The following is a 60948-nucleotide window of genomic DNA, read 5'->3' as shown; positions in this document are numbered from 1 at the left end:
CCCTTTCTGTTGTGAGCCTCCCTTAGGGGTTGAGCCGATGAATGGGGGCGCAGCAAAAGGCTCCCAAAGCAGCCGAGAGCCAGAACTTCGGGGGAAATATCACCTGATCCCTGAGCATGTGAGAGAGAGAAGAAAGAGAACAGTCCCGGGACAAACAGACAGACGCAAAGCTGGTTAGTCAGGGCACGGAAGCAGAGTTAAGTCGAGACCTCCTGACTTGTCACTTGAGGACTCTAAACCCTTAACTGGGTCTGTTTGTAAACTCTGGTGCCATCAGGAAATCAGGGATTCGAAATGTTTAAGCCATTGTGACTGCCTTATCCCACAGTTTCCCTTTCTTCTTTTGGGGGGCTAATAGGGGAAGGCTGATAAAATCCAACCGTCATACGCTGTACTATGAGCTGGGAGATTTAGATGGCAAACCAGAAACGCTGCAAAAATGTGGGATAAACAACACCACACAGAATCTGCGAAAAAGGGGCGTTTGATCAGATAAATAAATAAAGCACATTTGACGACGTTTCACCAGGCCGGGAGGCTGCCAAAGATCATCTGTCTGGGCCTTGGAGGCAGTTCAGCAGGGCAAGCTGAGCTGCTGACAAGGCAAAAATGGGGCAAATATGCTGAAGGGAGGGGGAGGGGTGGTTGTCAGTGCCCAGGGGCGCAGCAGAGAGAGAGAAGGTCCGTCTCTTTGCCAACACTCCTGCAGTTTTGGAGCTGAGAGGACGACACAGTCGATGTTCTAAAACTTACAAAGCCATCCTGAGCGGAGTTAAGCATCCTACTAAGCCTATCGATTTAACTGCTTGGCAGAGTTGACAATTGGTTCCATGATGAATCCAGGCTCAGATCCATTCGCAGTGGAAACCCCAAATCCCAGGGATCCAAATTAAGAGTGTCCGGCTGTTTAAATATGAAAGATTCTACCTCCCCGCATGGAGTTACCAGAGGAAGGAGGGGAATTACGCGAATCTGAGAAGATAGCTTGTTTTGTAAGAAAAGGGGGAAGCTTTTATGAAAAAAGTGGATGATATGTGATTATTGCTTGTAAAAAAAATCTGCACTTCATTCCCCATACCAAGAAAAAACAATACATAGATATCATATCTAGTTTTCCACCAAACTTGGGATTTGGGGGGGGGGGAGAGAAGAAAAGGGGGGGCAAGGGATCCCGAAAACCAATTGTGCCATCTGACTGTACTTGTGCCCCCCCTCCGAGACTAGGCTGCCCTCTTGTCAGTGTATGATGCTTCCCGTTATTTCTACAAAAGACCTCCCCAACCATCAACCTCAGGCAGCACCAGGGATGTGGGAATGACTACCTCTGAGCGCACAGAGAATGAGATGGGAGAGGTTTACTCGGGCCAGGGGGAGGTAGAGAGGGCCCCGCTCAGCACGCTGAAGGGAGCATGTTGGGTTCCATGTTCAGCCCCTTGCTGGCCAAGAAGGCATCCTGCTTCGGATCCCTGCCCAGGAACTTCCGTAACATGTCCCAGGCATCCACCGAGCCCCCCGGGCGGAGGATGTAGTTCCGGTAGTCCATACCCACCTGCAGGGAATGAGAAGAAGAGGAGTTGGTTTTTATATGCCGACTTTCTCTACCACTTAAGGGAGACTCAAACCGGCTTACAATCACCTTCCCTTCCCCACAACAGACTCCCTGTGAGGTAGGTGGGGCTGAGAGAGCTGTGACAAGCCCAAGGTCACCCAGCTGGCTTTGTGTGTAGGAGTGGGGGAACAAACCAAGTTCACCAGATTAGCCTCCGCTGCTCATGTGGAGGAGTGGGAAATTAAGCCCGGTTCTCCAGGTCACAGTCCACCGCTCCAAACCACCGCTCTTAACCACTACACCACGCTAGCTCTCTATAGAAATCAGAGGAGGTGGAGGGGGTACACGATTGCTCTCTTTCAGGATTTGAAAGTCTTTTGCTTAGAGGAGGGCAGGGAGCTGTTCCTGTTGGCAGCAGAGGATAGGACTCGTGATAATGGGTTTAAATGATGAGAGGAAAGGTACCAGCCAGATATTAAGAAATTATTTTTTACAGTAATTCAGCAGTTGAACCAGCTGCCTGGGGAGTTGGTAAGCTCCCCTTCACTGGCAGTCTTCAAGCAAGTGTTCATCCAGCCAGGGATGCTCTGGGCCAGGGGTGCATGGGCTGGATCCGGCCCCTTGAGAGCTCTTATCTGGCCTGTGAGGCAGCCACCCCCCCACCCCCACTCTCAATTTGGGCTGGCGAGGCATGGCCCAGCCCAACCAAGTGAAATTTATGTCATATCCAACCCTCGTAACAATGGCGTTCGACACCCCTGCTCTAGGCTGATCCTGAACTGACCAGGGGGCTACACTAGATAGCCTGTATGGTTCCTTCCAACTCTATGATTCTATGATATGCCCAAACTCTGGTTTGCCAGAGAGGCTCAGCGCCGCTTGTCTGCTTTTTGTGTGTTGTCCGCACCGGCTGCTGAAGCCTGTGGAGGTGGCCAGAGAGTATTGGGTCTTGATTCGAGATGCCATGGCAAACCAGTTAGCCTAAACCAAGGCGAGCAAACCTGCTTCAGGCCAGGGTTTCTGGTTTTGGTTTGCTGGCCAATCGATTATCCATCGGGACACTGATTATGATGTTTCTCCACCTGGCACCACCCTGTCACCTGGTCCTCGGGTGCCTTTGGGTTCCCATACCTGACAGTTCATGATCCCCTCCTGCTTGAAGCGTGTGTAGAACATGTCCATGGAGTACACCTCACTCCAGAGGTAGCCGTAGTACTGGGCGTCGTAGCCTCCGGCCAAGTGGCCAAAGGTGGCCGGCATGTTTGTACCTTGCAGAGGGCAATACGAGCAGAGGTTAAATTGAGCAGAGAGGGCAATATAAGCAGGGGTTAATTTGAGAAGAGGGGGCAATATGAGGGCAACAGATATCGTGCAGAGGGCAATACGGGCAGAGAGGGCACTATAAGCAGGGGGTAACTCGAGAAGAGGGGGCAATATGAGGGCAATAGGTACCGTGCAGAGGGCAATACGAGCAGAGAGGGCAATATGAGCAGGGGTTAATATGAACAGAGACTTAAAAACCCCTGTGAGCCCCATGCTAGCTGGGTCCAATGATCTTTCCCTTGGAGCCTGGGAGAAGATGCTCTTCCATGCCAAGTCCTTCCATCTCCTAACCTGCAGGGGGGTCAGCCTGCCACTAGTCAGGGATGGGGAAGACTGAAGACCAGAAAAGAGATCTCAGGCTGCCTTCTCCGTCATCTGCTCTGATGGGGTGTAGATTCTCTAAGATCTCAGGCCAGAATGGTCTTTGGCAGCCTTTCCTCTGGAGATCGCGGACTGAGCCTAGGCGTCAATGTTTCTGCTCTGCCAGTGAATTGTGTCTGAAAGAAGGGCGCAACTGCAGATTTTGGCTGGAGAACATGTAAAATTGCATAACCCTTCTGTTTTGCCATACGAGCTTCTCTCCCTGCTCGGCCATCAACTAGGATGTTTTGGGCACTACAATTTAAGAAGGGTGTAGACAAGCTGGAACGTGTCCAGAGGAGGGCAACGAAGATGGTGAGGGGTCTGGAGATCAAGTCCTATGAGGAAAGGTTGAAGGAGCTTGGTATGTTTAGCTTGAAAAGGAGAAGACTGAGAGGGGACATGATAACCATCTTCAAGTACTTGAAGGGCTGTCACATAGAGAAGGGTGCCTAGTTGTTTTCTGTTGCCCCAGAAGGTCGGACCAGAAACAACAGGTTGAAATTAAATCAAAAGAGTTTCCGTCTCATTAGGAAGAATTTTTTAGCAGTTAGAGCGGTTCCTCAGTGGAACAGGCTTCCTCGGGAGGTGGTAAGCTCTCCTTCCCTGGAGGTTTTTAAGAAGAGGTTAGATGGCCATCTGTCAGCAATGCTGATTCTATAACCTTAAGCAGATGATGAGAGGGAACGCATCTTGGTCATCTTCTGGGCATGTAGTGGGGGTCACTGGGGGTGTGGGGGAGGGTAGTTGTAAATTTCCTGGATTGTGCAGGGGGTTGGACTAGATGACCCTGGTGGTCCCTTCCAACTCTATGATTCTATGAAGCTTAGATGGCCATATGGACAAGGAGCAGGGCCTTTTCAGCAGTGATTCGCTAAGGTGTGGAACTCCCTGGCCCTCGAGAGCCATCAGGCCCACACCCCTTCCTCCCTTTCAAAGGTGAAATCCTATCTATTTGATTGTGCCTTTTTTTTGTTAGCAGATTTAAAAACAACCTGCTTTCTTACTTTGGTTTTGCCCGTGTTTTCCAAGCGCTGTTTCAGCCAGAATCCAGAAAATGCATGCAAAACGCGCGGGGAGACCGAGGTGACCTCTGACAGTCGGGAAAGGCATGCACAATCAAAAGGAAGCCCCGGCGCAGTCGGTGGGGGTGGCCGCGGGGAAACAGCCCTGCATAAATGGCCTGATATACCAAAGCCACGGCTGAAATTTAATATTGCAAGTTAACATGCATGTGCACATGGAAGAAATTGGACCATGAGGACTAGGCCACTGGACTAGGCCCCAGACCACCTGTCCTTCCCCATCTCCAGCATGCCCCCTGCCAATCACCTGGTGTTGCAGGAACACCCAGTATTTCATCACACAGCTGGGCGTACTCCTTCACAGGGTCGGCTTTCGTTTGCGTGTGCAAGGCCTGGTCCACCCGAGCCAGAACAATCTGCCGCAAGTTGAAGAGCCCTGAGGGAGGGAGGAGAGAAGAGGGACGGGGATTCATTTATTTCTCCTTCACTTTATACCACTTTTCTCCCCAATGGAAGAGCCAGCATGGTGTGGTGGTTAAGAGCGGTGGACTCTATTTGGGAGACCTGGGTTTGATTCTCCACTCCTCCACATGAAGCCAGCTGGGTGACCTTGGGCTAGTCACCATTCTCTCTGAACTCTCTCAGCCCCACCTACCTCACAAGATGTCTGTTGTAGGGAGGGGAAGGGAAGGCAATTGTAAGCTGCTTTGAGACTTCAGAGGAGACTCCAGAGGAGGATGGTGAGGGGTCTGGAGACCAAGTCCTATGAGGAAAGGCTGAAGGAGCTGGGTATGTTTAGCCTGAAGAGGAGAAGACTAAGAGGTGATATGGTAACCATCTTCAAGTACTCGAAGGGCTGTCATATAGAGGAGGGTGGTGAGTTGTTTTCTGTTGCCCCAGAAGGTCGGACCAGAACCAACGGGTTGAAATTAAATCAGAAGAGTTTCCATCTAGACATTAGGAAGAACTTTCTAACAGTTAGAGCGGTTCCTCAGTGGAACGGGCTTCCTCGGGAGGTGGGAAGCTCTCCTTCCCTGGAGGTTTTTAAGCAGAGGCTAGATGGCCATCAAGCCCTGACCTGGATGGCCCAGGCTAGACTGATCGCATCAGATCTCAGAAGCTAAGCAGGGTCAGCCCTGGTTAGTATTTGGATGGGAGACCACCAAGGAATACCAGCGTTGCTGTGCAGAGGAAGGTACTGGCAACCCACCTCTGTTAGTCTCTTGCCATGAAACCCCGAAAGGGGTCGCCATAAGTCGGCTGCGACTTGACGGCACTTTACACACACACAGATGGCCATCTGTCAGCAATGCTCATTTTATGACCGTAGGCAGTTCATGAGAGGGAGGGCATCTTGGCCAGTTTATGGGCATAAAGTAGGGGTCACTGGGTGTGTATGTGTGGGGGAGGTACTTGTGAATTTCCTGCATTGAGCATGGGGTTGGACTAGATGACCCTGGTGGTCCCTTCCAAAGCTATGATTCTGTGACTCCTTAAAGGTAGAGAAAAGTGGGGTATAAAAACCAACTCTTCTTCTTCAAAGCAGCTTACATCATTCTCCTCTCCTCTATTTTATCCTCACAACAACCCTGGGAGGTAGGTTAGGCTGAGAGTGTGGGACACTGGCCCATGGTCACCCACCACACTTGATTCTATATGACATATGAGCTTCTACAAAAGACCACGGACTTCATTTTGCAAGAACTGAGCAAGGCTGTCGATCGTAGCACGTTTCGGAGGTCATAATGCATATGATCGTTATAAATCAGAAGTGACCTGACTGCACGTTAACACACTCTTCTGAAAATGCATATGAATGAATGAAACCGCCCCGTTCGGGGTCAGTTTTGGGCGGACCTGAATTCTGTAGGGTTAGATGGTTGGTCGGTTTGGCCCAGTGCCATCTAACCTGGGGGTCCCCAACCTTTTTGAACCTTTGGAATTCAGACATGGGGTGGTGGGAACAGCCACAAAACGGCTGTCATAGGAGGCAGAGCCAACCATGAAATGGCTGCCACAAGAGGCAGCACCACACAGACACAGAGAGAAAGCTCAAGTGCAGGGGAGAAAAGGGCAATTAAAAAATACATTGGGAAAGAGAGGTGAGAGAGAAGAAAGCAAACACCATGGTGGCAGTTACCACCAAAACAATGTTATTTTAATCTGCATAGCCAACAGATCTTCAGGGGTAAATCAGAAGCCCTGCTTGGCAAAAGCCCCAAACACTTTCTAAAAACACTTTGTGGGCGCCGAGGAAGGAGAAGGAGGAGAAAGAGAAGAGTTGTTTATATGCTGATTTTCTATACCTTTTAAGGAGAATCAAACAGGCTTACAATCTCCTTCCCTTCCTCTCCCCACAATAGACACCTTGTGAGGTAGGTGGGGCTGAGACAGTTCAGAGAGAACTGTGACTAGCCCAAGGTCACCCAGCTGTCTTCATGTGTAGGGGGAAACCAACCCAGTTCACCAGATTAAAGTCCACCGCTATTAACCACTACACCACGCTGGCCCTGCCAGGCGCCAGGGTACCCATGGGAATCATGTGGGGGACTCCTAATCCAACATGACCAGCAGCAGTTCTTCAGGGTCTTAGGAGGAGAAAGGTCCTTTTCCGATACTCTCTAAGCAGAACCTGAAGCTGGGACCTTATGCCTGCAAAGGATCTGCTCCACCCTGGAGCTGCGGCTTCTTCTCCGCAGCCCCTCCTCAAAGGCCCCCACCTGAGAACCCCCATGCACCTGTGTTGGCCTGGCGAGACTTCATGAGCTTCTGCAGGAGCTCGTTGGGGATGGGTCTGCCAGTCTTGTAGTGCTTGGACATGCGCATCAGAGGCTCCTTCTCCCATACCCAGTTCTCTAGCATCTGAGATGGCGCCTCCACGAAGTCCCGCTCGACGTGGGTCCCACTGAACATCGCGAAGTCAGCCTGGGGGGGAAAGGCGAGGCAGGAGGATTTGCAAGAGCCTCTGATGCAGGGGCGAGAGGGCAAACACATGAACACATGAAGAACACATGAAGCTGCCTTATACTGAATCAGACCCTTGGGTCCATCAAAGTCAGTATGTCTACTCAGACCGGCAGCGGCTCTCCAGGGTCTCAGGCAGAGGTCTTTCACATCACCTACCTGCCTAGTCCCTTTAACTGGAGATGCCGGGGATTGAACCTGGGACCTTCTGCATGCCAAGCAGGTGCTCTACTCACTAAGCCACAGCCCCTCCAAGAACAAAGAATGCTGGCTGCTCCTTGCAAAGAGCTCAGGACCGAGAAGACGTATTTTGTGCTGATGAGCACCAAACTTCCAGTGCAGTCCCCAGAGGCACACCCCTTTGGGTCCATTGAATTCAACAGGCTTAAGGGTTAACTCCACTTACGACCGTGATGTCCATGAGCCCTCCCCAAACCCCACCCTCCTCAGGCTCCGCCCCAAAAATCTCCAGGTGTTTCCCAATACGGAGCTGGCAACCCTATGATAAACTGCAATCCTCTTAGTGGCGCTAAAACGTCCCCAGACAGCAGATACAAGAAAAAAGGCATGTCTGCATGTCATAAGATCAGCAGGTAGCAAAGGGAGCCTCGGAATAAAAAACTAATGAAAAAACAAAAATGACCTGTGCTGAGTGATAAGTAATAAACAAGTAAAGAACAGCACGATGGCTCAATGTCAAGAATAATAATATAATTTAATAATAATGCCAACGTAAACAATTACTAACAGGTAATCTGCAACCGGAGCAACCGGAAGCAGTCCTCAGAGGATTCCAAAATCACTCAGCGGCGTCCAATTCCAAGTCCTTTATAGCCATCGTGCTGTTCTTTCTTCAGGAATAAAAAAACAGCTTCTGAAATAAAGCTGAGTGTTTCAGAAGGCCAATGCAGGGCATCTGAAGCATCTCCTGGAACAGGAAATGCTGTCCTGTGGGGGAGGCGGCATGGCTGGAAAAACCCCATCCCTGCGTCCTGCCCAATCTAATCTCAGTTAACATGGATGGCACAGAATAGGGCAACAGGAGCTAACCGTACATCCTTAAGGGTCCACATGGTAGATCAACGTGGATAAGGAAAATTAAAGAATTAAGTACCCTAAGGTCAAGAGATGTAAAGAGCCCCGTGGCGCAGAGTGGTAAGCTGCAGTACTGCAGTCCAAGCTCTGCTTACGACCTGAGTTCGATCCCGACGGAAGTCGGTTTCAGGTAGCCGGTTGACTCAGCCTTCCATCCTTCCGAGGTCGGTCAAATGAGTCCCCAGCTTGCTGGGGGTAATGGGAAGATGACTGGGGAAGGCACTGGCAAACCACCCCATAAACAAAGACTGCCTAGTAAACGTTGGGATGGGACGTCACCCCATGGGTCAGGAATGACCCGGTGCTTGCACGGGGGACGTTTACCTTTACCTTTAAGGTCAAGAGACAGCATACAAAATGGCCATGTGGCCTCCTTCCGTGGTCTACATACATAAAATACAGAATGCAATCACAGAAATTTATACTGTTGAATTTATTCAGATTTGAGGACATCTTTATGACTGGGATACTTTGATTATTGTAAAATTGCAGGCAAGGAATTTAATATCTACCCATTAAAGAGGGTCTTATAAAAGAAATTAAATTTTCTGACTTATTGAAGCCCGAACTGAAAAGCGAAACCGGCACAGTTTTACTTTATATTTGATAAACACCGTTTTAAACTCAGTCATAAAGACTGGTATACTGACATATATTTTTATGTAATTGCATTCTGTGTTTTATGTATGTAGACCACTGAGGAAGGCCACAAGGCCGAAACGTGTATGGTCGCACTTTTGGTCTAAATGTTTGATTATTATTTTGAGTCCATTTGTGTTATATGCTCATATGTACAATAGAAATATGGAGGCTATATTAGGGTCTTAGACAAGTTGTTGATTTTTATTGCAATAAATACATTTTCATAAGATCATTCATACTCAGTAGTTGTTTTGGCCCTTTGGTATGCTGTCTCTTGACCTTACGGTACTTAATTCTTCAGTTTTTAGGGTTAAGTTGTCCCCCCCCTTTTTATTGTGGGTATTGATAAGAAGAAGAAGAGTTGGTTTTTATATGCCAACTTTCTCTACCACTTAAGGGAGACTCAAACAGGCTTACAATTGCCTTCCGTTTCCCTCCCCACAACAGACATCCTGCGAGGTAGGTGGGGCTGAGAGAATGTGACTTGCCCAAGGTCACCCAGCTGGCTTCGTGTGCGAGTGAGGAAACAAATCCAGTTCACTAGATTAGTGTCCGCCGCTCATGTGGAGGAGTGGGGAAACAAACCCGGTTCCCCAGATCAGAGTCCACCGTTCCAAACCACCGCTATTAACCACTATACCACACTGGAAAACCAGCAAATAAAAACACCACAGAGGTAACATCACAGAACTAGCAGCAATTCAGAAGTCAACGAAAGCAAAAATTCCAGCCACTCGGGACGTTGCCCTTCCAACCCCCTGCGCAACGGAGGGGATTCCTTCTCCCTTGGCTCCTACCTGCGAACACAGCTGGTGCATAACATGTCCGAACTCATGGAAATACGTCTCCACCTCGTCATGCTGCAGCAGGGAAGGGGCATCCGGCGTCGGCTTGGTGAAGTTGGCCACCATGGCTGCCACGGATATCTGGCGGCTCGAGTCGGCCAGAAGGCAGCCGGGTTGGAGACCGAAGCAGGCGGCGTGACCGTACTTCCCCTCGCTGGTCCGGGAGGTGGAGGAAGAGGGAGAGAGTCAGGAAAACGTTAGCCACTGAGTGCTGCCAGCTTCCCTACTCCAGCTGTGCCCGTGCCCACTTTGAAGACACACCCAGCCCAGGAGGGCAGAAGATCTTATTTGATAAAGTGTGTTCTTATTCCGCCTCCTGTGCCGAACTCTGGAGACCACTCCCATCAAGTTATAAAATCCCTCGGCAAAAACCCACACAGGAATTAAAATAGAAGCAAACCACACAAGAAAAATCAATGATAAAGACTGACTCTATTAAAAAGGACCCTGGAACAGCAAAGAAGACACGACGAGAACAGCCAAACCAATACAAATGAAGAAGAAGAGGAAGAGTTGGCTTTTACATGCCAACTTTCTCTACCTTTTTAAGGAGAATCAAACCAGCTTACAATCTCCTTCCCTTCCTCTCACCCCAACAGACACCTTGTCTGTTGTGTGGAGTCAGTTTGGCGTAGTGGTGTAGAGCGGAGGTTTGGAGCGGTGGACTCTGATCTGGAGAACCAGGTTTGATTCCCCACTCCTCCACATGAGCGACGGAGGCTTATCTGGTGGACTGGTTTCCCCACTCCTACATACGAAACCAGCTGGGTGACCTTGGGCTAGCTACAGGTCTCTTAGAGCTCTCTCAACCTCACCTACCTCACAGGGTGTCTGTTATAGGGAGGGAAAGGAAAAGGTGATTGTAAGTCGCTTTGATTCTCCCTTAAGTGGTAGAGAAAGTCGGCATATAAAAACCAACTCTTCTTCTTCTTGTGAGTTAGGTGGGGCTGAGAGACCTCTAAGAGAACTGTGATTAGCCCAAGGTCGCCCAGCTGGCTTCATTTGTAGGAGCGGAGAAACCAACCCGTTTCACCAGATTAGAGTCCGCCTCTCATGTGGAAGAGTGGGGAGTTAAACCCAGTTCTTCAGATTAGAGTCCACTGCTCTTAACCACTATACTATGCTGGCTCTGATAATTATCAGTCACTGAAAACCTGGGGGCACAAACATTTTTCTCATTCTTGTCCCACTCTTACCTTGAGCTGGACATGGTTCTCCTGCCTTGCCACAATAACAATAACTGTGAGGAGTGGGAGGCTCAAAAAGCGATTGGCCCAACGTAACCCAGGATTTGAACCAGTTTCTTCCAGCAGGACTCAGGACTCTAACCACTACACCATGCTGCTTATGCAGTAAGGGAGTTCCACAAGTGAGAAATCACTATCAGAAAGGTGCTGGCCTCTAATGGAAGAGGTATCCCAACTTCTTTCACACAGCAGGGAATGCCTTTTCTAAGAAAGCAGCCGTAGAAGATGCATTTCTTCATTTGTTGTACACGGGAGGGAATGAAGAAGAAGAGTTGGTTTTTCTATGCCGACTTTCTCTACCACTTAAGGGAGAATCAAACAAGCTTACAATCGCCTTCCCCTCACCACAACAGACACCCTGTGAGGTAGGTGGGACTGAGAGAGCTGTGACTAGCCCAAAGTCACCCAGATGCCTTCATGTGGAGGAGTGGGGAAACAAATCCAGTTCACCAGATTAGCCTCCGCCGCTCATGTGGAGGAGTGGGGAATCAAACCCGGTTCTCCAGATCAGACTCCACCGCTCCAAACCACCGCTCTTAACCACTACACCATGCTGGCTTAGAAGAATGCTTCTTCTAAGGTGGCACTTACCAGATGGAAGCTGCTTTTAGAGCCTCACAATCCCTGAGATATTCCCAATCCTACTCTGGTTTGCAGCCAGACTCACCGTGGGTAAAGATCCAGGTAGAATTTGCCGATGGTCTTCCTGGAGGTGATGTCTTTGACTGTGTAGAGCCGGACGTCTTCATGCCACACGGGGGCGTTCTCCTCCAGGTGGAAGGTGAGACCCAGGAGCTCCTGGTAGATCTCTAGCAGGCCGTCCGTCACCACCTGCATGGGGAAGTACTCCTTCAACAGGTTCTGGTCCACGCTGTACTGGGTCTCCTCCACTTGGTTCATGTAGTACCGCATATCCCAGGCGTTGATGCAGCCATCGAACGGGAGGCTCCTTTTCTCGCATTCCTTCTGCTTCAAGTCCAGGATGGTGGCCCGCTCCTTCTCCCCTAGGGGCTTCAGCTTCACAGCCAGCTCGTCTGCGGAAAACAAGAGACCAATGAGAAACTAGAGACATCTCTAGCACAGAGTGATGGGAAAAGAATCTGCCTTCCTCCCCACTCCACTCATTCCTGGCACTGCTTAAGGGCTGGACGAATAACATGCTTCCAAGAGGAGGAGGAGAAGGAGGAGGGGAAGGAAGGAAGGAAGGAAGGAAGGAAGGAAAGAAGGAAAGAAGGAAGGAAGGAAGGAAGGAAGGAAGGAAGGAAGGAAGGAAGGAAGGAAGGAAGGAAGGAAGGAAGGAAGGAACCACACAACAGACACCTTGTGAGGTAGGTGGGGCTGAGAGAGCTGTGACTAGCCCAAGGTCACCCAGCTGGCTTCATGTGTAGGAGTGGGGAAACAAATCCAGTTCCACCGCTCATGTGGAGGAGTGAGGAATCAAACCCGATTCTCCAGATCAGAGTCCACCGCTCCAAACCACAGCTCCAAACCACTACACCATGCTGGACAGAGTATCTTTCTAGAAGGAAGTATGGTGTCTATAAAAATGGACAACAGCAGGCACCGCCTTGGAAGAGATGGTGCCTCCTGTGAGAGAATGGAGAAGCCTCTTCCCACAGAGGCTGGCACAATTTAAAAAAATGGGTGCTCCCTGGAGGAGACCTAGCCTGCCCTAGGCTTTTCAATGTGGTATAATCAGCCATGTTAGCCTGAGCTATGGCAGCCAGGAGATTGACTAGCTGCAGCTGCCATAGCTCTGTTCTTGTCCCAGCTCAAAAATGATGTGCAGAACATAAGAAAAGCCATGCTGGATCAGACCAAGGCCCATCATGTCCAGCAGTCTGTTCACACAGTGGCCAATCAGGAACAATTCCAGTTGTCTCCCCTGACCTTAAAGGGGAGGTAGCTTAAAGGCAGGTAGCTGAGATCATACTGAGATGCTCTTTGCATCTGGGGAGTGAATACTGTGGAGCTGACAGCAGGCAGGTGGTGAAAGATGAGGCCGGCAGAGGTTGCTGAATTACATTACCTAGGAAGTTCATGACTGTCTTGTAATTCTTAGCCATGTTCATCTCCAGCACAAAGTCGGAGTGCGTCTTGAAGCCCAGGAGAGCAGATTTCTGAGCCCGCAAATCCACCAGTTCCTTCAGGATCAGGCAGTTCTCCTGTGATGTCAAGAAAATGTGAAGAGTTCAGCTAAAAAGTCCCCCAGGTTTAGAAATTAGGCTAATTGCGGGGGGGGGGGGGAGAACAGAGACAAGGCCTTCTCTGTGGTGGCGCCTCATATGTGGAACTTCCTGCACAGAAATATCCAATTCGCTCCAACTTTGTTATTTTTCAGGCACGGAATCAAAACTTTACAAACATTTTCTCAAGCTTCTTAAAAAAAACATTTCCACCTGTTTTGTAACTTGCTATTTGTAAATTAAGAGCCCCGTGGCGCAGAGTGGTAAACTGCAGTACTGCAGTCCAAGTTCTGCTCACGACCCGAGTTTGATCCCAACGAAAGTCGGTTTCAGGTAACTGGCTCAAGGTTGATTCAGCCTTCCATCCTTCCTAGGTCGGTACAATGAGGACCCAGCTTGCTGGAGGTAAAGGGAAGATGACTGGGGAAGGCACTGGCAAACCACCCCGTAAATTAAGTCTGCCTAGTAAACGTTGGGATGTGACATCACCCCATGGGTCAGGAATGACCTGGTGCTTTCACAGGGGACCTTTACCTTTTATTTGTAAATTAGGTCTTTAGGATGATTGGTTTGTTGCTGATTTGACTGCCACAAGCTACCTTGAAAGCTCGCAAAGAGAAAAGCAAGGCCTAAGTAATGAAAATAATAAATAAGAACCTGAATGGAGCTGAGCCCCCCGTACCTCCTTGCATCTGGAGTTGAACATCTCCTCCATCTTTCTCCTGGTCTCTGGCACGTGGCATTTCTTCATCAGGGGGAAATAATGGGGGTACTTCAAGGTCACCTTCAGCCTCCCATCTTCAGACTTCTCCAGGGAGTTTAAAAAGTCCTCGGGGAGCCCTCCTGGAGGGGAAAAGGGAGGCAGAGAAGTACCTGTCAGCGGGAGAGCTGATACGATGAATTTATTTACCTGTCCTGAGCCCCGCTGTAGCGGGAGAAGAAGAAGAGTTGGTTTTTATACCGACTTTCTCTACCACTTAAGGGAGACTCAAACCGGCTTACAATCACCTTCCCTCCCCCTCCCTACAACAGACACCCTGTGAGGTAGGTGGGGCTGAGAGAGCTCTTAATAGATGACTAGCCCAAGGTCACCCAGCTGGCTTCGTGTGTAAGAGTGGGGAAACCAACCAAGTTCACCAGATTAGCCTCCGCCACTCATGTGGAGGAGTGAGGAATCAAACCCGGTTCTCTTTTTAGATTGTGCAAAGGACCTTGGAAGATCCAGGTGGCAGCTTGTGGGATACTGTAAAAAAACAAACAAACAAATTGATATTGTCAAAGGCTTTCACGGTCAGAGTTCATTGGTTCTCGTAGGTTATCTGGGCTGTGTAACCGTGGTCTTGGTATTTTCTTTCCTGACGTTTCGCCAGGAGCTGTGGCCGGCATCTTCAGAGGAGTAACACTGAAGGACAGTGTCTCTCAGTGTCAAGGGTGTAGGAAGAGTAATATATAGTCAAAAAGGGGTTGGGTTTGAGCTGAATCATTGTCCTGCTAAAAGTAACAAAGGTAATGTGCTAACCATTGTCCTGTAAGTATCAAGATAATGTGCTAATGAGGGTGTGGTATGTTAATATGGAACCACTGTATCCTGAAGTGATCTGTTAATGTGTGAAATCCAAAGCTAATCTGCATGGCTATTGCTGACTGTAGTCTTTGTTAGTCTGGAGGTTTTCAAGACAGGAAGCCAAGCCTTATTCATTCTTAAACTCTCTTCTTTTCTGTTAAAGTTGTGCTGATGTTTATGAATTTCAATGGCTTCTCTGTGCAATCTGACAAAATAGTTGGTAGAATTGTCCAGTCTTTCAGTGTCTTGGAATAAGACCCTGTGTCCTGTTTGTGTCAGTCCATGTTCAGCCACTGCTGATTTCTCAGGTTGGCCCAGTCTGCAGTATCTTTCATGTTCTTTTATCCTTGTTTGTATGCTACGTTTTGTTGTCTCGATGTAAACTTGTCCACAGCTGCAAGATATACTATATACTCCTGCAGAAGTGAGGGGGTCACTTTTGTCTTTTGCTGATCGTAGCATTTGTTGTATTTTCTTGGTGGGTTTAAACACTATTTGTAGGTTATGTTTTTTCAAAAGTTTCTCCATCCTATTAGTGACTCCTTTAATAAATGGCAAAAATACCTTTCCTATGGGAGACTGTTTTTCCTGAGTTTTCTGATTTTTGTTTGGTTTAATGGCCCTTCTGATTTCATTCTTGGAATAGCCGTTTGCTAGCAGTGCGTGATTTAGATGATTAGTTTCTTCCTTGAGAAACTGTGGTTCACAGATCCGTCTTGCACGGTCCATTAATGTTTTGATTATTCCTCTTTTCTGTCGGGGGTGGTGGTTGGAGTTTTTGTGTAAGTAGCGATCTGTGTGAGTTGGTTTCTGGTAGACCTTGTGACCTAACTGAAAGTTTGTTTTACGGATGACAAGGGTATCAAGAAATGGGAGTTTACCCTCAATTTCCTTTTCCATGGTAAACTGAATGTTTGAATGGATATTATTAAGATGGTTTAGAAAGTCCATTAATTTTTCTTCACCATCATTTTTCTTCACCGACAACTCTCACCTGAAGAAACTTCCATCTTAGCCAAGGGAGGAAACTTTGCAGTCACTCCCACCCAAATTCCGGTGGAAGACATCATTGCAAATGTAGAAGCTGCCGTTCGTAATCTACCTGAAGAAGATGCTGAGGAAATAAGAGGAGAGACAGCAAGAATTCTACGAAAAGAAAAGCCCCCTGCTAGCAATATAACACGCAAGGAGAGAAACGCCATCCAGACCCTCAATGCAGATCCAGAAATCATTATTCTACCAGCTGACAAAGGCAATGCCATAGTGATCATGAAAACAGAAGAATACAAAAAGAAGATTGAGGAACTTCTGGACCCTGCCACATAAAAAAAACTAAAACGAGATCCAACTTGCAAAATTACCAGGAAAACTAGCATACTGATCAAGAATTCCACTCTTCATCCGGACACACACAGAAAACTATGCAAGACAGAAGCACAACCGCCACGATTATATTGACTACCTAAAATTCATAAGGATGCCGTCCCACTCCGACCCATCGTGAGCGCGATTGGTTTCCCAACATATGAATTAGCTAGATATTTGACCACCCTCCTACAGGACCACATTGGAAAAACCACTTCTTACATCAAAGACTCAACTCACTTCATCAACAAAATCAGTCCGTTGAGACTCAATCCACAGGATATATTAGTCAGTTTTGCTGTTGTATCCCTCTTTACCAAGGTTCCAGTAAAAGACACAATCTTATTGATTAACCAGATTTTTCCAGAAGATATAACAGCCTTATTTCACCATTGTCTGACAACAAGTTATTTCCTATGGGATAAAGAATTTTACGAACAGATTGATGGAGTAGCTATGGGAAGTCCACTCAGTCCAGTAATAGCAAACTTTTACATGGAATATTTTGAAAAGACAGCATTAGAATCGGCACCTTACAAACCTACAGTCTGGTTCAGGTTCGTAGATGACACATTTACTATTTGGAGCCATGGTGAAGAAAAATTAATGGACTTTCTAAACCATCTTAATAATATCCATTCAAACATTGAGTTTACCATGGAAAAGCAAATTGAGGGTAAACTCCCATTTCTTGATACCCTTGTCATCCGTAAAACAAACTTTCAGTTAGGTCACAAGGTCTACCGGAAACCAACTCACACAGATCGCTACTTACACAAAAACTCCAACCACCACCCCCGACAGAAAAGAGGAATAATCAAAACATTAATGGACCGTGCAAGACGGATCTGTGAACCAGTTTCTCAAGGAAGAAACTAATCATCTAAATCATGCACTGCTAGCAAACGGCTATTCCAAGAATGAAATCAGAAGGGCCATTAAACCAAACAAAAATCAGAAAACTCAGGAAAAACAGTCTCCCATAGGAAAGGTATTTTTGCCATTTATTAAAGGAGTCACTAATAGGATGGAGAAACTTTTGAAAAAACATAACCTACAAACAGTGTTTAAATCCACCAAGAAAATACAACAAATGCTACGATCAGCAAAAGACAAAAGAGACCCTCACCTCTGCAGGAGTATATTGTATACCTTGCAGCTGTGGACAAGTTTACATCGAGACAACAAAACGTAGCATACAAACAAGGATAAACGAACATGAAAGATACTGCAGACTGGGCCAACCTGAGAAATCAGCAATGGCTGAACATGGACTGACACAAACAGGACACAGGGTCTTATTCCAAGACACTGAAAGACTGGACAATTCTACCAACTATTTTGTCAGATTGCACAGAGAAGCCATTGAAATTCATAAACATCAGCACAACTTTAACAGAAAAGAAGAGAGTTTAAGAATGAATAAGGCTTGGCTTCCTGTCTTGAAAACCTCCAGACTAACAAAGACTACAGTCAGCAATAGCCATGCAGATTAGCTTTGGATTTCACACATTAACAGATCACTTCAGGATACAGTGGTTCCATATTAACATACCACACCCTCATTAGCACATTATCTTGATACTTACAGGACAATGGTTAGCACATTACCTTTGTTACTTTTAGCAGGACAATGATTCAGCTCAAACCCAACCCCTTTTTGACTATATATTACTCTTCCTACACACTTGACACTGAGAGACACTGTCCTTCAGTGTTACTCCTCTGAAGATGCCGGCCACAGCTCCTGGCGAAACGTCAGGAAAGAAAATACCAAGACCACGGTTACACAGCCCGGATAACCTACAAGAACCAAACAACAAATTGATGTTTGTACCTTTTGGGGTTTTTGCCAGGATTGCAGCTAATGAATTGACAAAACATGCTGGCAGTGTATTAGGATTATTGGGAGTACTGACAGTAAATATATCCCAAAGCGTTGGACTGTGTTGCCTTTCATGAGGCCCTGCTCAAGCATTGGGGTGTTTTTTTTTCCACTCTGCACGAGCAAAGATTTGGGGGAAACTGATTGCTAAGCAGGCCATTTGGACAATGCCGGATCTACCCTCTTTTCCATCATTCCTGTCTTTACCTAACTCTTCCTTTGTGAACGGCAAGAAGGTTGTGTCCTCGTTGAGGTTTTTGTTGAAATCGATGCATAGCACACTCAGCTTCTTCTTAATGGCCTTTATTTTCTTTTTTTTAAAGAGAGAGAGAGAGAGAGAAATACATTGAGCTGAAGGAAGCAAAATCGTTCCAGGCCCTCAGCTGAGTCAGCTGCGTCCTTTCACCCGGGGCTCAGTCCGATCACAAAGCCACACCGGCTCCATTGTGCAGCTCTTTGACCCACTGACACTATATCGCCTCACCCTTTATCCCCCCACTGTGAGCTTGGAACAGTCCTCCTGGGGTACAGAGAGGCTAGAAGGGCTTTTAAACGTGTCCTCCCGCCCTTCTGATTCACCTCCTCTCTCCTCAAGCTCGGCGCCGATCGCGCCGCCGCCTCATGACCCTCGTCTCTTGGTCTTGTTCACGGTCCCACTTACATCTTTGTGGTCTTGCCCTTTTGAGAACTTTGCCAGTCCTCCTGGGTTGTAGCGATGGTTCTAGAAGCATAGTTGCCAACTTCCAAGTGGGACATGGCATGTCCCAGGATTGCAGTTGATCTCCAGACCAGTTCTGAGATCAGTTCTCCTGATCATGGCTATTAGCTGTGATCCACGGTGAGGCCATGGCGATCCATGATTGGATCACATCCAGGTTAGATTACTGTAAAGTGCTTGACGTGGGGCAGCTTTTGAAAACTGCTTGGAAACCTCAACTGCTCCAAAAATGCAGTGGGCCAGGTAATTGCCAGGAGTTGGAAACAGGGATCATATCACCCCTGTGCTGAAAGATCTGCATTGGCTGCCTCTTTATTTCCAGGAACAATTCAGGGCCAAATAATATGTTACTGGATTGGGATGCTGGATTGGGTGGACCCTTAATCCGATTTCTTTCACACAGTGGACAGGCTGCTTCCTTATAAAGTAGGCAAATTACTGGAAAGTAGGTCTATCCACTGCCCTCAGCCATGATACGTAAATGGAACCTCCATGTACAATGGCAGACAGCCTCTAAATAACAGGTGCTGGGAAGGGCTGTTGCCTTCATCCCCTGCTCCAAAAAACACAGAAAAAAAGAAGGGGGAGAAACCTCTGATAGAAGACAGGAAAATTTTTTGCAAAGCAACAGAGGTTACAAGGTGTTTATCTAGGAACTTATAGCCACTCCAAAATTATACAAAATAGTAGTAACAAAGGTTCAAAGAAATTGCAAGACATATATCACAGTATATAATAGTGCAGTATATAACAAAAGGGTTGATAATATAACACAGAATCACAACAGTGGGAGGTCTGCCAGCTAGTATCCCGTTTCAATATTCAAAGAAGTCCGAAGAAGGATATCGAAACGGGACACTAAACGGCAGACCTGTCACTGTTGTGATTCAGTGTTATATTATCAACACTTTTGTTTTCTGTTATCTGCTGTAATATACTGTAACATTATATACTGTAATATAGGTCTTGCAATTTCTTTGAACCTTTGTTACTACTATTTTGTAGAATTTTGGAGTAGCTATAAGTTGTAAGATAAACCCCTCGTAACCTCTGTTGCTTTGGCTCATTTTTTTCTGGTCTTCATCCCCTGTTCAACTTATGAGGGGCTCTGTTTCCCCAACTAGAGTTTTCACATCGACCCAACCGAAGGGCGCTCTCACCTCCTGAGTCTCCTGTGGAAGATGAAGCCCGCTCCTTCTGCCCAGCTTTATCAGGCGCTCCAAGTACCTCTTTGCTTCTTGTCTCAGGGAGGTACTTTCCACCTTTTCCTGTAAGGGGAGGGAAAAAGCCCACATAGCTGTCTCAGGGAAGAAGCAGAACCTAGCTTCGTTCTCATGCCCCTCCAGGATTTTAAATGGGAAGATTCTCATCTGCTGCCGTTTTCCGGTATCTATTTGATTTTTATCTCGCCTGCCTTCCAAAGAACTCAGGTTGAAACATCTCTTCTCAATTTTTACCCTCAAAATAGACTGATGAGGTAGGTTGGACTGAAAGAGAGTCATTGGACTAAGGTCACCCATGAGCCTCATGGGGATTTGAACCTAAGTCTCCCCTGTCCAAATGTGGGCCTTCCCTAGCAACCAGCCTCCCGAGCGTGGGCCTTCCCTAGCAACCAGCCTCCCGAGCGTGGACCTTCCCTAGCAACCAGCCTCCCAAGCGTGGACCTTCCCTAGCAACCAGCCTCCCGAGCTTGGACCTTCCCTAGCAACCAGCCTCCCGAACGTGGGCCTTCCCTAGCAACCAGCTGCACCTGCCTGCCACTGTAGAGCTCAGAGACTTACATATCCCCACTGGCCCACTGAGACTCCCTAGATAATCCCCCCCCGACCAACCTGGAGCCAGATAATCCTTTGATAGACATCTTGTCTCATGCTCATCTCCACGTCAAATTCCGACAGCTTCTTGTCGGCCTCGGTGCTCGCCGTGCGGATGTCTTTGCACGGAGAGACGTGCTGAGGGAAGTCCAGCATGTTCCTCTGAACTGGAAGAAGAAACAGTCAATGGTCATAATCATGCACCCTAGACACATGCCAGTCATTTGCCCTGGGAAATGGCATCATAAGAACATCAGAAAAAGCCATGCTGGATCAGACCAAGGCCCATCAAGTCCAACAGTCTGTTTACACAGGTGCCCCTAAGAAGCCCACAAACAGGTTTCTCTAGGAAGCCCACAAACAAGACTGCAGTAGCATCCTGCCTGTGTTCCACATCACCCGTTGAGCTGACGATAGTCAGTCATTCGTGATAGTGGGTGCCATTGCTGCACCCAAAGGAAACTGGCGTTGCTCTGCCCATGCTGTCATTCTACCTAGGCTGTTTTTTATGCTTCCCCTATTATGCAGGTTTTAATGATATGGTTAAGAGGAGGATTTACAGGGCCGCTCATGGCTTTGATTTTTCTGCAATTTTATGATCTACGACTTATTCTAACCCCCTCTCCCACTTTAAGGGTGAATGAAGGAACAGGAAATGAATGATTTTAATAAAATGCCCCCCTCAATGTTCGACGTTCCTCCACTAAAACACGTGGGATATACCGTATGTTATGTTTCTCAATATGATAATTGAAGGCTGCAACCTCATCCGTGGTTGGCTGAGGAAAGTCATGACTTTTAAGTCAAGTTTATCCTTAATTAGTCCCATGCCATCGTATTCCCTATTACTATGTATGGGTGTGTGAGCTGGACAATGAAGAAAGCTAATAGGAAGAAAGTAGATTCCTTTGAAATGTGGTGTTGGAGGAGAGTGTTACGGATACCGTGGACCGCCAAAAAAACAAATCAGTGGGTTATAGATCAAATCAAGCCTGAACTGACCCTAGAATGACTAAACTGAGTTTGTAGTACTTTGGACACATTATGAGAAGAGAAGAGTCACTGGAAAAGACAATCATGCTTGGAAAAGTTGAAGGCAACAGGAAAAGAGGAAGACCCAACAAGAGATGGATTGACTCAATAAAGGAAGCCCTCAATTTGCAAGATCTAAGCAAGGGTGTTAAGGATAGGACACTTTGGAGGACATTGATTCATAGGGTCACCATGAGTCAGAAGCGACTTGACGGCGCTTAACACACACACAAGACCTTTACACTTAAAAGAACTCACAGGCTTTAGCAAACACTGGGATATTTTGTCCTAGCTCTTGGGGAACCCCCTGAGATAGAACAAGGTGTAGGAGTCATCAAGATGTTTATTAGGACAACAAGACACCTACCTGTGTGAACATTCAGTTCAGTATTTACAATATATCCTGTTTATCCGAACGTATCCTTGCTTACCTAAACTCTTTTCACAGTCAATCTGCTTTCCAAGAATTACTCTTACCAATGAATCCTATATCATTCTAAATTTAGTGGCCGGACCAAAGGTAGAACTCTATGGACCTTTTGCCGAAGAAACCAAATTTAGCCCATCAACAATCTGACACTGGGGATCTAAAGGATTACTTCCCCCTAAAAGTAGATCCATTTTATACCCTTCTTGCAGCCCCCTCTAAGGATTTTCATCTGCAGGTTAGTCAATTGGCCAGTGGTCTGAGCTGACATCAGTTACTTCTATAACTTGCCCATTAGAACTGTTAAAAATATGTTTAAGATTTATCTTACATCCTGCACATACCCTGAAAGATTGTTTTAGACATGTGGAATGCATATTACTTGCATAAATGTCCCTCAATATGATAGGAAGCACCTCTTAGCACTATACCAAAGCAAAATGTATTCAACTTTATCAAAAATATAACTAAAATATAATTTCTCCATACATATTCTACTTAGATCACTTTTTTAAATAGTTTGGATTATTCTCCTAAATTCCCTCCGCTTTATTCCTCATTATTTCCATCCCCACAATTTGGATCTCGGGTGGAATTTATTTGAGTGGAAAGGTGGCAGGGAAATGTTTAAAATAAATAAAATCTTACCCATGGTGCCAAACCCTCTTTAAAAAACAAACAAAAAACCTGAAATCCACTAGCGCTTTAAAGACTAGTAACATTTATCAACATTAACTTTTATAAATCATAGCCCACTTTGTCAGATAGATATATGATGGAAAATCACACTTGGGAAATCTTACGGGGCAGGTTTTGGGGAGAGGGGAGTTGTACCTTCTTGACTGCCTTGCCGTGCCTGGACTCCAAACAACTCCTCACAGCAGATTTACACCTGAGGAAACTTGCATAGGGCTAGGCTGATTACCAACTTGAGTTCTGCGTAAATTTAAATTCCCTCATCAATTTCTATAACCAGGACTTGGGGAGAATCATGGAAAAGAAGAAGAGTTGGTTTTTATATGCCGACTTTTTCCACCACTTAAGGAAGACTCAAACCGGCTTACAATCACCTTCCCTTCCCCTCCCCACAACAGACACAGATAGGTGGGGCTGAGAGAGTGTGACTAGCCCCAAGATCACTCAGCTGGCTTCATGTGGAGGAGTGGGGAATCAAACCCGGTTCTCCAGATCAGAGTCCACCACTCTTAACCACTACACTACTATCTTTCCCCCCTGTGGCTTCAACATTTCTGGAAATGTTTCTTCACAGGTCACGATGATGGGACATTCGAAAGGATACTGATTCCAGACATGCCAGTTCTGAGCCACTTATGACCAGCAGTCAGAGAACCATGCTCAAAAAGCTATGAGAAGCCAGAGAGGATGTGGGAGAGAAGATGTGGGATAGAAGGCCATGTGAGTTTGGCACCGTCCTCAAAGAGCATCTCTTTCACACCCAATCTGCCATGTCAAAGAAGGCGTATTAAGGTTCACCTAGTCTCGTTTTTCTTCCCGTACCTGTATACTCCACCTCCACATTCGCCAAGGCCTTCAGGGTGTTTTCATACGAGACTTCGCTCTGCGGCAGGGCGCCCACCACATCGTACACCTGCTTGGTCTTCTCGATGAGCTCCGCCGTCGCCCTGTCAATCTGCTCAGCCGTCAGGTCCCACCGGAGGCGGTTGGCGACAGAAAAACGAGACTGGCCGTCCATGACGCTACCTGAAGGAAAGGGAAACAATGCGGCTGTCCAGCAGAACGGCAGAAGCACCAAGGACTGGGAGACACAAATGTTAACACCCCCCGGGCAAGCGTAACAGTTTTGGGCAGGAGTGTATACAAATACTCCACCTACACATGAGGAGGAGCCAAAGCTCGATGGCCAAGCAAGTTATTTATTTAAATATTTATACCCTGCTTTACTCCTCCATTTCATCCTCTCAACAATAACCCTGTGAGGTAGATTAGGCTGAGACAGAATGAAGAAGAAGAAGAGTTGGTTTTTATATGCCGACTTTCTCTACCACTTAAGGCAGAATCAAACCGGCTTAAAATCACCTTCCCTTTCCCTCCCCACAACAGACACCCTGTGAGGTAGGTGGGGCTGAGAGAGCTCTAAGAGAGCTGTGACTAGCCCAAGGTCACCCAGCTGGCTTCCTGTGAAAGTGCGGAAACAAATCCAGTTCACCAGATTAGCGTCCGCCGCTCATGTGGAGGAGTGGGGAATAGAACCCGGTCCTCCAGATCAGACTCCACTGCGCCAAACCACCGCTCTTAACCACTACACCACACTGGCCAAGGGTCACCCTATGAGCTGTCATGGCAGAGGGGGGATTCAAACCTGAGTCTCCCCAATCTTAGCCCGACACTCTAACTGCTACGTGACAGGTTTGCAGGGGGAATGTCTCAAATAAAAGGATTTCAGATAACAGGGCTGAAAAAGGCCTTTCTTTGCCTGAAACCTTGGAAAGCATCTGCCAATCAGAGGAGAGCAAACTGGATTCGGGGGCCAATAGTCTGAGTCAGCAGCTTCCTATGTTCACGCGAAGAAGGAAAAAAAAGCAGTTTGTTTTTGTGGACAGAAGGGCCATGGCCCAGTGGTAGAGAGCATGCTTTGCATACAGAAGGCTCAATCCTGTTACAAGCATCTCAAGCAGCAGGTTACGGAGAAGACCTCTAGCAGAGGCCCTAGAGAGCTACTCCCAATCGATGCTGAAATACATAAACCAAGAGGTTGAAATTAAACCAGAACCAACCGGGTTGAAATTAAATCAAAAGAGTTTCCATCTAGACATTAGGATGAATTTTCTAACAGTTAGAGTGGTTCCTCAGTGGAACAGGCTTCCTCGGGAGGTGGTAAGCTCTCCTTCTCTGGAGGTTTTTAAGAAGAGGCTAGATGGCCATCTGTCAGCAATGCTGATTCTATGACCTTAGGCAGTTCATGAGAGGGAGGGCATCTTGGCCATCTTCTGGGCATGGAGTAGGGGTCACAGGGTGTGTGTGGGGGGAGGTAGTTGTGAATTTCCTGCATTGTGCAGGGGGTTGGACTAGATGACCCCGGTGGTTCCTTCCAACTCTATGATTCTAGGTCTCCCCTAGGTATTTCAACTGTTTAAAATGCTATTTTTAATTTTTTTTAAAAAATTGCTTATTGTTTCAGACAGCCAGTTTTGTTTTGTTTTTAAATCCTATCAGCAGGCGTTCTCTTGATGTTGCAAAGGGACCACATTCTACGTGACACCTGGCATCTGAACTCATCAAGCCACAACTTAGCAAATAATCTCACCGCCATCAAGGGTCAATTCTGTGGAACACCATCAGAACTGGCTATCCCTGCTATTTTGCATCAAGACAAGCTGCCTCGGGGGGGGGGGTACTGATGACAGCCAGTGCGGTGTAGTGGTTAGAGTGTAGGGCTAGGATATGGACAGGGTTGCCAGATTCCCCCCTGGAAACTGGCTGGGGATGGTGGGTCAGGGCTGCCAGATCCAGCTTGGGAAACTCTCGGAGATTTGGGGATGGAGCCTGGGGAGGACCGGGGACCTCAGTGGGGTCCAATGCCATAGAGTCCCCCCTCCTAAGCATCCATTTTCTCTAGGGGAACTGATTTTTGTAGGAGGAGGAGGAGGAGGAGGAGAGTTGGGTTTTATAAGCCAACTTTCTCTACTACTTAAGGAAGAATCAAACCGGCTTACAATCACCTTCCCTTCCCCATAACAGACACCCTGTGAAGTAGGTGAGGCTGAGAGAGCTCTAAGAGCTGTGACTAGCCCAAGGTCCTCCAGCTGGCTTCCTGTGTAGGAGCGGGGAAACAAATCCAGTTCTCCAGATCAGCCTCCACTGCTCCTGTGGAGGAGTGGGGAATCAAACCCGGTTCTCCAGATCAGAGCCCACCGCTCCAAACCACCACTCTTAACCACTACTCCACGCTGGCTGTAGTCTGGAGATGAGCTGTAATTCCGGGGGATTCTTACGTTCCACCTGGAGCCTGGCACTCCTAGATCTGGAAGACTCGAGTTCAAATCCCTGCTCTGACATGTAAGCTTGTTGCATTACCTTGGGCCAGTTACACACTCTCAGCCTAACCCACCTCACAGGACAGTTGGGAGGATAAAACAGGGGGAGATGTAAGCCGCTCTGTGTGCCCACTGGAGGGAAAGGCAAGATATAACTGAACAAATAAATAAACATCTGTGTCAGTATTGGTATCGAGATATCAGAGATGCAAAAAGAGGAACTTGGAACGTCAAATGCCAGATTCAAGGTGCCCTTGTAAGTAGGAGCTCAGGGGGATTTGGAGTACCTGAATTTGGTGGTGACGAAACGTGCCGTCACGTTGCAGTCAACTTATGGCAAACCCACAGGGTTTTCAACGCAAGAGACAACAGAGGTGGTTTGCCACTGCCTGTCTCTATGTAGAAGCCCTTGGTGGTCTCTCATCCAACTACTAACCTGGGCTGACCCTACTTAGTTTCCAAGACCTGATGAGATCAGGCTAGCCTGGGCCAGCCAGGTCAGGGTACCTGAATCTACAACTTGCAAATGAAATCAGGACTTGTTCCAGTTTTCTGCCCTGTCTGCTCTCCCAGCCTCTCAACTTCCCATAACGCCCTCCTCCTTGCCTTCAGGGGAATCTGGAACACTGGCGCCCAAAAATTAGAAACGGGGAAAAAGGTGGCACCCCAGCTTGCACGGGGCAGCCACTCTCGATGTGAAACTATAGAAGTCTACCACTTCTGTTTTTGGCAGGTCTTGAGGACTAGCCCCATGGTTGTCTAGAAACAACAGGGAGTCAAAGTTGATTAATTCAGCTAACACATTTAATTTGGTGTTGTGGCACACAATGCCGCCCAGGGTCTCTGAAGCTACGCCAGAGGCTGCTGGAGTCACAGGTCAAAACCACAAACACATGAAGCTGCCTTATACTGAATCAGACCATCAAGGTCCATCAGAGTCAGTGTTGTCTACTCAGACCAGCAGCAGCTCTCCAGGGTCTCAGGCAGAGGTCTATTCACATCACTAATTGCCTAGTCCCTTTAACTGGAGATGTCGGGGGATCGAACCTGGGACCTTCTGCATGCCAAGCAGATGCTCTGCCACTGAGCCACTGCCCCTCCCCTAAAACCAATCCTGTCCAATCCCATTCCTCCACAGCCCGATTTCTCTCCCTCCAGCCTCCCTGCTGTCCTGAGTCAGCTCTTCTCCCTCGGCATTTGCCCCTTGGATGCTCCTCTTAGCCAGAATTGCCCCCCCCTCCCACCCTCATTGGCATTTAGGTGAGATCTGGTCTGCAGTTATGGGGGCAGTTAAAGAGGCAGTTATGGGGGGGGGGAAGCCATTGGTGCAAAAGCTGGCAGCCCTTTCTACCCTTCTAGCCTAGCGGCTTCCACTTTATTTTCTGGAAACGGCATCCATGGGCTTTTAAAAGCAGGCAGAAGTTCAACAGGTGACTCCCCCCTAATATGAGACAGAGGAAATCTAAACCTACAGAATTTTCGCCTGTTCAAGGCACACAGGAGCAAGGTCGGGGGGGGGGGAGAGGGATAATTTGGCAGATCCATCCAGGACTCCCACCTTTCAACAGACCCCTCCTCCCTCCATCAGCCCCCCCTCCCAGAGGTGCCCCAGCCCTGCAAATCACCTGTGGGGGGAGCCATTCTCTGCTCTCCTTGGCGGCGGCGGCTGTTGCTTTCTGCTGGCCACTCACATGGAGCTTGGGGGAAGCAGGGAATTGTGGGATGAGGGGGAGGACCCAAAGGGAAGCAGCCCTGCCCTTGGGCGGGGGCGCCGAGAACAGGTTTGTCCTGCCCGGGGGGGGGGGGGGCGGCGGCTGCGGCGCGAGCTTGCCGTGCAGGAACCATCATAGACGCACATCTGTGGACACGCGGAGCCCCGTGGCGCACAGTGGTCAGCTGCGGTACTGCAGTCACAAGCTCTGCTCACGACCCGAGTTCGATCCCGACGGAAGTCGGTTTCAGGTAGCCAGCTCAAGGTTGACTCGGCCTTCCATCCTTCCGAGGTCGGTCAAATGAGGACCCAGCTTGCTGGGGGTAAAGTGTACACGACTGGGGAAGGCAATGGCAAACCACCCCGTAAACATAGGGCATGGTGTAGTGGTTAAAGAGCGGTGGTTTGGAGTGGCGGGCTCTGATCTGGAGAACCGGGTTTGATTCCCCACTCCTCCCCATGAGTGGCGGAGGCTAGTCTGGTGAACTGGATTTGTTTCCCCGCTCCTACACATGAAGCCGCCCTGACCTGGATGGCCCAGGCTAGCCTGATCTCGTCAGATCTCAGAAGCTAAGCAGGGTCAGCCCTGGTTAGTATTTGGATGGGAGACCACCAAGGAAGTCCAGGGTTGCTGTGCAGAGGAAGGCACTGGCAGACCACCTCTGATAGTCTCTTGCCATGAAAACCCCAAAAAGCGGTCGCCGTAAGTCGGCTGTGACTTGACAGCACTTTACACACACACACACACACATGAAGCCCGCTGGGTGACCTTGGGCTAGTCACACTCTCTCAGCCCCACCTCGCAGGGTGTCTGTTGTGGGGAGGGGAAGGTGATTGTAAGCCAGTATGATTCTTCCTTAAGCTGTAGAGAAAGTCAGCATATAAAAACCAACTCCTCTTCTTCTTATGCATGGGAGGTTTTGCCTTGGATTTGCCACTCTCTAAATGAACATTTTCCCCATCTGAATTCTCAAAACTCAAAAATAAGCCCCCATGCAGAGCTTTGACGTAGCTGCCGAAAATGTGCATCTAGATAGCCACAAATCCAAGGAAAAACCTCCCATTCATAAATGGCCATAGACTGCCTGGTAAACGCCTTGATGTGAACGGAATGACCCAGTGCTTGCACAGGGGACTACATTTACCTTTTTAAGGAAACGTAATGCTAGAGTTGCCCACAGCCCCCTGGCACATGAACAACAGGACCCACCCTGGCATCTGCTCTGTCTCATTCAAATCCAGTTGTTTTTTTAAAATGCTGACAAGAAAGACCTTACAGCTGTTGCCAGTCAGAAGGCTGCCAGATGTAGCAATGATCCGACTCCAGAACTTCATGCGCTCATGGTTCAACCAGTGGCAGCATCTCCAGCTAAAGGATCTCAGGTAGACAGTATTGGGGGAAACCTTTCTTGAAACTCTGGACAGCTGTCACCAATGACAGCAGGCAACGCTAGGCTGGAGGGATCGATGGGCTGCTCCTGTATAAGGCAGCTTCACATGGTCCTGAGCTAAAATCAACAGCGAGGCTCTTCTGTCTTTAAGCCACAGCTCAGTAGCTTTGCCTCCAGAAGTTCACCAGTCTCAACCCCCAGTTTAAAGGATCTCTGGTAAGACAGGAGGAAAATACCTCTCTGCCAGAGTGTGTCATCTGGAGACCACACTTATTATAAGAACATAAGAAAAGCCATGCTGGATCAGACCAAGGCCCATCAAGTCCAGCAGTCTGCTCACACAGTGGCCAACCAGGTACCTCTAGGAAGCCCACAAACAAGATGACTGCAGCAGCACCATCCTGCCTGTGTTCCACAACACCTAATATAATAGGCATGTTCCTCTGATCCTGGAGAAAATAGGTATGTATCATGACTAGTATTCATTTTGACTAGTAGCTATGAATAGCCCTCTCCTCCATGAACATGTCCCCTCTTAAAGCCTTTCGAGTTGGCAGCCATCACCACATCCTGGGGTAGGGAGTTCCACAGTTATCTGGATTTATGTCTTGCCCCTCTAAGCAGAGAGAAACTTAAATGCGGTGTGTACAACAAAGCACTCTTAAAGATAGCAATTTAAAAAAATGGACACCAGCCAGCAGGTTCAGAGGCTCTCTGAAACAAATCTAGCAGGCCACCCAAGCAAGGCTTCCTGAGGCAGGGAGTTCCACAGTCTTCTGCAGAACAGATCCAGCATAAGGCAGCCATACTTTAGATGTTGTGTTGGGAAGGAGGGTACTGATGTGTTTTGCTTGAGACCATGCAAAGGAAAGCAAGTAGGCTCCAGATTTCTTATCATTTCTCAGAATGTGCAAAACTGAAATGTTCAGGACGGTGTTTTCATAAATTGGAACTGCAGCATAATGGGAAAAGCTCAGGCATTCACTTTGACAAGGGAGAGGTTCTCGCCCCGCAAATGGAGAAATGTACTCTTTACATTAAAGAACCGGAAGTTTTATCACAGATCTATAACGCTTCCATTCCCTTTGGCGCAATCGCCGGGTGGGTGGGTATGAGAGGCGTCGTAAGCATCCTTCTTCCCCCACAATGCCTCGCTCCTTTTGCCCGTTTTCCGCCCTCACTTGGGCGGGGGCGTAAAGAAGGGCGGAAAGCGGGGAGAGGCTCGGAGAAGGACGCGTCGGAGACGCCCTCAGCCCAGTTTACGCATGCGCCCTTTGGGCGAGTCGGCTTCTGCGCGCATGCGTGCACTCGGTCCTCCCGGCGCGAGTCAGGAGAAGGAAGGGGGTTGGAGGGAAGAAAGAACGCCGGGGCTTGTCCGCCTCTGACTGGAACCGGGGCCCGGCGCGCAGGCGCAGCGTCCCCCCGAGAGGCGCCTGCGCAGTGGGGCGGAAAAGAAGAACAAGACAAGGGGCCCTCGGACGGTGCATGCGTAGTTGGGCTTGCTGGCTGCTTCGCTGCTGGGGGGGCGTCTTGAGGGCTGGTGAGTGGGGAGGGGTGAGGGAAGGGGGCACGGGGAGAGGGGGAGGAGAAAATGGGGGGGGGCTGGGCCGCTCCTCCCCCCCTCTAGGCATCATGGGTTGCTTTTGAGAGGGGGCGTTTTGGCATTGAGGGACCCCACGTTTCCTGGAGGGAGGCAGCCTCTGAATGCCAGGGAGGAACCCCAGTCACTGTATCCTTTAATGCGGGGAGGGGGCTGTAGTCGTGGGGTTCCTGCTTCCCTCTCTCCTCCCTCTTCATGCACCCAAGGAAGACAGGGAGGGGTCGCTTTTCCCCTGCAAGCCTCAATGGGTTGTCTGGGGTGGGGGGTGGGGGTAGGTTCCGCCCCCCAGACAGGCTCTCTCTCCCCCTTTTCCCTAAGAGAGAGAGGGAGGATGGGGGAGAGATTGCTCCATCCCAGAAATCCAACAGATGCAGCCTTTCCCCCCCCCGTGGGAAGGCCTTCATAGGGTGGGGGAGCTGCGCCTGTTGGATGTCTACTCTAGCCCCTAGTGGAAGGGATTGGGGTTGTTGGAGGGAGCCCTCTCTTTTTCTCAAAGGAAGGGCTGCTCCTGGGTCAAAGGCAGAAGTCTGACAGATGCAGCTTTTCTGTGTGGCTGTAGTTCTATGTGGGGGGGCATGTGTGTGCGTTTTGCCTGTTGGACAAAGACCCTTTTTGTCAAGGGCGGGGTTCCTCCTGCAAAAGTGGGGTGACTTTGGGGTCCGTGCCCGCTCCCTTCCTCTCATAATGGCACAGGCTACGCGCTGGTAAGTGGCTGGGGGATGCTTCACCTGTGGCCATCCCGGTGCTATTATTGCCTGATGCTGTCAGCCACCCACACAATGGGTGTGTAATGTAGAAACCCAGTATGTGTATTATTTTGTGCCTAGACAAAAGTTGGGTCTACTTGTAAGCAAGATACCTCTGCATTTGGAAGCCCCCTAAAATAAATGCATCATGGCTAAAGACCCCCAGACCCTCACTGCTTTAAGAGGGGAGTGGACATATTTATGGAGGATAGGGCTATCCATGGCTACTTGTCAAAATGAATACTAGTCATGGTTCATCCCTGTTCTCTCTAGTCTCAGAGGAGCATGTGTATTATATTGGGTGCTGTGTAACACAGGCAGGATAATGTAAATCTCATTTCTACTACCACCACCCCAGTCCCAATATATATACAATGGGATACTGAAAAAGTTCAACAATTATATTTCACTTAACTGAAATTTAACTATGCCTTTTATTTGGGGCTGTTTATTTTGCTGAGCCACAGCATTGTGGATATGGTGCACCCATACCTCTTGTTGCCTCAGAAAGTTGGCAAACTTTTAGTTCTTTATTTATATTGTGATTTATAGCCCTCCCTTCCTGGCCAAAGCTGCCTCAGGGCGGGTAACATCACACAAGATACATTAGTACATAAATTATAAAATTAGCCACAAAATCGTAATTTAAAATGATTTGCGTAAGCTGTGGGACCAGTTCGCTTTTCGCATAGATGCTGGTGAGGGTAAGAGCATTCTGACGTTAGTGAAGAGGACCTCTGTCCCCAAGAGTTTGCCATCTGAAGAAAACTAAGAACAGTCACGTGAACACACGCAATGACACTTGCTTAATTTCGGTTGGGGATCTGAGGGGTTGAGTCATCCCTTATTCCCATCCCACCCGTGACATCAGAAGAATGTCTGCTATTTCAGATGCCGTAACTCTGTAACCCCTCACTTGCTTTTGGAGTTCATGCATTACTGCAGTGCGGGCTTTCTTTTATCATTCTTCCTGTTTTAAGTCTGCCACCCCCTCTTCCTTATTCTTGGAAGAGAAATAAGGGTTAGGGCATTTAGGGTTGGAACTGTAGAGAGTGTTAAAGAACTCTCTTTAAGGCCTCATTCTTGCTAAAGGTTTTCATCTGTGATTAAGCTGGGCTGTTGAAGACGGTAGGAAGGGGCTCTTCTGAGTCAGTAGTCTGCCATTAACAACAAATAAATACTCCTGTGTATTGAACACATGAAACTACCTTATTCTGAATCAGACCCTCGGTCCATCAAAGTCAGTACTGTCTACTCAGACCGGCAGCAGCTCTCCAAGGTCTCAGCCAGAGGTCTTTTACATCACCTACTCGCCTAGTCCCTTTAACGAGATGCCGGGGATTGAACCTGGGACCTTCTGCATGCAAAGCAGAGGCTCTACCACTGAGCCACAGCCCCTCCCCAACACTAGCGGATCAGGGGAAGGCTGGGTTAGAACCCTTGAGGCTGACACACTGATGTTTTCTGCCAGAATGTTGACTGGGGTGGGCCATAGGGACAACATCACTCCATCCTTGGTTCATCTACACTGTCTCCCGGTTTGCTTCTAGGCCCAGTTCAAGGTGCTGTTATTGGCCTTTAAAGCCCTATATGGTTTAGGGCCAGCATAGCTTAAAGATGGCCTTCTCCCATATGATCTTTGGGGCCCTGCTTTGGGTTACCTCTGCCATCTAAATTTAGAGAAAGGGCCTTCTTGGTGGTGGCACTGAAACTATGGAACTCCCTTCCCAGGCAGATTCATCTGCCTTCCTGTATCATTGTTTTTTGCCAGTGAGCGAAGACTTTTTAGTTTTGCTTGGAGTTCCCTCACTAGCCTGTTAGCCCTCCTCTCCGGTTGTGTACCTATGTGTTGATTTAATTATTTCAAATATGTGGTACATATTTATAGTTTTAATGCTGTTTGAATGCTTGAAATGTTCACTGCTTTGGGGACCCTGAGTTAGTGGAAAGGCAGCCTGGAGATGTTTTGAATAAGTAAATAAATAAAATAAGCATCACAGGCTGAGTATCCCTTATCCAGACATACGATATCCAGACTGATCTGAAAACCGGACATTTTGAACCAGCACGCAGGCATTACTCCCAGGCCCTCAGCAGCGCCATTGATGGTTCAATATATACAAAATTATTTTAAATGTTGTTTAAAATTACATTCAGGCTATATGTATAAAGTATATATAAAACATAAATGAATTCCGTGAATGGGACTTGGGTCCCATCCCTAAGAGATATCCTTATGCATATGGAAAAACTCCAAAAGATTCCAAAATACGGAAAGATCCGAAATACAGACCTCTTCTATTATTCTATTACTCACTGGTTCCAAACAGTCTGGATAAGGGATGCTCAACCTGTACCAATAAAAAAAACTCTACACCCAGAGAATTAGAGAGAAGGCTAGGTAGAATTTTTCCATCTGACCTGGTAATCTTCTGGATGCAGGGCTTCCCCCCCCTTTTGTATTTAATCTCATACACAACTGCAGTCAGATGTAGCATGGCCCAGATGTGTGTTCACTGCCTCTGTGGGACCTAAATCTTGTGCCTCTCTTCTGAACGTTGGCCCTGCAATAGAGAGATTCATTCCAATGCTTTGACAGGAGTGGCTTTCTAAATTCGTCTGACACTTGATGAAAAAGCCTGACTTTCACGGCATCCCCTTGATCGTATTTGTGCTTTTTTGTGTATGTGTTTTTCCCCCCATTCAGCCTCAAGCTTCGCCCCTGTTCTGACCAAGGTGACTTTGAATTCAGGGGTTTGGATCTGTAATTTACCCCATTGGCTATCATCGTAACTTCACAGTTATAGGGGGGAAAAAATCCTTGAAGTGTTTTCTGGTTGTTATTATTGGGGGGTTTTGTGTGTGGGTGGGGGAGGCCAGCATTTCTGCAATTGGTTGCACCACACCGTGGCCTTGATAATGTGACTGGAGGAGGCAGGGATTTTACACAGAGGGCCATTTGTTGTGGAGGGGGGTTGGATTCGATGGTTGCCCTGGTACGCGGCAATGCCCGAGCAAACCTGTGGCAGCGTGACCAGACGTCTCCAGCCTGTCTCTTTCCCAGGCTCAGAGTTCATCCTTGGAAATTCTTTTGTGCAAAGTAACAGCGCCCCTGAGCACGTGCTAAGAAATTTCTGGTACTGACAAGAAACTGTGCCCTGGGCATTTAGACTGAAGGAGGATTCCTCCCAAGACCGTACCACAAAAGTTTGTTGTTCGCAGCATGGTGTGACAACATGCGACGTGGCACCCTTGTTGATACAGCTCCTTACTTTAATGGAGAGCCATTCCTGAACGTGGTCAGTGCTTGGGTTTGGCAGTGGTGGCGGGGGGAAGGAATGCCGTGAGAACCCGCAGAGGAAAGGTGGGGTGTCCGCACAGCAAGAATCTCCAGCATCTCTCTTTAAAAATTCATAGAATCATAGAGTTGGAAGGGGCCATATAGTCCAATTGTGCTGCTGGCCTCCGGTGCAAAAAACCTGATTCTCTGGACTGAGGTTCTTGCTTAGATTGAAAAATTGCTGTATCTCTGCCAATTTGATGTGTCCTAGCTCCGTCTTCCAGGTTTTCATTTCACAGTTTGCATAACTTCTATCTTTGCTCCCCTGTCTGCTTTTATTCTGAATTAAAGGAAGTAGCAGCAAAGGTTCACTCAGAGCAGCAGAATGGCAGACAAAAAACGCCTCGCCTTCTCGATCATCCAGTTTCTCCAGGATCAGCTGCAGAATGGGGGGCTCTCCCCCGATGCTCAAGAGAGCTTGGAAGGTAGGTGACTGCAATGTGTATGTGCATGTGTGTGCCACTCCAGGTTGCATCCTGCATTCCTGCTCTAGGTCACCCAGCAAGCTGTATGACAAATTGAAGGTTTGAACCTGGATCTCCCAGATTCTAATTTGGGGAATGCCTGATAGAAGGTGGGAAAAGGTTCTAGCCCTGCTGGAAGATCAGCCCTGCTGGATCAAATGAAAGATTTAGTTCACTGCCCTGTTCCCAGCAATGGCCAGCCAGTTCCTCCAGTGGCGAGCTGGGCAGAAAATCAACAGCCCTTCCCCCAGCTACTAGAATTTAGAGGTAGACTGCCACTGGATCTGCAAGTATGATTAAGCTATTTCATTGGTAGGCCTTGCGCCCTGTTTGAATTTATCCGACTCCCCTTCGAAAGCCGTCCAAGGGAGCAGACAAGCAGTGTATCCGGTGGCAGCGAGTCGCACAAGTTAATTCTGCCCTGTGTGAAGAAGGGTTTTCTCTCAGCTGTCCCAGGTCTACCTCCAGCCAGCGTGGTGTAGTGGTTAAGAGCAGTGGTTTGGAGCAGTGGAGTCTGATCTGGAGAACCGGGTTTGATTCCCCACTCCTCCGCATGAGCGGTAGATGCTAATCTGGTGGACTGGATTTGTTTCCCCACACGAAGCCTGCTAGGTGACCTTGGACTAGTCACACTCTCAGCCCCACCTACCTCACAGGGTGTCTGTTGTGGGGAGGGGAAGGTGATTGTGAGCCAGTTTGATTCTACCTTGAGTGGTAGAGAATGTCGGCATATAAAACCCAACCCTTCTTCATTCTGACAAAAACTTTCTTGGAGAAAAGAGCCTCCATTTTCTTTCCCCCCCACCAATTGCTAAATAAAGAAGCTGCAATAGCTTCAGTCTTCACATTCCACTGTGATGGGGGTCTACCTGGAGGAGGCCCTGCAGGGGGGAGCGAAGGTGTTCGTTGCGGGAAGGCAGATGCTGCTGGTTGCTTGGCAACATCTTCCAAGGCGAGAAAGGTTAACTGCCCCTCCTTTTTCTCTAGTCGCCATCCAGTGCCTAGAAACAGCCTTTGGGGTGTCCATGGATGACAGAGGCTTGGCCATTTCACAGACCCTTCCCGAAATCTTCGACGCTGCTGCAGCAAAGGTGGGTTTCTGCAGGTGTGGCTGGAGCAGAATGGGCATCCGGGGCCAGCAGGAGGAAGAGAGGAAAAACTTGCAGTATAGTAAAACCGTAGGGCGCTTTCACACACACTGAATAAGGCGGTTCCAATCCCTTGGCAAATGACTGCAAAAGTTGGTTGAAAGTGTGTTATTCAGCATATGGTCTCTGGATTCAAGTTGCATATTAGGGAGAGGGGGCAGATGGGCAGAGGCAATGGACCCTGCCTCCCCCCCCCCAACAAGTTGCCTGGGGTGGGAACCAGAGATTGCGGAGGTAAGTCTGTAGACAGCTGTGCAGATGGGAGGATAGCCCAGGCTAGTCTGATCTCATCAGATCTCATAAGTGAAGCAGGGTCATCCCTGGTAAGTATTTGGATGGGAGACCTCCAAGGAACACCAGGGTTGTGACTAGGAGCCAGGCAATGGCAAACCACTTCTGAATGTTTCTTGCCTTGAAAACTGTGGGGTTGCCATAACTCAGCTGTGACGACAGCTAAAAATAGAGAATAAAACCATGGTTTTTGGAGGAAGAAAAGAACACATTGGCCTTTTATATGGAGGGGCCATGGCTCAGTGGTAGAGCATCTGCTTGGCATGCAGAAGGTCCCCAGTTCAATCCCTGGCATCTCCAGTTAAAGGGACTAGGGAAGTAAGTGATGTGAAAGACCTCTGGAGAGCCAATGCCGGTTAGAGTAGACAATACTGACTTTGATGGACCAAGGGTCTTCTTCAGTATAAGGCAGCTTCATGTGTTCATGTGTTTGGGAGGGGCTGTGGCTCAGTGGTAGAGCATCTGCTTGGCATGCAGAAGGTCCCATGTTCAATCCCTGACATCTCCAGTTAAAGAGACCAGGCAAGTAGGTGATGTGAAAGACTGCCTGAGACCCTGGAGAGCTGCTGCTGGTCTGAGTGGACAATACTGACCTTGATGGACCAAGAGTATAAGGCAGTATAAGGCAGCTTCATGTGTTCAAAAGCCGCTAGGGCTGGGCTGCAGAAGCAGAGGTGACGGGGGCTTGGAATCTCGGCAGGGCTTCTGCCGGGCCTGGGTCTTCAACCATCCCCCTCTGGCCTAGCTGACCAGCTCTGCTCTTGTACTCTCAGCTGAGCATTTGGGCCTTCCCAGAGGCTGCTGTGCTCTCCAGCTGCAGCCCCATAGCCATCCAGATGTGGGGCCTTCAGGCTGCACACACTTCAGCCGCTGGTCTGGTTCAGCAGGTAGCTGGGGGAGGGGGGAGCAGGTTGTGCCTGCTGAACCTGTGAACAGGATTCCACGATGCTTGCTAAGTGACCGAACCTTCTAGACTCTAATCAGTTTGTAGCAGGCTGGCCTCTGCCTCTTTCTCCCTCTCGGTTCCTCTAGGAGCCCCAGCCAAGCAGAACAGATTCTGAGCCGGTAACGCCTTCGGAAGAAGATGCAGCTGAAGCAGAGAGGCTGAAAACGGAAGGTAGGAAGCGTCCTCCTCTCCCCCCGAGCCCCCTGTTCGGCTGAGCCTCTTTTCTTCCGGGATGTGTGAGGGAGGTTCTCAAGCACTGATCCAGTGATGTCACTGAGCAGGGGTTGGATCCTAGGTAGGGAAAGGTGATATGATAACCATCTTCAAGTACATGAAGGGCTGTCATATAGAGGAGGGTGCCGAGTTGTTTTCTGTTGCTCCAGAAGGTCGGACCAGAACCAGCGGGTTGAAATTAAATCAAAAGAGTTTCTGTCTAGACATTAGGAAGAATTTTCTAACAGAGAGGTTCCTCAGTGGAACAGGCTTCCTTGGGAGATGGTAAACTCTCCTTCCCTGGAGGTTTTTAAGCAGAGGCTAGATGGCCATCTGACAGCAACGCTGATTCGGTGAACTTAGGCAGATCATGAGAGGGAGGGCACCTTGGCCATCTTCTGGGCATGGACTAGGGGTCACTGGGGATGTGGGGGGAAGGTAGTTGTGAATTTCCTGCATTGTGCAGTGGGTTGGACTAGATGCCCCTGGTGGTCCCTTCCAACTCTATGATTCTTTGGTACTATACTAAGGTGCTGTCTCACAGTTTGAGTGTTGCCTCAGTAGGTTCCCCTCCTGAGGGGACCAAGAGCTGAGCTTATTTGAACAGCGCGGTCTCTTGGCCTTGCTGGCTAGTTCAGTTTGAGCTAGTGACAGGCAGAAAGCGATGCCTATGAGGAAGGTATACCAACCAGGGAGGTCCCACCCCCATCCCCAAGTATTTAGGAGTCACCTCTTGTGGATTTGAGGTCTGCATAAATTCCATAGAGGATATTTCCTTCTTGGTAGGAAGTGAGAACAGCCTGAGTAGCTCAGTTTATCCTGATCTTGTAAGAGCGTGGAAGCTAAGCAGGGCCGGTCACAGTTAGTACTTGGAAGGGAGACCACCGAGGAAGGCTGGGGTCGCTATACAGTGGAAGGCAATGGCAAACCACCTCTGCTCGTCTCTTGCCTTGAAAACCCCATGGTCCCGGGGTCACCATGAGTCAGATGTGGCTTGACGGCACACAATTTTTATTATTTTTAGGAAACGAGCAAATGAAGGCGGAGAACTTTGAAAGCGCCATCTCCTACTACGGGAAAGCCATCGAGCTGAACCCGTCCAACGCGGTATACTACTGTAACAGGTGAGGGGGGAAAGCCAAAACGCTTGCTGACCTCCTCTTTGATAGGCGCCCTTTGTGTCCCCAGGGCAGAGACCTTGGTCAGAGGAACGTCTTTCAAAACAAAGTAGTCTTGTGGCACCCTTTACACCAGGTGGTATAAGCTTTCGTCTAGAGCAGGGGTGGGGAACCATTTTTCTGCCAAGGGCCATTTGGATTATTTATAACATCCTACAAAATGATCAACTTAAAAATTAGCCTGCTATATTTGGTCAAATGTTTAAACAACTCACCCCTAGTGTGATGGCTGGAAATGCTTCTCTTTGGTTGATTATTAGATATTTCTGCCCTGTTTGTCATCCACATTTAACAATGAAAACAAAAAGTGATCAGCAGTGCAATCTTATGCAGGTCTCCTCTAAATTCTACTCAAGTCCAGCCAGTGGGGCTTACTCTTCGGAAAGTGTCAGTAGGTTTGTCCTGCAGATGTCTAGGATCTTAACCTATAGGTGGCCTACCCATTTTGGCCCAGAGAAACTATGAAGTACACTGTATTTATTGAGAAATTTTACATGCTGCCTGGATGAAGTACTAGAAATTTTACATGCTGCCTGGATCTAGACTTGGATGGCCCAGCCCCAGCCTGATCTCATCAGATCTCAAAAGCTAAGCAAGGTCGGCCCTGATTAGTACTTGGATAGGTGATCACCAAGGAATACCGGAGTCGTTATGCAGAGAAAGGCAATGGCAACCCACCTCGGTTCGTTTCTTGCCCGTCCCGGCAATGCCAGGGATTGAACCTGGGACCTTCTGCATGCCAAGCAAATGCTCTACCACTGAGCCACAGCACTTGCCAAGCAGATCCCCCCCCCCCCGCATCACACGCCTGGAATCCAGGAGGGGGAAAGTATCGCGAGAGCACTCTGGCTAGCCTCGAGTTTTGTGCGCGCACCTGCCAATAAAGCCTGAAGAGCCGAGGGGAGGGCCTAGCTGGAGCGGCACAAGGAGGAAGTGGCACCCTGGAGCTCCCAGCCTCAGCATGCGGGCCACAGAAAATGATTGCGTGGGCCGTAAACAGCCCGGGGGGCAGAGGTTCCCCACCCCTGGGCTAGAGTCTGCTTCAGCAGAGGCTTCAGTTGGATTCTCATGCAACTGAGGGAAAAGATATTGCAAGGGGTTGGGGTCAAGCGATGTTGTCTGCAAGAGGTATCGTTCCTTAGCTGAGAAGTATAGAAGCTTAGCATGGTGGCCATCTGCAACAGCTGGGGTGGAATGCGTGGACTCTTTTGCATCTGGGGAGGTGATGGATTAAGGAACCTACTACTTGGGGATTTTGGGGTGGTAGTGGATTGCTCCATGAAGATGTCAACCCAGTGTGTGGCTGCTGTAAAAAAGGCAAATTCCATGCTGTCCATAATTAGTCTCTCTCTCCCTCTGTTCCCTCCAGGGCCGCCGCTTACAGCAAACTCGGAAATTACGCTGGCGCGGTTCGAGACTGTGAAAGGGCCATAAACATCGATCCCAAATACAGCAAAGCCTATGGCAGAATGGGGTAGGTCTTTCCCTGAATTGGCTTCCCAACCTGCTAACTGCCAGTCTTCAGCTGCTGACGCTGATCCTTGTGTACATTCATCCTCTCCCGGATTATTGATAGAAAGCAGCAGGAGAGGGGCGGGTTGATCGGTTTGGCCCTCTGCATAGATTGGGTGGGCAGGAATCCTTGCTGGCTGTACTGTAGACGCCAGAGGGATTTCTCTTTGTACTGCAAGAGAAGAGTATATTTTTCTCCTAGATCTTGTGGGTTTTGCAGGGAAACTCTGAAACTCTGGTAGCAGACCTTGTTAAGGTCTTACAGCTTGGTACCCCATTCCATTTATTAAAAACATGGCCAACAGCCAAGCATATACAGGAGACGATTTCCAACCACCCAAACAAATAAAAATACAATAAGACAAGAATGATCCTACAACAATACTACACAAATAGATCATTAAAACACTTGCTATTAAAAAATAATCTGTTTGTAGTCTATCGTAAAGTTATTTGTAGCAACATTACCCAACAGATTTTGCTGGATATTAATAGCAGGCTTGATATCCTGCAATCTGACTGAATGGAAACACATCTAGGGCGGCGAATGACCGTGCTTTGCCCTCTACTGATCTTGCATTATCCGTGGCTGATTGCTAACTGGGCTCTCTGGAGCCAGCTTGGTGTAGTGGTTAAGAGCAGTAGCGGTGGACTTTGATCTGGAGAACCGGGTTTTGATTCCCCTCTCCTTCACATGAGCGGCGGAGGCTAATCTGGTGAACTGGATTTGTTTCCCCACTCCTCCACATGAAGCCAGCTTGGTGACCTTGAGCTAGTCACAGCTCTCTCAGCCCCACCTACCTCACAGAGTGTCTGTTGTGGGGAGGGGAAGGGAAGGTGAATTATAAATTGGTTTGATTCTTCCTTAAGTTGTAGAGAAAGTCAGCATATAAAAACCAACTCTTCATCTCCATAGATTGAGTGGGCAGGAATATTTTCTGGTTGTACAGTAGAAGCCAAAGGGATTTCTCTTTGTACTGCAAGAGAAGAGCATATTTTTCTCCTAACCCTTGTGGGTTTTGCAGGGGAGAATCTGAAACTATGGTAGCAGACCTTGTTAAGGTCTTCCAGGTGGATACCCCAAAATCTGACCTAATGGGAACACATCTAGAGTGGCGAAGGAAAGCGCTTTGCCCTATACTGATCTTGCATGATCCCTGGCCGAGAGCTGACTGGCCTCTTTTCTTCTCTCCCTGGGCCTTTCTGCAGCTTAGCGCTATCCAGTCTAAACAAACTCTCAGACGCAGTCATCTACTACAGGAAAGCCTTGGAGCTGGACCCCGACAACGAGACGTACAAATCAAACCTGAAAGTAACCGAGCAGAAGATGAAAGAAGCACCCAGTCCGGTGGGTTTGCGGGAGCTTCTGCTGGCCTCGGTTCCTGGGGAAGCCTCCTTTATGCTTCGCAGACTCAGCCTTTCTCCCCAGTTAGGACCCAGAGCAGCCTACATCGTTCTTCTCTTTTATTTTATCCTCACAACAGCCCTGTGAGGTAGGTTAGGCTGAGCGAGTGACCGGGCATGAGGTCACCCAGCAAGTTTCCGTTGCAGAGTGGTGATTCGAGTCTGGATCTCCCAGAGCCTAGTCCACTATTGTTAACTCCTACACCACACCAGCTGCCGGTTTCCTGGGTCAGGAAAGGAGCCAGCGTGGTGTAGCGGTTAAGAGCGGTGGTTTGGAGCGGTGGGCTCTAATCTGGAGAACCGGTTCGATTCCCCCCTCCTCCACATGAGCGGCGGAGGCTAATCTGGTTAATCGGGTTGGTTTCCCCACTCCTCCACATGAAGACAGCTGGGTAACCTTGGGCTAGTCACAGCTCTCTTAGAGCTCTCTCAGTCCCACCTACTTCACAGGGTGTCTGTTGTGGGGAGGGGAACGGAAGGTGATTGTAAGCCGGCTTGATTCTGCCTTAAGTGGTAGAGAAAGTCGGCATATAAAAACCAACTCTTCTTCGTTGTCTTTATGGGTGTTTTTTTCTGGAAGCAGATGGTCCCGAATTCACTTGTGGCCATTTCTGCCTTGATTGAAGGAAGCAGAGAACAAACAGGGCTTGGATGTTTTAGATAATGCTTTTTTAGATATGTGTCTCGTACACTTTAATCTCACTTTTCCTGCAAGGAGCGCAGACTGGTGTACATGGCTCTCCCGCCTCCGTTTTACCCTCACAACAACCCTGTGAGGTTGGTTAGGCTAATAGTGTATGTTTCGCCTAAGGTCACCTAGAGCGGGGTTCAGAACCTGGGTCTCCCGGACCTAGTCCAAAATCCTAAACATCGTCCGCGTTATACCTTTTTTAAAGGCCAGGCATTGTGTACGTTTTGGAGTTCTGGGGACCTCGTCATCAGGCTAGAAGAGCCAGCGTGGTGTAGTGGTTAAGAGCAGTGGTTTGGAGTGGTGGAGTCTGATCTGGAGAACCGGGTTTGATTCCCCACTCCTCCACGAGTGGCGGACGCTAATCTGGTGAGCTGGGTTGGTTTCGCCACTCCTATGCTTGAAGCCAGCTGGGTGACTTTGGGCTAGTCACAGTTCTCTTAGAGCTCTCTCAGCCTCACCTACCTCACAGGGTGTCAGTTGTGGGGAGAGGAAGGGAAGGCGATTGTAAACCGGTTTGATTTTCCTTAAAGGCATGATATGATAAAGTTTGATTCCCCACTCCTCCACATGAGCTGCGGACACTAATCTGGTGAGCCAGGTTGGTTTCCCCACTCCTTCGCATGAAACCAGCTGGGTGACCTTGGGCTAGTCACTCTCTCTCAGCCCCACCTACCTCACAGGGTGTCTGTTGTGGGGAGGGGGAGGGAAGGAGAGTGTAAGCAGATTTGATTCTTCCTTGAGTGGTAGAGAAAGTCAGCATATTAAAAAAAAAAGCACCAACCAAATTAAAAGAAAAACACACCTTTCAGGTCAGAGAGGTGTGTGATTTTTATTTTCTGTTTTGTTTTCCTTGCAGACGGGTGGCACTGGAGGCTTCGATCTAGCCGGCTTGCTCAATAACCCAGGCTTCATGAGCATGGTAAACAGTAAACTCCTTCTCGAACGCGTGGCCTGGGTCTTACTGATTTGTAAGCCCAGCCTCGGCCGGGGATTGAGGGGTGGGTTAAAAATCTAAATAAATAACTAACAAGGAGTTCTTTGGGTGGGCTTAATTTTCACAGCCCCCAATTTTTTTAACAAAGGCTTTTCTCCCTATAAACAGGCATCTAACCTGATGAACAATCCACAAGTACAGCAGCTGTAAGTACGGAGAACATTTTTCCTCCTTTTTTTCGAGGTGTGCGTTCTCAGTTTAGCACTGGGGCCTTCTAAAAAAAATGTTTAGCCTGTTTTTGAATAACCTACTAGCCGGCCTCCTGTTAAAACTAATGAGACCAATAAAACAGAACCAGAAGCTTATATGCAATATTGGCGTTGGGCTACAGTTAGATGTTAAAAGCACAGGTGGTCAGTACAGGCTTCCCCTGGTGCTCAAGGGATGAGAATGAATTTGGATGGGGGCCACCACTGAGAAGCTCTCTCTCTTTCTGGTAACCTCCTGCCTGACTTCTGTGGGACACATGGGGGTACACTTGGATTGTCAATGGCCAGTAGCAGTAAAGGATGATACTGCCTTATACTGAATCAGACCACTGATCTGTCGAGGTCAGCAGTGTCTACTCAGACTGGTAGTGGCTCTCCAGGGTCTCAGGTGGAAATCTTTACATTACCTCCCACCTGATTTTTTCAAATGGAGATGCCAGGGATTGAACCAGGAACTCCCTGCTTGCCACAGATGCTCTGCCTCTGAGCCACACAGACTGCCAGTAGAACTATAAAAATGTGACTTGGTGCAGGAGGCTGGTTTGGGCACTGGGAAGGAGAACTGCATTAAAGGTCTTGGGAGGGTAAAGTATGCCTCTGCTTTGCACCAAAAACGTAACAGGCTTAGTGCCTGGGCAATGTTCTGGAGACGAAGGGGCCGCCATGGAAAAGTCCCTGTCTCTCCAGTGCTCACCCACATTGCTTAGAAGCTGGAATCACCTGGAGCCCTGGGAGAAGATCTCCAATGACGGGCAGGCTTAGGTGGGAGCAGGTGCTTCTTTAAGTACCCTGATGCGGAGCGTTTAGGGTTTGTAAGGTGAGGGCTTTGCATTGTGCCCAGGTGGAAATCAGCAGGGAGTGTAGCTCTTTCAAGACTGATAAGAACTTGCAACTGACTGCAGTCAACAGTCCGGCTGCTGCATTTTGAACTAATTTGAAGCTCCTTAAAAGGCAGCCCCTCTTCGACCGCTCTGAAGGGATCCTCTGGAGCTGTTTCCTGTTGCAAAATGGCTCCTTCTCAGGAAAAAAACGGTCCAGACTTTTGTTGACGGGGCTCTGGATTCCTCACAACATTCAGATGACTTTTCCCAGCCCAGAAAGCTCCAACTTTACCGCGTAACCATTTCGCCTTTCTTTGCAGGATGTCAGGGATGATTTCGGGCGGGAGCAACCCCATGGCAACGCCGGGAGCCGCCCCTTCCCCTAACGACCTCGCCAGCCTTATTCAAGCGTGAGTCAAACGAATGTGATGGGGATGTGGGGGGGAGCTCTCCGCCCCGCCCCTTGCGCTCCAAGCCTCGGGAGCCGCCCCCGTCTCCTTCCTTGGCCTCCAAAGAGGATGGTGGCTGCCTGCCGGCCGCTTCCCCCTTTCTGCCTGACACCCTTCCACCTTTTCTCGCTCTCTCTGCTGCAGAGGCCAACAGTTCGCCCAGCAGATGCAGCAGCAGAACCCCGAACTCATAGAGCAGCTGCGCAGTCAGATTCGGAGTCGGACCCCCAGCGCCAGCAACGAGGAGCAGCAGGAATGAAGGAGGCGGCAGGTAAGCGGGCAAAGCCACCAGCACCCCCCCCCCCCGGTAACTTTCCTCCTCCCCTTCTCCATGGATCTGGTTGACGGCGCAGAGCTTGTTTCCATCTCCTCCTGTTCTCCTCTGAGCAGCAAAGTGAGCATGAACTCATGAAGCTGCCTTATAATGAACGTGGTTCATCAAAGTCAGTGTTGTCTACTCAGACCGTCAGTGGCTCTCCAGGGTCTCAGGCAGAGGTCTTTCACATCACCTTCTTGCCTGGTTCCTTTAACTGGAGATGCCGGGGATTGAACCGGGGACCTTCTGCATGCCAAGCAGATGCTCTGTCCCTGAGCCGCAGCCCCTCCTCAAAGATGAAATTTCCCACCATCACATGAACACATGGAGCTGCCTTATAATGAGTCAGAGCCTTGGTCCATCAAAGTCAGTATTGTCTACTCAGACCAGCCGCTGCTCTCCAGGGTCTCAGGCAGAGGTCTTTCAAATCACCTACTTGCCTAGTCCCTTTAACTGGATATGCCGGGGATTGAACCTGGGATCTTCTGCATGCCAAGCAGATGCTCTACTGTTGATCCACAGCCGGTTCCCACAAATGGCACAGGCACAAAGGTATACTCGTTTTGATGTCACAAGCACTACCTAATATATGCTCATGAACTTCCTGCAGCAGTTATATATACTGCATTCACATGAACACACATGAAGCTGCCTTATACTGAATCAGACCCTTGGTCCATCAAAGGTAGGATGCTGCTGCTGCAGTCGTCTTGTTTGGGGGCTTCCTGGAGGCACCTGGTTGGCCACTGTGTGAACAGACTGCTGGACTTGATGGGCCTTGGTGTGACCCAGCAGGGCTTTTCTTGTGTTCTTAATGTTCCCGGCTGGCTGTTTCTCTCCCCCACCCCACACACAGACACTTTCATTTCCTTGGGGGGGGGGGGTGCCACAATCCACTGTTCAAATCGTTCTTTAGGTTATTTGGCTGCCCCGAACGTTTCCCCCTCCCCACTGCATGTCAAGGTAGTTGTGATTTTCCTGCATTGTGTAGGGGGTTGGACTAGATGACCCTGGTGGTCCCTTCCAACTATGATTCTAAGGTCCAACGTTTCCGTTCTGTGTGAGAGCCAGGGTAACTTTGCTGTGGGCTGTTGGGCTGGCCCAGAAAGCCGGTTGGTTGGAAAACCAAAGACCTGTCCCGTGTACAAGCCCCCCCCCCAAAAAAAACACTATTGGGTAGCCGAGGGAGAAGAGTTAAGCTCATCGAGATTATCTTTGTTTCAGGGGCACCCATCATCTTTGTCAGAAACACATCCTCCACTGCAGGAGCAAAACGAGGGGGAAAAGCAACTGGAAAGCCATTTCTGCAGCTGGAAAAAAACCCAAGAGGGAAAAGGGGCGGGGTGGGGAACCGAATGTGACATGACCTGCATGTTAGAGACAGTCTCTCGTAGCCTCTCCTCCCTCTCTCCCTCCCTCCACGCTCTGCTCCCACGTGGGTTTCTCCGGAAGAGTCAGCACCCTGCCGACTGCCGACCTGCCTCGATCTTTCTCTGGGACTCCTGAAAATCAACCACCGCTTCCGGCACTATTAAATTCCCTCTTTCACCCAAAGAAGCTCCGTTGCCTGGAAGAACACTACACTCGGATGCAGAGACCCCTTAGGCAGTCACAAGGGTGCGGTCAACTGGTTTTAGGTTTTTTGCTCGTTGCGAGCCTTTCCGTAACAAATAAGAGGGACTGGGGTGTGTGTGCGGTATGCGTGTCTTTATTTTTTTTGGTCACCTTCTTTTTGCTGACTCTTCTCGGCACCTGCAAGCCCAGGGGTGCGCTTTGGACTCTCACGCCGTTCGTTCGTTCTCCCTCTGTTTGGTTAACGGTCACCGGCGTGCAACCCGGAACAGTCAATCGGAGAACCTCGTGGGAAGGCTTTTTGTGATCATGTGTGTTGGGGAAGGGGGCAGCCAATGCTGGGGTGGGGCGATTAATAGTAAAGACCGTTTTTCTGTGACTTTGAAAATCGGAGCATCCTTTCCTTAAAAAAAAAAAAAGACTCTTGGTTGTGGTACTAGCGATTGTGTGATTAGGGTTTCCCTGTAAGCTAGCTGGAGCAGGAAGGTAGGTTGAGGGTGAGTTGACAGCAACCATTTTAGGTTTTTAAAAGCGGTTTAATTCAGGGTGGCTGTTTAGTTATTTTTGCATGCTTGTGACGGGGAGGGTTGTTAGATACGAACATCTGTGGCTGGGCCTTGGTTAGAAGGAGACGGAGATCTGCTTAGGTGTTCCGCAGACCGATTGCATTACTGCATCAGCCGGAACGAAGAACAGTGAAATTATTTGAGACCCTAAAGGTCTTTCAAGACATTCTTATGGCAGAAAGGATGGCTACTGTAAAGATGGGGGGTTAAGGGAAGGGCATACAGTCTGCCCCTCCCCTTCAGCCTCCCCCTCTCCTTCAGCCTCCCCCTCTCCAGAGAGCTGATGAGCCTATTTTCCAGCTTCTCAGAAAATTGGATGAACACAGGCCTAGGGTTCTGTCACTCCTGCTTCATCCACCTTTCCCGAATGCCAGATCTGCGGCTTCGGCCTCTATTTAGTGCGAGAGCTGCTGTTCTCGAAGATCACTGGACTGGCTCAAAGGAGCTCTCTCGTAGGACTCCAGTCCCTCTGGTCTCTCCGATTCCTGGGATCTGCCCAGTCCACCTCTCCTTCCAGGGGCCACACACCCTGGTCTCGTCAGCTCCAGGCAGAACCATATTCCCGCCGCCACCGTTCTTTCATTTGGCGCAGTAGGTGGATCAGCGGAAACACTTTTGCAAGCTCTCTTTGGGTGACGGGAAAGCCTGCGTCTTGTTTGCTGCTCTGGGAAGGGGACAGAGATCCTAGCTCCTAAATCTTTCTGAAGAGGTAGTGTCCGGCCTCACTTGGGGGGCACCCCCTCTGCAAAGAAAGGTGCCCTGCGGCGCCTTGGCCTATGTGAGCATCGCTCACAGACCAAAGCGGCAGAGTAGAACTAGGGAGAACTGGTAGTGTGAGCTGCATGTTTTTAGGTGCGACGCCGGCCACCCTGTTGAGAACTGGTAGGGGAAACCCCCTCCCCCAGGGAGATGGTGCTTTAAATTACCTTAAGGGAAAATATACGAATAGATGGAGGGTATCCCTGATGGCTCAAAAATTTGTTGAAAGCATTTTCCTCCTTTTTCTAAAATGTGGACAATAAAATTCTTTTGATGGTTTTCTGACGTCTCTCGATCCTGGGGCGGTAGGCCAACAGCCATCGTGGCGTAGGGCTTAAGAGCAGCAGACTCCCCACTCCTCCACATGAGCAGTAGACTCTTCTGGTGAACCAGGTTGGTTTCCCCACTCGTACCCATGAAGCCTGCTGGGTGACCCTGGGCTAGTAGTCACAGTTCCCTCTGAATTCTCTCAGCTCCACCTAACTCACAAAGTATCTGTTGTGGAGAAAAGAAAGGGAAGGAGATTGTAAGTGGGTTTGATTCTTAAAAGGTAGAGAAAATCAGCATATAAAAACCAACTCTTCTGTGGGTGCGGGGGGAACGTGAGCTCTGATGAACAGATGTTTGTTTGGGGGAAGGGCACAGACTATCCCCTCCCACTCCTGGATTTATGGAAGCTGGTTTGGGTGAGGGGACGGTAGTGAGAATGTGGAGTGGATCCTAAGCAGGAGCAGCAGGTGAGGGAATGGTTAATGGGATGAGATCAACTCAGAGAAACCAGCGTCCTGCTTTTCTTCTACTGATGTTCTGCCTCTGGGAGCCAAGGTCAGCCAGATAGATTTTGACTCAGTTTACTGACACTGAATAATGCTGCTGCCAAAGAGATCTGTGGAAATGGGCAGATGACATCCACCCACGCTTACCGCGGCGCTAGATGCGGGGTGCGCGTGCTGTTGGAGAATGGTTGCAGCGCTCCATTTTGCTCGTGGAAATGGGTGGGGTGGGAAGCAGGCAGTTTGACTTCAGGCTGCCACTGAGTGCTGAGCGTTTCCTAAAATAAAAATTGTTCCCAAACATAGAAATTTAGCAACACAGGGCAAGGAGCTAGGCTTTCTTTGCCATGTTTGTTTTCTGTGTTTATGACTTGGGTGGTGTGGTACAAGACTTGGGTGGTGTGCCAACCTCCAGATGGTAGCTGGAGCTCTCCTACTATTACAACTGATCTCCAGGTGACAGATCAGTTCACCTGGAGAAAATGGCCACTTTGAAAGGTAGACAGTATGACATTATACCCCATTACTTGTGCATGTCCTTTTAAATTGTTCCTTCTATGCTTGTAACTGATCCCCCAATTCATTGACCCGCTGTTCATAAACAGGGAATGGCTTTCTGCTGAAATCAGGACATCCTATCTATGATCACACCAGAGGCTTCTTCAGTCTACTTAATGCGCAGTTGGATGTATACAAAGAAGAGCTTGATTATGTCTGGCTGAGAACCATGCTCCTACAATAGCCATTTTGCAACTTGCTCATTTGCACTGGTGTATACATTTGATACAAATTGTCTTGAGTTTAAGGTCATAGAGACCACATCAAGGAAGAATTTTATTTTCCCAAGACCGAGCAATTCAGATTCATGCTGCTTATAACATACTTAAAATCCACAGGGTTGCCAACCTCCAGGTACTACTGGAATTCTCAAGCACTTATGGCGAAACAGACAAAAATATGCTAAGACAATCGTTATATTGTGCATACAAACCGCAAAATGCAAAACAGTGATATACACAAATTAATTCCAAAGAAGAAAATACAACAGCCCATGTAGTTTAAGGTCCTTGCAGCTTGTAAAGGAGTCCTTGCAGCTGTGTGGGTGAACTCCAAGCAGCTTGTAAAGGAGTCCTTGCAGCTGTGTAGGTGAACTCCGAAATAGGTTTCCGGTAAAAGTCCTATTTCGCATGAACGCTTTTTCATCATTGGCAGTTCACCGTAACATTATCCACAGAGCATATGTTCTGAAAAAATGCATTAATGCTCATGAGTATACATACAGGAATTTCAAAGCATATAACAACATAGAGAATCATAAAGCAATGCATACCTGGCTGAACAAGCTCTTAGCTCACTTGTAAAGGTGGATGGCGAATCTGCATCATCTGAACCCAAATTGCATTCCCACTAATTTAAAGGGAACGCTTCTAATTAGTGACAGGTGGAGCTAATCACTATAGACAGGCAAGCTGACCATATGCCATGAAATACATTACTATGACTATGTGATAAGACCAAAACTTAATTTAAGATACAAATCATTATAAGAAACTGGACAAATCGAACCCAGAGTTTAAGCCGTTCGGCATGAGAGTATCAAATAAAAATATGAATCGACAGGTACTAGCTGGAGATTTCCTGCTATTACAATGGATCTCCAGCCAATAGAGATCAGTTTACCTGGAGGAAATGGCTGCTTTGGCAATTGGATTCAATGGCATTGAAGTCCCTCCCCAATCCAAACCCTGCTCTCCTCAGGCTCAAACCCCTAAAACCTCCCGCTGGTGGCAAAGAGGGACCTGGCAACCCTAAAAATCCATGTTGTAATTGCACACGGCACTGTTGTAGAAAAGACGCACAAAAAGCAAAACATGGATGTTTTGTCATCTTTTAACCCCAAACCTTGCTTATGCACTCAGATATCTTATCCTGATACACCTGGTCCTCCAGACAATTCCACCGGATCTGTAAGAAGATGACCCCAACAACAACAACAACAACAACAACGGGTTTATTTCCTAATTCCATTTCCACTTGGACCCGGAACTTCTCTCGCGCTTGCTGTTCCCGGACGGCTGCCAGTAGCAGCTGCGCCGCTGCTCCGTCGAGTTCGGCGGACGCCCTTTCGAGATGCACAGCACTTGGGGGAAAGCGCTTGGGAAAGGGCGAGTCCGCCTTGTGTTGAAGGCGGGACCAAAACAGGAGGCGGGACTCTAGCTTCCCGCACAGCCAATGCGCGTTTCGATTGTGTCACCGGCAACCAATGAGCGGCCGCGAGCAACGGCAGGAGGAGGGGGAAGCGGTTGCCAAGGAAGGAAAAGGAAGGAGAAGCTGCGAGCGAGGTGAGGGCGCGTTTTAAAAAAAGGGGGTGGGTTGCAAAAGGTGGGGTATATGGGGAGACTGTACCTGAGGGAGGGGAAGGTCTTGTGGGGGCGGGGCCTTAAAAGCATCATTCATTTTATGTCCCATGCTGTACAGCGCCGGGCACAAAAGCCCATCATGTTCCAGCGGGCTTAAAATAGCCAGGAAGGAGCTCTGCAGGCGAGAGGCAGCTGCAAAATGAGCAAAGATTTGCAACAGGGAAAGCATAGATTTTGCGCCCCAACCTGGTGATCCACACCCTTACTTTTGGAAATAACTACATTGTATGTGTTAAGTGCTGTCAAGTTGCTTCCGACTCATGGCGACCCTATGAATCAACGTCCTCCAAAATGTCCTATCTTTGACAGCCTTGCTCAGGTCTTGCAAATTGAGGGCTGGGGCTTCCTTCATAGAGTCAATCCATCTCCTGTTGGGTCCTCCTCTTTTCCTGCTGCCCTCAACTTTTCCTAGCATGACTGTCTTCTCCAGTGACTCTTGCCTTCTCATAATGCGACCAAAGTACGATAGTCTCAGTTTAGTCATTTTAGCTTCTGGGGTCAGTTCAGGCTTGATTTGATCTACAACTGATTTGTGTGTTTTTTTTGGCAGTCCACAGTATCCGTAACACTCTCCTCAAACACCACATTTCAAAGGAGTCTACTTTCTTCCTGTCCGCTTCACATCCATACATAGTAATAGGGAATATGATGGCATGAATTAACCTGATCTTGGTGGCCAGTGACACATCCTTACACTTCAGAATCTTTTCTAGCTCCTTCATGGCTGCCCTTCCCAGTCTCAATCTCCTTCTGGTTTCTTGGCTGCAGTCTCCCTTTTGGTTGATGATGGAGCCAAGGAACAATGACATTAAGGCCTTAAAAAGAACTGGGATCATGCTCTTGAGAGGGGAGATCAGAAACGGGGGGCCTGGAAGGTGGGGCCAAATAACAGAAACTGTCGTGTCTTGAAGGACTATAGTGAAAGAGCTGCTTATATTGACACCTCTGATGCTTTTCTGTAAAGGCTTTAGTGTGTCTGCATCACGCTGTGTATATATTTTATGTAATAGTTCTGCCGCAGCAAATCTATTAATGTTTTATTAGGTGTATATATGTAAAAATAAAAAGGAAAAAGCAATCGTGCTAGGAAAAGTTGAAGGCAGCAGGAAAAAAGGAACACCCAACAAGAGATGGACTGATTCTATAAAGGAAGCCACATCTCTCAATTTGCAAGACCTGACCAAGGCTGTTAAAGATAGGACGTTTTGCAGTACATTGATTCATAGGGTCGCCATGAGTCGGAAGCGACTTGACAGCACTTAACACATGGAGAAGTAAGAATACAGAAAGAAAATTTAGCTTAGTAAATTCCAATCTTAAATTCTTGAAATTATAACAAACCTTAAATCACCTAATAATTTAACAAACAATAAGCTAGAGCTAGCAAAAGTATCTTCTATGCAATACATAGTTACACAACATTAAATAATTGTGAAAGTAAATCTATTAATGTTTTAAGATGCCATCAGATGTGCTCTGTCTCCATTTTTGGTCTGCTTTTGTAGAAATCGATGCTCAAGCAAATCCCATGTGCCAAAACTGGGTGTGATGCTGATGAAACGGAAGATAGACAGCGGGGGTCGATGTCTAGCAGCAAAAACACATCACACGCCTTGCATCTTTTAAAGCGTAACAATTATTGTGGTAGAAGCTTTCCATTGAATGTGGTTGTGGTGGTGAAAAGTGCCATCAGGTGGCAGCTGACTTATGGCAACCTTGTGAGGTTTTCAAGGCAAGAGACCAACAGAGGTGGTTTGCCATTGCCTGCCTCATGATTCTGGACTTCCTTGGTGGTCTCACATGCAAATACTAACCAGGGATGACCCTGCTTAGTTTCCAAAAAGTGACAAGATTAGGCTAGTCTGGGCCATCCAGGTTAGGGCATTGCATGAAATATACCCTGAAAGGCTGAGAGATCTCTAGAGAGCTGTGACTAGCCCAAGGTCACCCAGCTGGCTTCATGTGGAGGAGTGGGGAATCAAACCTGGTTCTCCAGATTAGAGTACCACTCCAAACCACTGCTCTTAACCACTACACCACGCTGGCTCTCACTGCAACGGTGGAGAGTCACTAGCTGTTAATACTGGGATATATCCAGCCAGTCTCTGTAAGGCAGCTTTACGTGTTGATGAGGATACTTTAGTCACAATTTTTAAAATTTAAATCCTTCCTAGATCTCCATGGATTTCTACAGACACCAGCCATCTAGACTCCTGGTATCTTAATTCCATGGACTGAAGAACGTCCAAGCTGCCTCATTCAGTCAATGCTTTTTGGCAGCACCCTTCTGCGGTGCAGAAAAGATGAAGGTGCTCGTAGCCAAGGTGCTGTGTCTCCTGGGGGTGTTTGTGCTCATGCTGGGCGGCTCGCTCCTACCGGTGAAGATCATTGAGGCCGACTACGAGAAGGCTCATCGCTCCAAGAGGGTCCTCGCCCTTTGCAGTTCCTTTGGAGGGGGCGTCTTCCTGGCCACCTGTTTTAACGCGCTGCTTCCTGCCGTGCGGGAAAAGGTAGGCTAGAGGGGGAATCTGGCTGGCTGCTCCACCTGCATGGAAGCAGTTGGTTTGGCTTTAAAAAGGGTAGGGAAACAGGATTGGATACGGTTGCGGCTGTGTTGGCTGGCTTGGCAACAGCCTCTTCAGAGGTGGCAGAGACAGTTTTGTGGAGGAGGGGCCAGCTTGGCCTCTTAGTCACGAAGGTTGAATGGAACCTCCACGTTCAGAGGCAATCTACCAGACTCTGGGGTCAACGAGTGGCCATTGTGTGCTGCTTGGGGCTTCTGTGATGGATCAGGTCCGGCATGACAGGTCAGGCCTGGCCAGCCACCTTTTCCTTTTGATTGGGCGCTGCCTCTTCTTTGTGCAGGGGGAGTCCAAGGGAGCATTTATAGAGAAGGCTGGCAGTGTGCAAAACAGCCAGCTTCCTCCGCCTATGTTGAGTGGGTTTCTGGTTGGGTCTTCCCAGACTCCCTTCCCTGACCCCTTTCTGCCACCTGGCCAGTTACTCTCATGAGGAAGGTCTTCCTGGGTTTGCAAATGCACCGGTCAAAACCAGAACCTCTGGGTGAGAAGTTTACAGAAGTCCGCAGAGATCAGGAGTGGGGGGGTCAAGCCAGTCTAAAAAGAGAATGAAAGTCTCAAGTGGTCCTGCTGCCTGCTGTGGACAGATAATGCCATCTGGTGACATCCAAGTGAGGGACAGAATCAGAGTCTCCTAGAAAGTGATCATATTCTTAGGTAGAAAGCATGCTTTGTAAACCCTGAAGTCTTTAGAGCAGGGGTGCTCAGTTGTTACGAGGGCCGGATGTGACATAAATGTCACTTGGTCAAGCCGGGGCATGTCTCGCCAGCCCAGATCGAGAGTGGCAGGATGGCTGCCTCGGTTGGCTCGCAGGCCGGATAAGAGCTGTCAAGGGGCTGGATCTGGCCCGCGGGCCTTATGTTTGACACCCCTGCTTTAGAAGTACAGGAGAGCTTATGGGAATCAGCAGATCAGTCAGCTATTAGGTGGAGGAGAGATGTCACCCTCCCATCAGAGTGGCCCCATGAGATAAGTTTAACCTAAGGTCCATTGGGCCCATCTCCGGGGGTGGGATCATATTAAGAACATAAGAAAAGCCATGCTGGGTGAGACCAAGACCCATCAAGTCCAGCAGTCTGTTCACACAGTGCCCAACCAGGTGGCTCTAGGAAGCCTACAAACAAGATGACTGCAGCAGCGTTATCCTGCCTGTGTTTCACAGCACCTAATACAATAGGCATGCTCCCCTGATCCTGGAGAGAATAGGTATGCATCATGACTAGTAGCCATTTTTACTAGTAGCCATGAATAGCCCTCTCCTCCATGAACATGTTCACTCCCCTCTTAAATTGAGTAGTGTCTCTGGTCCCTGGATCCTAACACCCTGCTAAGGCAGCTCTGGACCAAGACATTTCACTGATCAGTGAGATCAGTGAATGTCTCCCTCTTTGGGGCAAAGAAGGGAAAGAGTTTTCATCTAGATCAGTGGTTCCCAACCTTTTTTTGACCAGGGACCACTAGGACTTTTTTGTTCGGTGCAGGGACCCCAAGGTTCAAAATAAAAATTCCGAGAATTTGAAAATAAACTTTAATCATAACTGTTAGTTAAACATTAAACTTAGAATAATATTTGAATATATATTTTTATAATAGAGAATTTTTAATTGAAAATATTAATTTATTATGGGTTTATAACTTTGTTTCATGGACCCCTGGTTTAGTTCTCGTGGACCCCTGGGGGTCCATGGACCCCTGGTTGGGAACCAGTGATCTAGATGATTTAATGAAGACATCTCTGGAAGTCATGATAGGGATGTGTAAAAAGGTAAAGGTCCCCTGTGCAAGCACCAGGTCATTCCTGACCCATGGGGTGATGTCACATCCCGATGTTTCCAAGGCAGACTGTTTGTGGGGTGGTTTGCCAGTGCCTTCCCCAGTCATCTTCTCTTTATCCCCAGTAAGCTGGGTACTCATTTTACTGACCTCGGAAGGATGGAAGGCTGAGTCAACCTTGAGCCGGCTACCTGAAACCGACTTCCATCGGGACTGAACTCAGGTCGTGAGCAGAGCTTTTGACTGCAGTACTGCAGCTTAACACTCTGCACCACAGGGCTGGTATAGGGATGTGTGTGTGTGTGTGTGTGTGTGTGTGTGTGTGTGCGTGTGTGTGTGTGTGTAAAGTGCCTTCAAGTCGCAGCTGACTTATGGCGACCCCTTTTTGGGGTTTTCGTGGCAAGAGACTAACAGAGATGGTTTGCCAGTGCCTTCCTCTGCATAGCAACCCTGGTATTCCTTGGTGGTCTCCCATCCAAATACTAACCAGGGCTGACCCTGCTTAGCTTCTGAGATCTGACGAGATCAGGCTAGCCTGGGTCATCCAGGTCAGGGTGTGTACCTGTCTATATTTTCCATTTTCCATTTTTATCCCTTCACCTGGGAGCTCAGGGTTCTCTCCTCCCCCATTTTATCTTTATGACAACCTTGCGAGGAATGCCAGGCTGAGAGAGTGTGTCTGACCCAAAGGTCACTCAGTGAGCTTCATGAATGAGCAGGGAGCAGTTAGTCCCTCTAACCACTACACCACGCAGACACCCTGGTACCTGGTGGCTTTGGAAGGACCGTTTTAATCCATGACCAGAAGGAGCAAAAATTCAATCGCTAGCACAATACTGTTTGCTATAGCTTGTGCCTCTCAGCCATAGCGAATAAGCCAAGGAGCTGTTACCCAAAGGAAATCTCCTTGCCTTCTCTGATAAGTCCTTGTCGTGAAAATAATACTACAGCACCACCAAGTGGTAATTTACAAGCATTACACCATTTTGTAATTGAAGTGCAGAAACAAAAGGCAGAGGAAGGAAAGTATAGGCAGAGAAGCCCCCACACGACCGAAATAAGGCACCAGAGAAAACCAGCCAACATGTCTGGATCGTGCCAACTCACAGGTTAAATTCCAAGCAGAACATTTTGATTCTTTTTTTAAAGGGTTTTATTATTATTAGATGTGTGCCATAGGGATGCCTCGCAGTCGACGTTATAACATGTACGAAACAAGAGCGATTGACTTGTGCGTATGTTGTAAAGACAGACCAGAACTACTCTCTCACACTCTCCAGCTTCTATTTCTGTTTTCCTACATTTACCGAATGTTGCAGGTGACTGAACGGCAATTTTTCCATTCGTGTCTTCAGGTGGAAAACTCACTGGCAAAGGGGCCAGACCATCTACTTGGTGTGTAGGACTCCCCAGTTCCACCCACAGCATCTCCAGCTAAAGGGTCTCGGGCGGCAAAGGCCAGGTGCTGCTTCCTTAAGTTGCGCTACGAAAGCAGTGGCAGGCAGCTTCGTGTCCCTTTTAGCAAAAAACTCCTGCGGCTCAGTGGTAGAGCCTCTGCTTGACATGCAGAAGGTCTCGAGTTCTATCTCCGGTATTTCCAGCTAAAAGGATAAGTAATAGAATAAGAGTTGGTTTTTAAATGCTGGCTTTCTCTACCACTTAAGGAAGAATCAAAGCGGCTTACAATCACCTTCCCTTCCCTTCCCCTCCCCACAACAGACCCCCTGTGAGGTAGGTGGGGCTGAGAGAGTTCTAAGAGAGCTGTGACTAGCCCAAGGTCACCCAGCTGGCTTCATGTGGAGGAGACCAACCCGGTTCACCAGATTAGCGTCCGCTGCTCAGGTGGAGGAGTGGGGAATCAAACCCGGGTCTCCAGATCAGAGTCCACTGCTCCTAACCATCGCTCTTAACCACTACACCACGCTAGGTAATGTGAAAAAAAAAAACACCTGAGACCCTGGAGAGCTGCTGCCGGTCTGAGCAGGCAATAATGACCTTGATGGACTGATGGTCTGATTCATTATAAGGCAGCTTCATGTGTTCATGTGTTCCTTGTTGTGGCTGTTCTGGTTTTGGCCAGAAGGGGTCGTAGTTCTGATGTAGAGTTCTCCATGGGCACATATGATGCCCAGGGACCAGTCCCCTGCATTTCCAATTTACAACCCAGGCAGCAGATGTTAGGAAAGACGTTCCTCTGCCCAAGACCCTGCCAGACATAGTAGCAGGCTTGGTACACCAGGAGGTTAGCTTGGTAGAAGGCAGCTTTGCATGCTTCAGAAAGGACTGTGGCTCCGTGGCAGAGCTAAGGTCCCAGGTTCAGTCCCTGGCATCTCCAGTTAGAGGAGTGGGGAAAACCAACCCGGTTCACCAGATTAGCTTCTGCCACTCATGTGGAGGAGTGGGGAATCAAGCCCGGTTCTCCAGATCAGAGTCCACCGCTCCAAACTACTGCTCTTAACCACTATACCACGCTGGCTCTCTCCTCAATGGAAAAGCCTTCCTTAGGAAGTGGTGGGTTCTCCTTCCTTGGAGGTTTTTAAGCAGAGGCTAGATGTTTCTGTGAACTTGGGCAGATCATGAGAGGGGGGGCAGGAAGGGTTGCGTCAGTGTTTGGCTCTCGTGGCCCTTTCTTGCACGCCCAGGGTAGTGCCAATCACCACTATGGGGTCATATTTTCCTCCAGGCCAGATTGACCAAGGATCATGGAGGTTTTTTTTCTTTTTCTTTTTTAGGCCATCTGGGCATGGAGTAGAGGGTCAGTGGGGGTGTGGGGCGGGGAGGTAGTTGTGAATTTCCTGCATTGTGCAGGGGGTTGGACTAGATGACCCTGGTGATGTGAAAGACCTCTACCTGAGACCCTGGAGAGCCGCTGCCAGTCTGAGTAGTCAATACTGACTTTGATGGACCAAGGGTCTGATTCAGTATAAGGCAGATTCATGTTTTCATGTGGTCCCTTCCAACTCTATGATTCTATGGTCCAGTCCAGCAAAGTTGCCTTACTGAACCAGCCCTTCGGTCCATCAAAGTCAGTATGGTCTATTCAGGCTAGCAGTGGCTGTCCAGGGTCTCAGCTAGAGGTCTTTCACATCACCTACTGCCAGATCTTTTTAAACTGGAGATGCCTGGGATTGAGCTTGGGATCATCAGCATGCCAAGCAGATGCCCTACCAACTGAGCCACAGTCTCTCCCCTGATTATGTTCATAAGAGGGACTTTGTGGGGAGAGGAGGCTTTCTGTAGGCTCTTGGTTTCTGAGCTTTCCACAAGCACAGGCGCCACAAGGGCAAGAAACTCAGCTTTAGAAAAGCGATGGAAAGTCGAGACTGCTGAGGAGGAAGTCTTGGTTTTTATATGCCGATGTTCTCTACCTTTTTAAGGGACCATGTCAGAGCTACATACCTGGTCAATATCCTCTTCCATAACCTCAGAATAGTTTTTACCTCCCTCCGGTTTCAAACCATCCCAGCGACTTTGATAGCTGGACATTACTCCCGAACAACATGGGTCTCTCGCCTATGTATTTGTGGAGCCGCAGTTCCAGAGGACCTAATTCATTACACCTTATTCTGTCCTCTTTACACAGAGCCCAGGTCTAAATTTCTCAGAGCGTTTCTAAAGGGCCTAAATCTTTTTTCAGATCAAGAGAAGCTGCTCTTTCTCTTATCAGATGCCAATCCTGATGTTTCCTACAAAGTGTCGCTCTGCTTTAGCAGCCAAGAAAATCCGAGCTAAAGCTGTTTATAATCAGGGTATTTAACATATTTAATTACTAGCTTCTTGGGGGTTGGACTGTTTTAAAGTTATTTTAATGTTATTTTATGTTGTTTTAATGTTTTCTATGATAGATTGTGATGGCCTTTGGCCACAAACAGTAAACTTTATCATATCATATCATTTTTTAAGGAGAATCAAACTGGCTTACAATCACCTTCCCTTCCCCTCCCCACAACAGATACCTTGTGAGGTAGGTGGGGCTGAGAGAGTTCTAAGAGAACTGTGACTAGCCCAAGGTCACCCATTAGGCTGCACGTGGAGGAGTGGGGAATCAAACCTGATTCTCCAGATGAGAGTCCGCCGCTCCTAACCACTACACCACAGAGGCTCCGCAGCAGTGTCTTGATTTGGCATCTTTCCTCGCTTTGTCTTTCCAGCTCCAGGAGGTCCTGAAGGGCGGGGGCGTGACCACCGACTACCCCCTGGCCGAAACCATCATGCTGATGGGCTTCTTCCTGACCGTCTTTCTGGAGCAGCTGATCCTGACCTTCCGGAAGGAGAAGCCGTCCTTCATCGACCTGGAGACCTTCAACGCCGGCTCGGACGTGGGCAGCGACTCCGAATACGAGAGCCCCTTCATCGAGACCTCCTGGGGGCGGCACCACCCTGGCGAGCATGGCCCCCACTCCCATGGCCACGGCCTGAACGTCCAGGAGCTGTCCCGCTCCAGCCCGCTGCGCCTCTTCAGCCTGGTCTTCGCCCTGTCGGCCCACTCCATCTTCGAGGGCCTGGCCCTGGGCCTGCAGGAGGAAGGGGACAAGGTGGTGAGCCTCTTCCTGGGTGTGGCCATCCACGAGACGCTCGTGGCGGTGGCCCTCGGCATCAACATGGCCAAGACCGCCCTGCCGATGAAGGACGCGGCCAAGCTGGCCATCGTCGTCAGCGCGATGATCCCGGTGGGCATCGGGGTCGGCGTGGGTATTGAAAGCGCCCGGAACGTGGCCAGCAATGTGGCCTCGGTGCTCCTGCAGGGCATCGCGGCGGGCACCTTCCTCTTCGTCACTTTCTTCGAGATCCTGGGCAAGGAGCTCGAAGACAAGAGCGACCGTCTGCTCAAAGTCCTCTTCCTGGTGCTGGGGTACACCGCCTTGGCGGGGCTGGTCTTTTTCAAGTGGTGAGGAGCCCCCCCCCCCGCTGCCCCCTCCCCCACCCTCTGCCTTTGCAGCCTGGATGGAAAATGGGACCCTGTTCCAGAAGACAGGGAAGCGTCAGTCCAGGTGGGACGGGAGACGGAGGAGGAACTGTTGCGT

The 60948-nt window shown here is 48.7% G+C and overlaps 3 protein-coding genes across 3 annotated transcripts; 2 read left to right on the top strand and 1 right to left on the bottom strand.

Annotated features, from left to right (window-relative positions):
• Positions 1-1390: 1390 nt before the first annotated feature.
• THOP1 (thimet oligopeptidase 1) lies at positions 1391-27725 on the bottom strand. Its single transcript, XM_056867622.1, has 13 exons — positions 27683-27725; positions 23560-23763; positions 20601-20749; positions 19929-20036; positions 18258-18360; positions 13919-14079; positions 13080-13215; positions 11718-12084; positions 9756-9957; positions 6996-7182; positions 4565-4693; positions 2681-2817; positions 1391-1549 (listed from the first exon to the last, which is right to left on the bottom strand). Exons 1-13 carry the CDS (start codon positions 27696-27698, stop codon positions 1391-1393), a joined length of 2058 nt encoding a protein of 685 aa, XP_056723600.1. The 5' UTR covers positions 27699-27725.
• Positions 27726-35120: 7395 nt separating this feature from the next.
• Positions 35121-45437, top strand: SGTA (small glutamine rich tetratricopeptide repeat co-chaperone alpha). The gene is made up of 10 exons (XM_056867624.1): positions 35121-35270; positions 36297-36400; positions 37781-37865; positions 38932-39031; positions 40455-40559; positions 41807-41945; positions 43549-43611; positions 43795-43832; positions 45037-45126; positions 45310-45437. The coding sequence occupies exons 1-10, from the start codon at positions 35171-35173 to the stop codon at positions 45422-45424; spliced, it is 939 nt and encodes a 312-aa protein (XP_056723602.1). The 5' UTR covers positions 35121-35170; the 3' UTR covers positions 45425-45437.
• Positions 45438-53866: 8429 nt separating this feature from the next.
• Positions 53867-60816, top strand: SLC39A3 (solute carrier family 39 member 3). The gene is made up of 2 exons (XM_056867623.1): positions 53867-54081; positions 60076-60816. Exons 1-2 carry the CDS (start codon positions 53875-53877, stop codon positions 60814-60816), a joined length of 948 nt encoding a protein of 315 aa, XP_056723601.1. The 5' UTR covers positions 53867-53874.
• The last annotated feature ends 132 nt before the right edge of the window (positions 60817-60948 follow it).

This window comes from Euleptes europaea, chromosome 2 (genome assembly GCF_029931775.1).
Source record: "Euleptes europaea isolate rEulEur1 chromosome 2, rEulEur1.hap1, whole genome shotgun sequence".
NCBI classification, from domain to species: Eukaryota; Metazoa; Chordata; class Lepidosauria; order Squamata; family Sphaerodactylidae; genus Euleptes; species Euleptes europaea.
Note: the sequence above shows the minus strand (reverse complement) of the source record. Positions and strands in the feature narration are given on the sequence as shown.

Coding starts and splice junctions, on each gene's coding strand:
- THOP1 (XM_056867622.1), bottom strand. Junction 20,037..20,600: donor AAAGGATTATCTGGCTCCAG/GTTGGTCGGGGG, acceptor CTCCCCTTACAG/GAAAAGGTGGAAAGTACCTC. Junction 7,183..9,755: donor TGCACCAGCTGTGTTCGCAG/GTAGGAGCCAAG, acceptor TTTCCCCCCCAG/GCTGACTTCGCGATGTTCAG.
- SGTA (XM_056867624.1), top strand. CDS start 35,171: ATGGCAGACAAAAAACGCCTCGCCTTCTCGATCATCCAGTTTCTCCAG. Junction 35,271..36,296: donor TGCTCAAGAGAGCTTGGAAG/GTAGGTGACTGC, acceptor CTTTTTCTCTAG/TCGCCATCCAGTGCCTAGAA. Junction 43,612..43,794: donor ACCCAGGCTTCATGAGCATG/GTAAACAGTAAA, acceptor CCCTATAAACAG/GCATCTAACCTGATGAACAA.
- SLC39A3 (XM_056867623.1), top strand. CDS start 53,875: ATGAAGGTGCTCGTAGCCAAGGTGCTGTGTCTCCTGGGGGTGTTTGTG. Junction 54,082..60,075: donor TTCCTGCCGTGCGGGAAAAG/GTAGGCTAGAGG, acceptor TTGTCTTTCCAG/CTCCAGGAGGTCCTGAAGGG.